Source organism: Lucilia cuprina, chromosome 2 (genome assembly GCF_022045245.1).
Source record: "Lucilia cuprina isolate Lc7/37 chromosome 2, ASM2204524v1, whole genome shotgun sequence".
In the NCBI taxonomy this organism is placed as follows: domain Eukaryota; kingdom Metazoa; phylum Arthropoda; class Insecta; order Diptera; family Calliphoridae; genus Lucilia; species Lucilia cuprina.
The window spans coordinates 31,930,055-32,002,143 of NC_060950.1; positions in this window are offsets into that span (position 1 = coordinate 31,930,055).

A 72,089-nucleotide genomic window follows, 5' to 3' on the forward strand; every position below is an offset into this window, starting at 1 on the left:
AATTTAAACTTGACAAAACCCTCAAATGTTTAACCCTCTTTTTTGGCAACTTTTAAGGATTGTAGGCGAAATTGCGGTTGGGCACAAAAAATCTATAATTTTTATACCCTTCACCTTCGTGAGAAGGGTATATATAAGTTTGTCATTCCGTTTGTAATTTCTATAATATAATTTTCCGACCCTATAAAGTATATATATTCTGGATCCTTATAGGTAGCGGAGATGATTAAGCCATGTCCGTCTGTCTGTCTGTATGTTTGTTGAAATCAGTTTTTAGATGACCCCAGACATCTGCGAGATCCGAATCTTCCATAATTCTATCAGACATACGACCAGCAAGAACGCTATTTAAAATCAGCAAAATCGGTCCATAAATAACGGAGATATGAGCAAAAAACCGAGACAACCTCTGAAAATTTCATATAAAATTTAGATTTTTTATTCATGCTCAGACAGAAACTGCAAAAAACAAAAACAAAATACATAACAATACGGTAAATATTGTTATTGTAATTTGTTTATAAAAGCAAAGCAGAGCAAGAGCAGCAGAGCAAGAGTAGCAGAGCGAGAGCAGCACTAATGTTTTGTTATTGGCTAGAAATATGAAATTAAGTATGTAGAGCCTGGATTAAGTGAGAACCTATAAAAGGGGACTTTCTGGTACTTTTTCGTTCTTCAAAAGGTATTTTTTGAAATTTCTATAATATTGAACCTAGAAACATGAAATTAAGTATGCATGGCCCGGATTAAGTGAGGACCCAAACAAGGGGAGTTTTTGGTACTTTTTCGTTTTTCAAAAGGTACTTTTTGCAATTTCTACAATATTGAACCTAGAAACATGTAATTAAGTATGTATGGCCCGGATTAAGTGAGGACCCATAAAAGGGGACTTTTTCGTTGTTCAAAAGGTACTTTTTGCAATTTCTACAATATTGAACCTAGAAACATGTAATTAAGTATGTATGGCCCGTATTAAGTGAGGACCCATAAAAGGGGACTTTTTGGTATTTTTTCGTTGTTCAAAAGGTACTTTTTGCAATTTCTACAATATTGAACCTAGAAACATGTAATTAAGTATGTATGGCCCGGATTAAGTGAGGACCCATACAAGGGGTCTTTTTGGTACTTTTTCGTTTTTCAAAAGGTACTTTTTGCAATTTCTACGATATTAAACCTAGAAACATGTAATTATGTAAGGCCCGGATTAAGTAAGGACCCATAAAAGGGGACTTATTGGTACTTTTTCGTTTTTCAAAAGGTACTTTTTGCAATTTCTACGATATTAAACCTAGAAACATGTAATTAAGTATGTATGGCCAGGATTAAGTGAGGACCCATGAAAGGGTACTTTTTGGTACTTTTTCATTCTTCAAAAGGTACTTTTTGAAATTTCTATAATATTGAACCTAGAAACATGTTATTAAGTTCGTATATCCCGGATTAAGTGAGAACCAGTAAAAGGGGACTTCTTGGTACTTTTTCGTTCTTCAAAAGGTAATTAAGTTTGTATGGCCCGGATTAACCCATAGATGGGAACTTTTTGGTACTTTTTCGTTCTTCAAAAGGTACAAAAGGCTTTAAACACATCATGGTGAAGGGTATATAAGATTCGGCACAGCCGAATATAGAACTCTTACTTGTTTAAACTAATTTTATCTCACTTCATACAAAATTTTGTTTAATTTTCCTAAACTGGAAAAAAATATTTTTTTCTAATTATTGACATTTCATTTTTGTTGTTGTTGAATTTTAATTTTCAAACAGAGTTTCAATTTTTGGTATTGAAAATTCGAACAAATTTAAAATTGTAACTTTTTTATAAAACTCTGTGTGTTTGGAATGCCCCAATACATATACATTTTTGTTACTAACACATATTTAGAGTTAGGTACTTTTTCACTAACACATGCTTAGAGTTAGGTACTGCTGTCAAAGAGTCGGACTACTTGTTATACTTTGGTTTAAACATTTTTCAGAAATGGACTATGTTTATAATGTATATGTATTGTGTATATTTTAATTTTCAAACAGAGTTTCAATTTTTGGTATTGAAAATTCGAACAAATTTAAAATTGTAACTTTTTTATAAAACTCTGTGTGTTTGGAATGCCCCAATACATATACATTTTTGTTACTAACACATATTTAGAGTTAGGTACTTTTTCACTAACACATGCTTAGAGTTAGGTACTGCTGTCAAAGAGTCGGACTACTTGTTATACTTTGGTTTAAACATTTTTCAGAAATGGACTATGTTTATAATGTATATGTATTGTGTATATAAAGACAAAATTCAAAATTCTGTATCTTTATCATTATTTGGTAATTAGTATTGTGAATCTAAGTGATTTTCTGGACCTAGTATAAGAGCTATGACCAAATATCGACCGATCGTAAAACAATTTAATAGTGAATTTATGTATATAAGAGCAATATTCTTGCTAAGTAAATGTATGGATATCAATATTTGGTTATGAGTTATATGAGTTATACTTTTTTGATTTTCGGGAGGGAACCTTGTATGGGAGCTATGACCAAGGATGGACCGATCGAGAAAAAAATTTGTAAATAAAATTTATCCGTATAAAAATAGTATTTACGACAAATATTTCATGGGTATCACTATTTGGAAATGAGGTATGAGCTTTAATGTGTTTTTCCTTGTATGGGAGCCATGATCAATTATGACCGATCGGAAAAAATTTCACAATATTATTTCTCTCTATAACAAGTTTTTTGTGAACAAATTTTATAAAGATCGGCGCATAATTAACGTTATTCCCCATAAAAAGTCCTTTCAGAAAATCACTTTTTGTGAGGATCGGTACAAAATATTAAACTTTAACCTGCACTTGAAACTATTTTAAGAAACGTTAATTAGTCATTGCGGATTTTTAAAGTTTGTATGTATGCGGAAAACTAATGACAAGGGGTACAACAAGAGATGTTTGCTAAACAGATGCAATGGAAACTTCTTAAAAACTCTGTTTGTTTGGTTATATCTTAATAGGTAACTCTTAGACTTAAGTTTATTTGGCTTGCTGAGGTTTTTATGACCTTGTGCTTGCTTTTGTTACTTGGTTGGTATTGTAAGGAAAATTGCACGATCTTCATTTCCATCATGTCCTATCATTGTTTAATTATTTGTATGTGTTTATATATCCTTTGTTGGTTGTAAACTACTTATTATTCTTATTGTGTTGTTTCTTGTTTATTTATTTTGACTACTTCTGGCTTTTTGGTAAATAAAAACTCCCTCCGACAAGACGAGTCAAGAAACCATTGTTGCTACTGCTGTTGCTTCTTTTGCTTGTACGTTTTATCTTTTGATATTTCCATTGTTGCTGCTAACAGTCCTGTTTAAACTCTTACCTCCTGTTTTTAAGTATTTACATAAAGATGCTGCTGTTAGTTGTCAACAGCAAAAAAATCATCATCATTTTCGTACGGAAGGGTAGTTCTGTGTTTGTGGACTTTTTACATTTAGTGACAAATAGTACAAGACAATGAAGTTTTGGCACTTGAGACAAATGAAAAGTACACACACATATAAAATTTAAGTCTAAATAAAATATGTAAAGTTTATTTGATAAAAAGTTTCATTGTCATTAACTGTCCGTCTGTCTGTTGTTGGTACGATAGCGTCCCAAAAAAAAAAGAGATAGGCTAGGTAGGCAAATCTTCCTCCCGATATAATCACAGGGGACACTTTTGGGTCCAGTATTTGATCCCTGAAATGAGAGAAAGTGATCGGCGTATTAGTACACTTCGACCTAATCACTCTTGTTTCGTGGACAAAACCAGTTTGTCGCACGAATAGGAAGATGGAATTTTCCCATAATATTCTCAATTAATCAAAATATTTGGTTTTGAAAATGAGAAAAATCGGTCACGAATTCACATAGTCCCCATACAAATGTACCCCCGGAATATTACTTTTTTAAAAATACGAGTACCGCTAGGAAATTCGACATGAATATGATTTGTATGAACCAAAATCGTTCGTGGATCGGTCTATAATTGACCCCACAAAAAAGGGTGAAAGAAATCAATTTAGCGATCAATACTGTCTTAAAAATTCAAGTACAACAACGAAATTCAACATAAAAAGGATATGTAAGAATTAAAATCGTTCTTCAAAACTTTAAGGTAATCTGTCCATAATTGGCCATACCCCCATATAAGGTCCCCTGTTGAAACGGCTATAACACTAATTACTGTCTTTAAAATAACTATATGGCCACAAAAATCGATATAAAGAAGTATTGGATGACCCCAAACATCCCTACGTAATTTTGTGGGGATGGGTCTATATTTACTCTACCCCTCATTTTACACTCAGTACTGAGCGAGAAAACCATTTTTTAAAGTTTAAGCTCTATCCAGAAAATTACATAAAATGTTGTAAAGACAAATAAGAATAGGTCCACGCATATAACTCATCTTACAAAAATTCAGTTTATATATATTTCAATGATTTGATGATGGGTATATAAGATACGGCGTTGACAAATACAATACTCTTACATGTTATTTTTAATAAATTACTATTAAGTTTTAAACTTGATTAGTGACACTAAATATTTGTTTTAATAATCCCAAAGAAAACCGAATCATATTAACAATTTATTGTCCAAAACTTCAAGAGCAACAAAATAATAATTTTATTATATTTAGCAATATGTAATTATTTGAAATTTAGAAGTTTACTTTGATATTAAAATTTATATCTACTCTTTTTGCTTAATATGTGGTTTACCAAAAGTTTTTTTCTTTCACTGTTGTTGTGGGCTTTTAATGTAGAATTTCTCTGATATTAAATTGTATGTTATTTTTAGCAAATTATTTTGTGGTTTTCCAAAATACACAAACATATTTTTAATAGATATAAAATTAAAAAGATATTACGGATCTTATATTAGAACACCATTTATAAATATGTAAAAAAATCATAATATAGAATTACTTTTAATATGACAAATAAAACAACTGAGCGTGTTATATTCGGCCGTGCCGAACCTCACATACACACCGTCCAATAACAAAATATTAATTTAAAAAAAAAAAAAATATTTTTTTGTTAAATTTTTCAACCGTGGGCGTATGAGTAACTTTTTGAAGAGGAACTTCATATGCGTCAATTATAAGCCGATACTCATGAAATAGTGTACAAAGATTTAATTTTGTATAGAACTTGTTGATGTCAAATTTCATCGCAATAATCGAATTTTAAATAAGGAAAACTCATATTTTAATAACAAAAACTCTCTTCTATAAGGAACCTTTTATAGGGGCTAGGGTCAATTATAGATTAGTCCTCATGAAATTCGGAATGAAAAATTATGTTCTTAAGTACAAACTTTCTTATGTCGATTTTCATCTCTGTACTAGTAATTTTCTGAATTTTATTCATCAAATTTTCTAAAGAGGTTCTTATATGAGGGGTATAGCAATTATTGACCTGTCCTCATAACTTTTTATATCCACCATCAAAAAAGATTGTATATTGATTTTGTCATTCCGTGTGTAACACATCGAAATATTGCTATAAGACCCCATAAAGTATATATATTCTGGGACATCGTAAGATTCTAAGACGATCTAGCCATGTCCGTCCGTCTGTCTGTTGTTGGCACTATACAAAATAAGAGATATTGAGATGAAATTTTCTCAAAATATATTTTATTGATCAGAAATGTTTGGTATTGAAAATGGGCAAAATCGGTCAACGATTTCACATAGCCCCCATACAAATGTACCCCCCGGAATATTGTATAAATAGCTTCAAATATTCACAAATTCGTTGTTTATGAAGCAAATGCCACATAGGTCAGTTTTTTGAAGTCTGCAAAAGAATTCTGCATTTTGGCGGACATAGGACCATAATTGGCCCTACCCCCCCATATAAGGTCTCCTTCAGAAAATTACTTTAACGCCAAAAAATCTTTATGAAATTTTATGTGGATCGGTTCATAATTGACCCTACCCCTCATGTAAAGTCCCTCCATAAAATTACTATAACGCTCATTACTGGCTTAAAAATACGACTTTAGCGATAAAATTTAACAGAAGTAAGTGTTATACTAGCCAAAATCTCTTTACCAAATTTCCCAGAAATAAGTTTTTTACTAGGCAATATCTCTCTACCAAATTTTATGTGCATCGGTCCGTAGTTGACCCTACCCCCCCATAAAATTTCTTTAATGCTCATTACTGGCATAAAAATAGGATTATAGCAATGAAATTAGACAGAAGTAAGATTTATACAAGTCAAAATTTACCAAATTTTATATGGATCGGTCTATAATTGACCCTACCCCCCATATAAGGTCCCGTCCATAAAAATACTTTAACGCTCATTACTGCCTTAAAAATACGAGTATAGCGATGAAATTTCACAGAAGTAAGTTTTTCACAAGCCAAAATCTCTTTACCAAATTTTATGTGGAACAGGCCTTTATTGACCCTTCCCACTAACATAAGGTCCCTATCAGACAAATACTTTAAGGCCCCTTACTGGCTTAAAAATACGAGTATAGTAATAAAATTCGACTCAATTAAGTTCCTTGTCAGTCAAAAACTCTTAACTTAATTTTATGTGCATCGAGCCTTAATTGACCTATCCCCATATAATGTCCACATCAAAAAATTAATTACCGGGCTAAAAACGACTGAAGCGATGAAATTCGATGTAAACCTAACCTGTAGGAACCAAGATCGTTCTACAAAATTTTACGGAGATCGGTCTATAATTGACGCTACCCCCATATAAGGCCCCTTCAGAAAATGACTTTAAAGCTCAGTACTGGATTAAAAATACTATTAGATTTATGAAATTCGACATAAACTAGTTTCGTGTAAGCTAATATCTCTATTTCTTCTATAGGAACCCAAATCTCTCTATAAATTTTTATGAGGATCAGTCCATAATAACACCACCCCATATAAATTCCGCCCCAGAATTTGAAATGAAATGACGCGAAAAATACGAATATCGCAATGCAACTCGACATAAAACAATTTTGATTTAAAATCTCTCTACCATATTTTATGACTTTAAAGCTAATTTGGTATAATCGCATTTTTGGACCGGTAAAGAGTGTTAAAGTCATTTTCTGAAGGGGATCTTATATAGGGGGTAGGGTCAATTAACACTCCAAAAATTTGGTTGAAAGATTTTGGCTCATATGAAACTTATTTATGTCGAATTTCATCGCTATTAAAAACAGTTATGCTCGTTAAAGCTGTTTTTTGGAGGTCCACTTGTATGGGGTCTATCCGAAAAAGTGGACCGATATTGCCCATTTTCAAACAAATCTTAGCAATAGAGAATATTTATGCGAAATTTCAACTGTTTAGCTTCTCCCGAGTGGTCCCTATCGTGATTTAAACATGACGGACGGAGACGGCTAAACTGTCTCAGAATTTTATTTCCCAGTATTTCCTTGATATTTCCGATTTTGCATCAATAAAGCATCATATTAAAAAAGTTTTGTTTCACTTCTTTAATTCGGGGAAAAAGAAAAAAATTCATCATCTGCTCACCGAAGAAAGGATTAATCCGTCCTCCATCGTTCGAGAGACGATTTGTCTGATACTCATCTATCACTATTAACTATATGTGCTGAAACGAATGTAAATAAATATTAGATCTAGACAGTTTTAAATTCATAGAAAAAGTATCTCTAAATTAAAAAAAAAAAACAAAATCACTAAATTAAATAAAATTTCTTAATTATATATGTAAATTTAAAGTAATACACCTATAAAAATAACCGTTTTGTTACATAAAATTATTTTTTAATTTATACAAATGTATAAAATTTCATTAATAGTAATAAATTTATTCGCATTACCAGACTTTAGTATCACATTTACAAACCACATATGGATTTGTTTTGGTTTTTAAAATCCTCATTAAATATTTCACAAATGTGTTTTATATTTAAACAAGTAACAAACTTGTTGTAATTGTGGAAAAATTGTTTAAAAAAAATAGAAAAAGCTCTAATCCACGAAAAAGGTTGTTAAACATTCGACATAAGATACAAATTTAAATTAATATTATTTAATACCCTAATGTACCAAAAACAATGTCATTGACTTTTGTTGTTCTTTTCTACATTCTGGTTTATTTTTATTTTTTCCCATTTTTTTGCAGATTTTACTTTTATGTATAAAAATGCCTAGGAGACATAATAAAATATTTTTTTTTTTTATTCTTTTGGTATTTCACATTTTTTTTTTTATGACAACTTTCAAATAAAACCAGACAATACAGACCAGAAAATATTATTGAAATTCTTTGCTCTACAACACAAAATCAATAATAAAATGAAGCAAAAAAAAAAAAATAAAATTGAAAACATTTAACAAACAAACCCTAAATATTTATTTGTAAAAAACAATCTTATATTTCCTTTTTGATAAATTGCTTTCTATTACACAACTATAGCAATAATAGAAATAGAAAACCTAACTGAATTTAGTCCAACGGTCAATAAAGTATAGCTAAACTAGTAAATAGAGATTTAAATTACATTGCAATAAAATCTCTTTGATTCGTCAATTTTCTGAACATTGACGTAGTAAAAATAATATAAGTGAAACTAATTGAATTTTGCTATTGAAATAGAAAAATAAGCATAAATAATGTAAACTTGGAATAAACCACTGTTGCAATGACAATTAACACCGGAAACACCTCAATGTGAATACTGCATAGAATATTTTCTTTTTGTTTACAGGAAGGGAGAACGGGGAAAAAGGTATTTTGTATTAATTTTTATTGAGTTTCGATTGTGGACATCATACAGATTCCATGACTTATTATGGATCGATCATGTAGATGCCAAAAAAAAGGAGAATGATTTGTGTATTTACAAACATATTCATGTCGAGAATTTTTCCGACATCAATATTTATAATGAATTAAATTAGTTTGAGTGATTTTTGAATCAATGTTAAAGACTGTAAATCAGAAGTTTATTCAATGTTAGGTCAGTTCGAAAACATTTTAGCAGAATGATCTATATCTTATATCTACATCGAAATATTATCATTTAACAGTGAATTATGTGGTATTCAGTGATTTTCAGAAAAAAGGAATATATGTTAAATTTAATCCTGAAAACTTTGATTGTCAATTTACATTTAAGTATTTTTCGGAAATGAAATAATTAATGAAATAATACGTTTAAGTGATTTTCAGAAGTGGATCTTATTTATGGAGCTATGATTAATAATGGACCGATCCGGAAAAAATTTTATAGAATGATTGATGTACATGAAGAACATCTTCAAGTTGATTTTTATCCCGATAATAATTTATAATTCAAAGAAATGTGTGCATTTCTGTAATTTTAATACAAATCTTCTTTGGTAGTATGATTTATTTTCATATTATATTTACATGTGCACAATTTTATATATATATAATATATATATATATATATATATATTATATATATATATATATATATATATATAATATATATATATATATATATATATATATATATATATATATTTTTTTTTTTTTTTTTTTTTTTTTTGACAACGATACCTTTATATAGGGGCTATGGAAAGCAGAAAACATTAATAATAATTAATAAAATTCATCAAAATATCGTTTGTAGTTTTTGAGTAAAATTCTGAAGAATTACGAAAAACACGTAATTTTTTTCGATGTAGTAAGAAATTTTTACTCATAACTTTTAAGGTCATGAAGCGATTTTACTGATTTCCAATACCATACTGCTTAGGAATTTGGTTGATAGCATTGGCTTAGTTTTCACGCGAACGTGTTTTACACAAACAGACGGACATAGCTAAATCGACTAAGAATTTCACAAGGACCCATAATATATATACTTTGTTGGGTCTTATATGAATATTTCTTGGTATCACACACGGAACGACAAACTTATATATACCCTCTTTCACCACTGATGGTGGTGGAGGGTATAATAAAACGATCTTAATAAAATTTGAAACAAATATGTGTTATTTTTATATGAATCACTTTATGCAATTTTTTTCGGATAGGCCCGAAAGTGGTTATAGCTCGTATAAAAGGTCCACTTCCGAAAATCACCCAAGCGCAAATATGTTTTTGAATAATAAAGTTATTTGGATAAATTTGGACACAGATATGTTTTTTTACACCCTACGAATAGGCCCATAATTGGTCCCATATAAAATCAACTTCCAAAAATCATTAAACGCACATATGTATTTCATTAATTAATAAAGAAATTAGGGTAGAATTCGACTTGAATTTGTTATGTGTACATATCAATCATTTTTTTCCGGATCTTTTAATAATTGGTCACAACTCCCATTTAAGGAACATTTTTGAAAATTACTTAAATAAAATTACATAATTCACTATTAAATGATAATATTTGGATAAAATTCGAAGTGAGTATGGTCTGTTTATAAATAAATCATTCTTCTCAAATATTTTCGAACTGGGCTCATATTGATCATAGGTCCGATATTAAGTCATCAGCATCGCTTCAAAAATCACTTTAACGAATTCAGTTCATTACAAATACATGTTGCACAGATGTTTATTGGTAAACCATGTTGTTTAGTATTGAAATTAGACAATAATGATCTACGATTTCCCCTAGCCCCCATATAAGATCCCCATCAGCAAATGACCTTAACTCTTATAACTGGATGAAAAAAACATTTATAGTCGTGAAATTGGCACAGACATGTTTTATAAAAACATAAATCTTTTCGTATAATAACAAAAGCATCGGCCAATAATTGACTACACCCGCCATTTAAGGTCCCCTTCAAAAATGACTTTAACGCTCACTAGTGTGGTGTACGAAATTAAAAACCTTTAAACTTTTAATATAGAAAAATAAGGACTTTTTCTAAGACAGAGAATCTTTTTCAATATACTAGTATTTTATTTTGCTGCTGCTGTTGTTGTCGTTGACTGATTTCGCTATGGATTATAACAATTTAACGTTGGTTGTCAAAGTTTCGCCTCCGGCACAGCAAAAATACAAAAATATCACTTTCATACACAAAAAATGTTAAATGTTATACAGTTATTAAAACCACATTCAATTAGTAAGAGTTTAAATATAAAAGTAAATGACGTATCGAAGATAAATAAATTCCTAGCCAAAACTCATGTCCAACTAGAATCTATGGTCGATGACACAGGCAGAAGGCTGGAGGATGTGGAAGACACAATGAAACTCCTAATGGACTCTCATTTCCCACCCATTATATCGAATAACATATATGAACCGATATTGGAGGAAGGGGAGGCTAACACGGAAATTGTAATTACATCTGATATGGTTAAAGGGGCAATAAAGAACTTCGCTCCCTATAAAGCTACAGGGCCGTATGGCATTTTCCCTGCACTCTTCAAGATGGAGGTGGGACTGGTTTCCGTACATCTGTCACATCTTTTCACGATAGTATGGTTAAAAGCAGTATACCCGACAAAGACCTAAAATTTAATCAGCATGCTTCTGTAAAGGGACTATCGGTGGATACCGCTTTAAACGAAGTTGTTCACTGCATAGGTGTATCCATTGATATATACTATATACACTGGCGGTATGCATTGACATCGAAGGCACCTTCAATAACGTGCACACTGATACTCTTATCCAGTCACTACCAGTTTTATGTTGACCGGGTGCTCCGTAACTGGATCAACCACATGCTAAGGAACAAATGGATAAGCTGCGAGATGTACGGTATAACTATCAGGAAAATGGTATTTCGTAGTATACCACAGGATAATAATTAATTGCCTCCTAAGGACCCTAGCCGAGGCAGGACTTAGACCTGTCTGCTATGCAGGCGATGTCGAAATACTTTTAAAGGGAAAGGATCCTAATTACTATTTTAGAAGAGCTGAGGAAGCTATAAATACGACCAACCTTAAGCTGAACTCAACTGAGAGGCCTCAATGTTAATTCAAAACGGCAGAAGTACGAGCAATAACGGAATGCGATATCAGGTGATAGAACTAAATCTATGATCGTATTAGATTATAAAAAAAGCTTTAACTGAATACTGTCCCAGAAGTAAGGTTTACATCATATGGGTACCAGCCCACTCGGAAGTAATCGGTAACGAAGGGAGCTCGAAGCAGTTAACTTGACAAACGCAAAACCATTCGACTAAAAATATGGGTGAGAGAATCCCATAAGGCTTATTGAATTAAGGAAACAGTATGTAGAACCACGAAGATCCTATAATAAGCAAGTCTGAAGTTAATATGTATTCTGAGTGGACACACAGGATTACGAGCACATCTATGCAAATCTTGACGTGCGGATTCAGACGTATGTAGAGAGTATGATGTTATTCCGGAAATAACATTCCTGACTTACACAGATTGGAGGATTCTTAGGAAAAAAAGTTCATTCAGTTCCCTTTTTCATGAAAAGGAGCGCACAACAGGCCCGATATTGCCCTAGGTGTATTTCTTCGGATTTGATGTAGTATACATCCTCCTATCAACCTAACCTAACCTTAAATATAAAAGTACGTAATATAAAAATAAAAATTTAAAAATTGATTTGTTTATGAATTTTAAGGAAAATTGTAAAAAGTTGTTTAGATAACAAACGCCCCTTGTGTTTAAGAATAGAAAATTATTTTTAAAAATTTTTATATTTCACCCCAACAATTTTCCTCACTTCATTAGTAATATTTTCACATATTTCCCCCATAGTTTATATACATAGCTTTATTGAATATTTCCCCAATTTTAATATAAAATAATAATTTCTACAGATTTTATTTATACACAAATCAAAACTCAAATCAATAGAAAATCTGCTACACTTATTTGCCAGTAAAGTTTTCTGTGTCACACGCAAAACAAATTGTCTTTAAACCCGAATTGAAAAGCAAAACCACGGAGACGTACCCTTGATTTGATGTTAATAGAGTGAAAATACAACCAAAAGGAAAATTCTCATGTCGTGCTATTCGTACATTGTTAAACAACTATGAGTGTTGATAATTTAAGATTTTGTTTAACACCCTTTAAACGCGAAATTGTTTTATATTACTTTGCATTTGTTTTTACAACGACATGATTTATGTTAAATTGTATTAGAATGTGTAAAAAATCTGACTCGTTTTTAAAGCTAAATCGTCTTAGAATCTAATAAGAATCCTGAATATATATACTTTTGTGGGTCTTAGACGAATATTTCAATGTGTTACAAACGGAATGACAAAAACAATATACCCCCCATCTTTTTTAATGGTGGGTATAAAAATTTTATAATAAGTAAAAATTTTAAAAATATACTCATTTTGTAGGGTATTATATGGTCGGCCATGCCCGACTATACTTTCCTACTTGTTTTAAATAATTCGGAGTTTCATGTATTAGGAAATAATAACCGAATTTTATAGTTACAGCAATAGAATTATGTGGTAGTTGCTAGAACTGCTAGAATTCGATTGGAAACAAATTCGGTTACTGCAACGAATCTGTTTTCTATGTGTAAGTTAAAAAATTTACAAAAACAAAATACATAATTTTGTTAAATTTTAGTGCGTTTTAATATACCAAAAGGAAAATTAAATGATAATAAGTACATAGAATAAAATTTTCAAAAACTATCACTTTTTAATACACTAAGAAGATAGTTAAATGCAGAATCATTTTTGCTCTCAAAATTCAGAAGGAAACGTGTTTGCACATTTCAGTAAAAATATTTATTTCATTGTGATCCGTTGTGTGATATATTGTGAAATTTCGATTTTGTAATAAATTGTATCAGTGAGAGATTAGTGAGTGCAAAACAGTATAATAAAGGAGAAATAAAAAAAAATATTATAAAGTCGCTTTTATAACATAAAAGAGTATAAAATCATAACACATTCCAGCCTCTCTAATGTTATGACAAAACTGGAAATTTACTACATTTACGAAATTTTATGTTTAAAAAAAGTGACATGAAACTGAAACGAAATGGGCACATCAAGTGAGTATTAAACAGGCGGAAAAGTTTCTTTCGAACGGGGTCACTTTTCATTCACTCAGATTATATCAAATTAGATTATTTTAAACATTAAGATGTAAAGTTATGGTTACAATTTGGATAGAAACTGTTGGCAGGGTATAAACATCAGGGTGATATTTGGAATATGGCTTAAGTCAATTATAGACATAACCCTTTTAAAATAACAAAATATGAACTTTTTAAAATAAAATATTTTTGAAAATTTTTAAACTTTATGATTAATTTTCTGAATAGGACCTTCATATGCGTCAATTATGAACCGATACTCATAAAATTGTGTACAAAGATTTCATTTTGTATAGGACTTGTTGATTTCAAATTTCACCGCAATACTCACATTTTTAAATAAGGAAAACTCGTATTTTAATAACCCAAACTCTTTTCTGAAGGGAACCTTTTATAGGGGATAGGGTCAGTTATGAATCAGTCCTCATTAAATTCGGAATGAAGAATTATGTTCTTACGTATAAACTTTCCCATATCGATTTTTATCGCTGTACTAGTAATTTTCTGAATTTTATTCATCAAATTTTCTAAAGAGGGGTATGGTCAATTATTGACCCATCCTCATAACCTTTTGTAGAATGATTTTGGTTCATATAACAGTAATTATTACAGCAGTAATTAGCGTTAATGTTATTTTTTAAAGGGGGCTTACATATACGGGGTTGTGAGAATTACTAACATATTTTAAATAAAGTTCAGTAGCGAATTCGCTATCGCTTAAGTAATTTTCTGAAGGGGATCTTACATGGGGGGTAGGTACAACTATGGATCGATTCACATACAATTTGGTAGAGAGATTTTGGGTCGCGATAAACTTACATACTTGTATCGCATTTTATCGCTTGTATGGACTTGAGGGATGGACGGATCCTCCCTAAATTTGGTATAGAGATTTTGCCTCGCATAAAACTTATGTGTGTTAAATTTTGACACTATATTCCAATTTTTAAGCCAGTTATAGTCATTTCCAGAGGGGGATCTTATATAGGGGAAGGGTCATTTATGAGCCGATCCAAAAAAATTGGAGGTTTCGGCTAGTAAGAAACTTACGTGTGACGCATTTCATCATTTTGGTTCTCGAAGAACTATATATAGTTTATATTCGAATTTTGAGCCAGTAATGAGCATTAAAGAATTTTTTTTCAAAGGGACCTTGTCAATTAAGGACCGATCCTCGCTAAATTTAGTAGAGGATTAAGGTTCATAGAAGACTTATTTTTCGAATTTGTCACTATATTCCTATTTTTGAACCAGTAATGAGCGTCTTCTATATATGGGCCGATCCTAAAAAAAGACAGACAGCCAGACGAACGGACATGACTAGATCGTCTTATAATCTAATAAGGACCCAGAATATATATACTTGTATGGGTCTTAGACAAATATTTCAATGTGTTACAAACGGAATGACAAAAACAATATACCCGCCATCTTTTTTTATGGTGGGTATAAAAATATCGATGTTGAAATAAAACTCGACAGGATTATGGTTTGTAAATATACAAATCAATCTCCTAAATTTTTCACAGTGGCTTGTATTTACCCTCTATACGGAAACAAAACTTATGTTGAGTTATCTAAAAATTAAATAGCTAAATGGGTTTTAGTAAGATTTAGCTCGCTGGAGGATATTTAAGATTTGAAACAACGATATATCCCAGCAAAGACTGGGTTATGACTTTCAATTGTAATTACTAAACTAATAACATAATTTTCAATTACTACTAACTGCATATCGTCTGCATTACATAGAAGTATTCATACTTTCTCTAATTACTTGTAAGTGGTAGGTACTTGCTCCAATAACATCTCCTTGTTAAATTAATGACTTAAAATGCTATTGTGTAAGTGATTTTTATCATTTTAACCTCTTACAAAGTAATGAACGTTTTTGCTGTAATAGTAAATTCAAACCAAATTCACATTTAAATACACACAAAATCCATAAAAAAACATACATATGTATTAAAAATACCCTAAACATTTTTTCTGAAAAATTTACAATACATTGAATTCATTTGAATCTTTACTCTCCAATCATGTCTAATTAATTCGAATTATTTTCTTGATTTTCACAAAAGCCACTTGAATGTTTTTTGTTAAATTCTAATTAAAATCTTTCGCACACAAAAAAACAACACATGCACATCCAGATCTACACCCACACGCAGACAAAAAGTGAACACATACAAATGTGTGACAATTTAAGTTGTAGTGCAGCAGGAAAAAGAAAATAAGAAATGCACCTTAAGTCTGAACAACTATTTGTAGACACATTCATGTTGGTTGTTTCATTGTTATTTAGCTAAAACGACAGACAGACAAATTAATTACCGAATCTAAAAATTAAAAAAAAATGTTTCGTCTGTATAAATTCTATTGACATAACACATGTATCTGTAAAATTTTGTACAAATGTCGCATTTCTAAAACAAGTAAGAGCGTTATATTCGGCTATGCCGAATCTTTTATACCCACCATCAAATCACTGATATATAAATGAACATTGATATTTTGAGTATTTTTACTATTGACAGTGCTAATTTTTATAGCGAGTAGGGGTATTTATACATACATATATGGACCAATTCCTTTAAAATCTGTAGGAAGATTTCAGTCCCTTATTTGTTTAATTTCATCGATCTACTTGTATTTTGAAGCTATTAAGTAGCATTAAAGTCATAAAATATGGTAGTGAGATTTTAAATCAAAATTGTTTTATGTCGAGTTGCATTGCGGTATTCGTATTTTTCGCGTCATTTTCTGGGGCGGAATTTATATGGGGGACTGATCCTCATAAAAATTGATAGAGCGATTTCGGTTCCTATAGAAGAGATAGAGATATTAGCTTACACGAAACTAGTTTATGTCGAATTTCATAAATCTACTAGTATTTTTAAGCCTGTACTGAGCTTTAAAGTCATTTCCTGATGTGGCCTTATATGGGGGTAGCGTCAATTATAGACCGATCTCCGTAAAATTTTGTAGAACGATCTTGGTTCCTACAGGTCAGGTTTATATCGAATTTCATCGCTTTACTCGTTTTTTTAGCCCATTGCTTTACTCGTTTTTTTGATGGGGACATTATATGGCTGTAGGTCAATTAAGGCTCGATCCACATAAAAGAGTTTTTGACTGGCAAGAAACTTAATTGAGTGGAATTTTATTACTATACTCGTATTTTTAAGCCAGTAATGGGCCTTAAAGTATTTTCTGATAGGCCCCTTATGTTGGGGTTAGGGTCAATTAAGGCCTGTTCCACATAAAATTTGGTAAAGAGATTTTAGCTTGTGAAAAACTTACTTCTATGAAATTTCATTGATATACTACGTATTTTTAAGGCAGTAATGAGCGTTAAAGTATTTTTATGGAGGGGACCTCATATTGGGGGTAGGGTCAATTATAGACCGATCCACATAAAATTTGGTGGAATGGTTTTGGTTCCTAAGATACATACTTATGTCAAATTTCTTCTCTATATTAGTATTTTTACGCCCATAATTAACGTTAAAGTCGTTTTCTGAAGGGGACCTTATATGGGGGGAAGGTCAATTGTGAACCGATCCACATAAAATTTGGTAAATTTTGACTTGTATAAATCTTACTTCTGTGTAATTTCATTGCTATAATCCGATTTTTAAGCCAGTAATGAGCATTAAAGATATTTTATGGGGGACTTCTTATGGGGGGTAGGGTCAACTATGGACCGATCCACATAAAATTTGGTAGAGAGATATTGCCTTGTAAAAAACTTATTTCTGGGAAATTTGGTAAAGAGATTTTGGCTAGTATAAAACTTACTTCTGTTAAATTTCATAGCTTAAGTCGTATTTTTAAGCCAGTAATAAGCGTTATAGTAATTTTATGGAGGGTCTTTATATGAGGGGTAGGGTCAATTATGGACCGATCCACATAAAATTTCATAATATTTTTTTGCTGGTAAGATACTTCCTTATATCAAATTTCATCGCTATATTCGTTTGTTTAAGCCAGAAATGAGCGTTAAAGTCATTTTCTGAAGGGGACCTTATATGGGGGGTAGGGTCAATTATGGACCGATCCACATTAAATTTCATAGATAGGTTTTGGCTAGTAAGAAACTTACTTATGTCAAATTTCATCGCTATACTTGTATTTTTTTAACGAGTAATGAGCGTTAAAGTCATTTTCTGAAGGGGACGTTATATGGGGGGTAGGGTCAATTATGAACTGATATACATAAAATTTGGTTGAGAGATATTGACTTGCATGAAACTTATGTGTGTCGAATTTCATCGCTATATTCTCATTTTTAAGCCAGCAATCATCTATTTAGTCATTTTCTAAAGGGGACCTTATATGGGGGGTAGGGATTATGGTCCTATGTCCGCCATAATGCAGAATTATTTTTCAGACGTCAAAAAACTGACCTATGCGAAATTTTGTGGTATTTGCTTAATAAACAACGATTTTGTGAATATTTGAAGCTATTTATGCAATATTCCGGGGGGTACAGTTGTATGGGGGCTATGTGAAATCGTTAACCGATTTTTCCCATTTTCAATACCAAACATTTCTGATCAATGAAATATATTTTGGGAAAATTTCATCTCAAAATCTCTTATTTTGTGGACGCTATCGTGCCAACAACAGACAGACGGACATGGCTAGATCGTCTTAGAATCTTACGAGGTCCCAGAATATATATATGTTAATGGGGTCTTAGAGCAATATTTCGATGTATATGTATATGTATATGTATATATATATATATATATATATATATATATATATATATTATATATATATAAACTATATATATATATATATATATAATATATATATATATATATATTATATATATAATATAAATATATATATATATAAAATATATATATATATATAATATATCTTATATATATATATATAATACTATATATATATATATATATATATATAATAATATATATATATATATATATATATTATATATATATATATATATATATATTTTTTTTTTTTTTGAGATGAAATTTTCCCCAAAATATATAATTGATCAGAAATGTTTGGTATTGAAAATGGGAAAAATCGGTCAACGATTTCACATAGCCCCCATAACAACTGTACCCCCCCCGGAATGTTGTATAAATAGCTTCAAAATTCACAAAATCGTTGTTTATTAAGCAAATACCACAAAATTTTCGCATAGGTCAGTTTTTTGACGTCTGGAAAATAATTCTGCATTATGGCGGACATAGGACCATAATTCCCTACCCCCCCATATAAGGTCCCCTTTAGAAAATGACTAAATAGCTGATTGCTGTCTTAAAAAATGAGAATATAGCGATGAAATTCGACACACATAAGTTTCATGCAAGTCAATATCTCTCAACCAAATTTTATGTATATCAGTTCATAATTGACCCTACCCCCCATATAACGTCCCCTTCAGAAAATGACTTTAACGCTCATTACTCGTTAAAAAAATACAAGTATAGCGATGAAATTTGACATAAGTACACAGAGAAAACAGATTCGTTGTGATAACCGAATTTGTTTCCAATCGAATTCAGTCGGTTCTCACAACTATACCAAAATTCGATTGTAATTATTGAAAAATTCGGTTACTATAACTGAATATATGGTGTACATAAATATTTTTGTTATTTATTCGATAATGTGGTTTGAAATTATTGGTATTTGCAACTGAAATATTATTTATTGAAAACAAATTTGTGGATTTTGTGTATTTTAAAATATATTTAATTTTATTTAAAATATTTGCAATAAAATTTGAATGAATAAACTTACAACACTTATATAGATATAGATGATGAAAATTTGATGTTTATGTGTCGGAAATTTTGCTCTTCATCCTGTCCAACATGTCCAAAGGAGTACGACATTTCCGCAGCTGTAAAATTATGAAAACTAAAATAACACAAAATATATTAGAAGATAAAAAACATAAACATTACCTTTTCTATCCGATCTTTCTCCGATTTTATTTATCCGCAAATTCAATTTGGCTTTTTTGAAATATAAATTCATTTTATTTTATATATATTTTAAAACGTCAACTAAAATCACCAACTTATTGGTTGTGAACATCGAATTTGGTTTTCTTTAATCATCATTCAATTTTAAATAATGTTTCCATTGATAATTGGTTGCAGTGCTCAATATTTTTTACTCTCTACTATTTTTCGGTTGCAACGACTAATATTTGATGTTCTGACGATTTAATTCTAAATTAAAATCGGCTTCATTTACTGAATTTACAAAAAAAATTAATAACCGATACAATTCAGTTCAAGTTATTGATATGGAAATTGTTAAAACCACCATTCGATTATAATTATGGTTTTTTAGTACTGAATATAGAAAATTTGTTAATTTTACAGATTTTTAATAACACCCAGGAAAAACTTACATTGAAAAGTAATGAGTTAAAAAGCTAATAAAACCTCTTTGCACTACTTCTTTATTAGCATTTTGAGTCATTATTTTAACACGGTGATGTCATTGGAGGCAAGTACTTCTACGCTCGCTTACAAATAGGGAGTTAAAGAAGTACTTGCAATTTGTCTTACAAAACAGTTGTTGAGTAAGTTGTTTTATTTTTAATAATAAAAAGAGCCAGCTAGAATACGAACCAGGGACTTCGGTTTGTCAGTCAAATGTTCTACTCACTGCACCAATGCTTAGCTATTTTATTGCGCGTCAAACAATGGTTTTCACATACAAAACTAATTTTGTTTTCTTTTTTGTGAAACACAATTTCTAACACGCAATTGAATAAAATGTGCCAACAAAATTACAAAGCCGAAAATAAAGTACTTCTATATCAGATTAGAAGAAAGTCATTACTAGAGTACTTCTAAGTAATGCTGACGGGAAGTAGTAGTCATTGAAAAGTAAGTGGTTAGGGAAGTACTACCCATTACCGAGTTTTTGCTGGGCAGCAATAGAATTTTAATTAATTTAGCTAAATATTTGTCATAGTAGCCGATTTCCAATCAATCTTTTTTCTGTGTGTAAGTTTCTTACTAGCCAAAACCTATCTATGAAATTTAATGTGGATCGGTCCATAATTGACCCTACCCCCCATATAAGGTCCCCTTCAGAAAATGACTTTAACGCTCATTTCTGGCTTAAACAAACGAATATAGCGATGAAATTTGATATTGTAATAAATAAAAGACTTATTCTTTTTACGATCAGAATAATAATGATAATTTATTCCGTAAATCTGTAATCTTTGTTCTTATATACTATACATTTTCTAATTCTATGAGTGACTTTCTAAACTCACTCAATAACTTAAATTCTACTAGTTAATTCTAATAGTTAAAATAAAAGTACACTCAAATATTCTGCTGCATCAAACATACACCAGTTGTGTTCTAGTTAGCACTTGTTCTGAACTCCCATCACTAGGGTCAGATTTCAAGAGTGACTTACTTTACAACAGTGACATACTTCAGAAACTGAAAGTGTAATGACCAGGGAAACCGAAAACATGCTCTAAAAAAAGTGTTTTAAGCGCTTTAAATATGCCGTAAAAAACTCAAAATATGCTCTTAAAATTTAAAAAATATGCTCTAAAAATAAAATTTTTTATTATTTTTTAACATTGAAAAGCTCAAAAAGACAGAAATTGTAATGAAATAATAAATGTTTAGTGTCATATTTCATCCTGTAAGATTTTTTATAATTGATTCATCTCATAGTTTGAAGAACTAGTTTAATAGAATTCCGTTTTACGTTCAGATAACCAATAAATAACATGAAACCATTTGGACCCCAAAAAACATATTTCAAACGACAAAGTTTGACACATTTCTACCAATTGTATTCATAGCTTCTAAACTGACATTTTAATCGATGTTGTCATAAATTCCAATAATTAGTTTTTTAAACTATAAAAATGGATTGGTCTCATGAAATCAAAAGTAATAGGTTTTATGTCTGATTTAAAATGTAATGCTTTATTGAACAAAAAACTATAACATTGGTTTTCGTGAGAGTAATGTATTTTTTGCAGTTTTTAAGTTCTACAAACGAATTTTTTTTTTTTCAAAATTGTAAAATAGGCTGAAAAATTAAAAATAAAAATTAAATTTTATTTTTTTTAAATAAAGTTTTGAAATGTACAAAAACGAAAAAAAGCGAAAACATCAAAATATGCTCTAAAACTCGAAAATATGCCTTAAATATGCTAAAAAAGTCAAATCATGCAAATTATGCTCTTATGGGTAAAATATGCAAAAATATGCTATAACAAATCGATGCCAAAATTCTTAAATTGGTGTGAAACGTATAAATATCTTATCCACGAGTCCATACGACGCACCACAAAAAACATGCATTTGCATATTATGGTTTCCCTGGTAATGACCAACAACAACAACACACACAAAGTAAACAAATATGCGGTTTGTTCAAAGTAATAATTTGTCATAGTTTAATGCAACCAAATGTGTGACTGCACTTGAATTACTTAAGAGTATGCATTTGTACTCTACAATATGCATACACTACACCCTTACCCCAAAAAAAATCGTACAATCTGTTTTGACATATTGTATGATTTCTTGTCTAAATGGTAAGTGCATTTTCAAGTGGTACTCTCTTTATTATTATGTTAATATAAATTTTGTTTTCGTATATAAAAAAAATATTGTTTACAAATTATTCATACGTATCATGTTGCTTATTTAAAAATTTCATGCTTATTTATATTTTAAATGTATAGATTTGGTTATATATATTAAAAAAATAATATTGTTTACAATTAGTCTTACATATCATATTCCTTATTATTAATGAAAATTTTGTTTTATTTATATTTTTAATTTATATATATATAATTTCCTTTTTTTTTTGTGTGGCATTTTTCTTCTCTTTTTATTTTAATATCTTGTTACATATTTTATTACATCTTATTATTGTTTAATTTATAGTTTTCATACAAATGCTTATAATTACTTTTCATTATATTTTTTTAATAAATTTTTGTGTACAACTTTGTTTTTGTTTTTTATTTTAATAGTTACATTTAAATTATCAATAAAAATTACTTCATATGGACCTTGGTATGGGGATTCATTCTTTTTTCTATTTCCAACTTTCAGTAGAACTAAATCTCCTATTTTAATATCAATGCTATTAGTTTTGTCCAAGGAATCTAAACTTCTATTTTCTTTTACTTTCCGAAGTAATCTTCTTGCATTTTCCAATGAATGTTTCAATCTAACTTTTACCTCATTTGCGTAATTTTCATAATTATAAACCGTTCGTATATCAGTTCGCCTGGTAAACTAGGTAATTTTCCAAAAATTAGTTCAAATGGTGAATAATTAGTGTCTATATGTGGAGGTTATATTATATGCAAATGAAATCTTGAATGGTCCATACTTCAGTATAAGATTCTCTGTCATACATTTTGCTATTGACTTGGCTTCTTTTGTTTCCATTGGGGCAGCTATTATGTATTTTGATAATTCACATTGCATGGTTAATATGTATCGATAATTCTCTGAAGGGCGTAGAGGTCCAACTGTATCAATAACAATAGTGCTAAAAGTGTCTGTTGGCGTGTCTGTAACTTTCAATGGTTCCTTAGTGTGTCTTACTTGTTTGTTTCTTTGACAAAGATCACACGTTGATACATATCTTTTTACTAATTTGCACATATTTTTCCAAATGTATTTTTGTTTTAACTTTAATAATGTTTTACGTACTCCGAAATGTCCTCCGCATGGTGTATTGTGATATAATTTTATCAATTCTTGTTTTTGTTCATCATTTATTACTTTCTGAGGCTCGTTGTATAGAAGAATCTTGACGTCTTTTATCTTACTTTCATTTACTTTATTTTTCATATTTTCATGACTTATTATATTGAATATGTTATCACTTCTCTCGAGTGCATAACTCTTGTAATTCAATTTCTCTAGGTTTGATAGAAGTTTCTCCAAAATATTATCTAAATAATATGGATTATCGCTACATCTCACCCGTATTTCTTTTAGACTTTTATTGTCTTCAATTTTTATTTCTTTGGTTAACCTTTTTTCTAATACAAATTTTATTTTTGTTGCGCGTCTTATATCATTTATAGATGTACAATCCCACATTTTGAGTTGATCAGGCCCAATATGAGAAGCATCTTTTCTTTCTTTTCTTTTCTCTTTATTCTGCGTCTCTTTATTCTTCATTCCTCTTGTTATCACCAGCGTCTTTTTCACTGTATCATCAATTCTCACAGGTATCATTTCTTTAAGTAAATTAGAATCCAAATTTATCCTAGATAGTGCATCTGCATTTGTGTTGTTAATTCCTTTTTTGTATACTATCTTGAAATCGTAGTCAGATAATTCCAAACGAATTCTTGTTAACTTTGAACTAGGATTTTTATGAGTAAATAGTGCGACTAGGGGACGATGGTCAGTCACAACTATAAATTGTCTACCATATAAATAAGGACGAAAAAATTGTATACCCCAGTGTATTCCAAGTAATTCCTTTTCTATAACTGCTTTATTTCTTTCGTGTTTACTCAATGAACGACTAGCATATGATATAGGTTTGTCCTCTCCAATTTCTCCTTGTGACAATACGGCTCCTAATGCAAAATCCGATGCATCCGTTGTCAAGATAAAAGGTTTGTCAAAATTTGGATATTGTAAAACTGGTGGACTAATTAGTTTCATCTTAAGTGTTTCAAATGATATTTGACACTTTTCTGTCCAATCGAATTTTTGACCTTTTTTCAATAATTTGTTCAAATCATTAGCTATGTCTGCAAAGTTTTTAATAAATCTTCTATAATAATTACAAAAAGCTACAAATCGTCTGACATCATCAGCATTCTTTGGTACAGGATAGTTAGTTACTGCTTCAAATTTTTCAGGATCTGGTTTTATGCCATCTGGAGTTATAAGATGACCAAGATATATCACTTCTGGTTTTAGAAAACAACATTTATCTGCATTGAGTTTTAAATTATACTTTTGCAAACGATGAAGTACTTTTACCAAATTTGAATTATGGTGTTTTAGACTACATCCGAAAACGATAATATCATCCACGTAAAGAAATGCTTCAGAGTCTAAACCAGACAAAGCAATAGTTAACATACGCTGAAAACTATTTGATGAAATCTTTAATCCAAAGGGTAATCTGGTATATTGATAATGGCCATTTGGTGTGGAGAAAGCTGTACATGGTCTCGATTGTTTTTCAAGCTCAATTTGATGAAATGAACTTGTCATGTCCAATGTTGAAAAATATTTGGCTCTACCCAATTTGTCTAAGACATCTTCAATTCGTGTTAAAGGAAATTTATCGTTTACTATTTTATCATTTAGTTTCCTAAAGTCAACTACTAATCTCCATTTCTTCAGATCAGTTTGACCTTTTTTCGGAACTAATAACAAAGGTGCGTTATACGGACTAATAGATGGTTCTATTATATTGCTCTCTAATAATTTCTTAACTTGGGAATTTATCTCCGTTGTACTGGCTTGTGGCAAACGGTAATTTTTTATGTATACCGGACTATTATCGTGAAGATTTATTTTTTGTTTGTAGAAATTGTTAGTAGTTAAATTTTCGTTATCCATATGGAACACTGATTGATACTCATACAGTATGTCTAGAAGTTCTTGTTTATCAGCATCTTTTAAATCATCCAATTTTAAACGATCTAGTAGTCTTTTGAACCGTTCTTTTGTGCTCTTATTATTATTAGGATTCATATCAATAGAACATATGTCATAATTTTTTAGTGGAGTAGTTTCAATTTTCAAATTTCTAACTACTAAAGTTTTATCAGTAACATTTAGTAATTTAATATGTTGATTTCCTTCTTTAGGAATGATTGCATTCGCCAAATATAAACCATTTGTAATTTCCCGATTTTGTATTACTCCATCTTCATCTAATTTAATTTTGAAAGGTACGATAATTTCACTTCTTTGTGGTATTTTTATATTATTAACCGAAAGTACATTATTATATATAGGTAATATTACAGTTTCATTGTTGATGGTAAATGATAGTATATACGTATCATAGTCTATATTGCACTTATATTTAGAGAAAAAATCTCTACCAAGAATTCCATCTGTATTTATTGGAAAGTCATTCTTTACTAACTGCATTTTATGTTGAATTTCATTATTATCAATTTTTATTTTTATATTTGTGGAACCTAAGGATTTTATGACTTCACTCGAGATTCCTGTTAAATTGCAATAATCATCTGGATCCTCATCGTAATTGTATACAAATTCTTCCTTGCACAGAGATACATCAGCTCCTGTATCTATCATAAAGGTTAAGGGATAATCTGTATTCAAAACGTTTAATTTGACGTAGTTTTTGAGGTTAGATGATATATTGTAAATTTTTGTTGTAATTACATGTTTTCTTCCGGAGATTCCTGATGTATGGTCTCCGGGCTCAGGTAGTTTCCCTGATCCTCCATATGGTTTACATTACGATTCCTATTGGATCTATAGTAGTTTCTGTTGTTGGAATTAATATTAGTTCTATGGTTTCGATTTCTGTAATTGGAATTGTTATTTCTGTTGTTTGAGTTGTTGTTATTAGTATTAGAATTTGACAAACACATATTGCCGAAGTGATTCAGTTTTTTACATTTGTAGCATTCCTTGCCTTCTGCTGGACATTTATAGCCATGTGTTTTTCCGCATTTCCTACATGTGGTATTTTCAACGCGTCTATTCTGTGTAGGTCTAACATTTTGAAAAAATACTTGTCTTTGTTTTGACCTTGATGTAACATTTTCGGCTATTTCCAATGCTTCGACGAACGTTTTGACCCTACTAGCATCAATAGTTGACACTATCTGTGGATCAGAAAGTCCATTTATGAACGCATGGTAAGCTATCTTTGCGTTCGAGTTTATAATAGGAATCCTATTCATTTCGCCTTCCTCCGATATCTGTATCTCGTTTAATTCGGATACTAAATTTTCAATTTTAGTGGAAAAACCAATTAAATTATCTCCCCTTTGTTTTATTCCTGTCAATTCGTTCAAAATGCTGTTCGAATTTTTTACTGATTTGTATGCACCCTTCAAGGCATTTATTAATTCTTCTATAGTTCTTGGTATTGAAATCTGCTTTATTCTATTCTGTACCTTTGAATCTAACCTTGAATTGAATATAAAGTAAAAAAATGAATTCTGTTTTTCTACTGGTATAGTCTGTGCTACAATTTCCAAATTTTTTATGAAATTTGTTAATTCATCTTTCTTTCCCGTGAAAATTGGGACCAATTTTATTATTGCAGTCAATTCATTGATTTCCATATTTGCCATTATTATCGCCTTTTTTTATCAATATTAGTTTTCTTATTGGAGTGTTGCTCCAATATGTCTAAAGCTTCCTTTTTCAAATTTTCAAATTCTACTTTCTGATATTCAGTGGGTTTTAGTTTCAGAAAATCGTCTTCCAAATTATTTATTTCTGTGTTCTTTACAGATATTGTGTCCACTGAATATGGTCTATTCAATGATTTCTTCGCGTTTGATATCAGTATACGTAGACTCTCTAATATAGAATCCATACCAATCGCCTATGAAATTATTTCTTTATGCTTTTTAATAATTTTTATTTATTTAATTCTTATTTTTCTTTCTAAAATATAAAAATAATTTTTTCATATTATGTAAATAGTCTGAATTATCTTCTAAAAAATTCTTTAAACTTGATATTTTTAGTAATATTGTTTTTTTTATATTATATTGTATGTATTTTATTAAAAACACACATAATAGTATTGTTATTATTACTAATATTGTTTTTAATATATAATTTTTTAACATTCTATTTAAAAAAATATTTTTTTTTTTTTTTTTAATTTTTTCTTTTCTTTTTATTTTTCTTGATTGTTTTTATATTTTCCTTAAGGTTATTTATCTCCCTGATTAACGAGGATCTTATTTTTTCATTCTCTTCATATGTTAGTTGGAATGTTTTCACGTTCAGGTCCTTTTTCGTCCTGGCTAGTATTCCCCCTCTAGATTTGTTTGTATTTGGCAGTGGGAATATTGGATATTTAGGTTCTTCTTGCTTCTTCTTCAATTTTAAAGGTTTTGGACCTATGGAAAGGATTTCCGGCTTCTTCGCGTTGCTCTGTTGTTGCAAAAGTTTTGCCCACCTCTCCTCGGCTTCTTCGACTTCCTTCAAAATTACTTCTAGTGGAGTATCCATTAAATTCTTAGAAAGGAATAGATCTTTTTTTTTTAAAGGATAAAACTAAGCATAAGCTATATATGTTTTATCCTTGTTCTCAAAACTCCTAGATTAATTTACACATGCGTATCCCAACAAGCAAAATAAAAATGCTGTAATTTAGAATCGCATGTATAAAAGAGTGGCAGGATCGCCATGTAATAAATAAAAGACTTATTCTTTTTACGATCAGAATAATAATGATAATTTATTCCTGTAAATCTTTGTTCTTATATACTATACATTTTCTAATTCTATGAGTGACTTTCTAAACTCACTCAATAACTTAAATTCTACTCAAATAGTTAAAATAAAAGTACACTCAAATATTCTGCTGCATCAAACACTACACCAGTTGTGTTCTAGTTAGCACTTGTTCTGAACTCCCATCACTAGGGTCAGATTTCAAGAGTGACTTACTTTACAACAGTGACATACTTCAGAAACTGAAAGTGTAATGACCAACAACAACAACACACACAAAGTAAACAAATATGCGGTTTGTTCAAAGTAATAATTTGTCATAGTTTAATGCAACCAAATGTGTGACTGCACTTGAATTACTTAAGAGTATGCATTTGTACTCTACAATATGCATACACTACAATATAAGGAAGTATCTTACCAGCAAAAAATATTATGAAATTTTATGTGGATCGGTCCATAATTGACCCACACCCTCATATAAAGACCCTCCATAAAATTACTATAACGCTTATTACTGGCTTAAAAATACGACTTAAGCTATGAAATTTAACAGAAGTAAGTTTTATACTAGCCAAAATCTCTTTACCAAATTTCCCAGAAATAAGTTTTTTACTAGGCAATATCGCTCTACCAAATTTTATGTGGATAGGTCCATAGTTGACCCTACCCCCATAAGAAGTCCCCCATAAAATATCTTTAATGCTCATTACTGGCTTAAAAATCGGATTATAGCAATGAAATTACACAGAAGTAAGATTTATACAAGTCAAAATTTACCAAATTTTATGTGGATCGGTTCACAATTGACCTTCCCCCCATATAAGGTCCCCTTCAGAAAACGACTTTAACGTTAATTATGGGCGTAAAAATACTAATATAGAGAAGAAATTTGACATAAGTATGTATCTTAGGAACCAAAACCTTTCCACCAAATTTTATGTCGATCGGTCTATAATTGACCCTACCCCCAATATAAGGTCCCCTCCATAAAAATACTTTAACTCTCATTACTGCCTTAAAAATACGAGTATATCAATGAAATTTCATAGAAGTAAGTTTTTCACAAGCTAAAATCTCTTTACCAAATTTTATGTGGAACAGGCCTTAATTGACCCTAACCCCAACATAAGGTCCCTATCAGAAAATACTTTAAGGCCCATTACTGGCTTAAAAATACGAGTATAGTAATAAAATTCGACTCAATTAAGTTTCTTGCCAGTCAAAAACTCTTAACTTAATTTTATGTGGATCGAGCCTTAATTGACCTACACCCATATAATGCGACTAAAGCGATGAAATTTAACAGAAGTAAGTTTTATACTAGCCAAAATCTCTTTACCAAATTTCCCAGAAATAAGTTTTATACTAGGCAATATCTCTCTACCAAATCTTATGTGGATCGGTCCATAGCTGACCCTACCCCCCATAAAATTTCTTTAATGCTCATTACTGGCTTAAAAATAGGATTATACTAAACTAGGATTTTACTAAAATAGTTTCGTGTAAGCTAATATCTCTATCTCTTCTATGGGAACCGAAATCTCTCTATCAATTTTTATGAGGATCAGTCCCCCATATAAATTCCGCCCCAGAAAATGACGCGAAAAATACGAATACCGCAATGCAACTCGACATAAAACAATTTTGATTTAAAATCTCACTACCATATTTTATGACTTTAATGCTACTTAATAGCTTCAAAATACAAGTAGATCGATCAAATTAAACAAATAAGGAACTGAAATCTTCCTACAGACTTTTAAAGGAAAGTCCATATATGTATGTATAAATACCCCTACTCGCTATAAAAATTAGCACTGTCAATAGTAAAACCCCTATTAATGGACCTCTTTCAAATGTTACCCTGACGTTTTCATTAATATCGATATATAATAATAAAATACTCAAAATATCAATGTTCATTTATATATCAGTGATTTGATGGTGGGTATAAAAGATTCGGCATAGCCGAATATAACACTCTTACTTGTTTTTTTTGAGCATCTGCATGATCTATGGAACGATCATGCAGATGCTCAAAAAAAATAAGTCACAGCATCCGTACGAGGTCCACAACTGGCACTCAATATAAATTTTTCTGAACCTAATCAAAATTAGTTCCACACATACATAAATGTTACTACCCTCATTACGGAAACAAAACTTTTGTCGAGATATCTAAAAATTCGATAGTTAAATGGGTTTTAATAAAAACAATCTTGCTGGTGGAGGGTTTTTAAAATTCGGCACAGCCGAATATTGCATTGTCACTTGTTTTTTAAATAACTTTTCTATTTTTTTAGGAAAAAAAATATTCTAACACATTTTTAAATGATTACAGCAAATTTCTAATGAAATCATTTTTATCATCACAACTGTTTGTCACTTTATAACTATTCTGGGAAATAAAATACAAATATTGTTGTTTGCTAAAAAGAGCGTAAATAATATATTTTTATTTAGGTAAAAAACAGCTACTACTATTACTTTTTGAATGAATTTCAGAATTTGATTTTCTTTGTTTGATTCTACAAAAACATATGTTATATACGTATGTATGGACATTAGGATCGCCCCGTTGTATTGAAGATAAATAAGATATCAATGATCCTAACTGAAATTAAAGTTCGCTTGATTCGAAGATACCATTTGATGAGCTGGATCGTAGAATAAAAAGGTCCATTTCAAGGTTTCTATGATTTTTCATATTTCTCTCATAGAAAACATGTCATATGAAACGTCCTTGAAAAAACTCTTAATGGCATTAGATTCAATGTTTGTATAACAGCGAAATAATAGAAATTTTCTTATTTTAGGAAAACTTTTAGAATCTTTATTTAAAATTAATAAATTATATTCCTTAATAAAATTTACCAAAAAGCTTTTTCCTTTTTTCAAAATTCAATATATATCACATTGTATTTGAGTTCATCTGTTACATTCCTTACAACAATATCTTGCACATAGTACAATGTTACCTTTTAAAAGTGACCCGATGGGGTCACAGGTCATAATTATGAATATAACTTTAAAATAAAATATCGACATACTCTACAAAGTCAGAAAAATATTTCCATTAAATTTCATTGAAATCAGACTAAGATTTCAGCTAGCTCTAATATAGACAACTAACTTTAATTTTTTCCAATATTGATGTATACCATTAATATTAACATCTTTTTTAATATTTAAAAATAAAGTCATTTTTTAATAAAATTTGGTGGAAATATTGGAAATCAATACTGGAAATCAATTATTATTTAAACAATTTGAAGAAAATAGAATTCTTTATTGAAATTATAACAACATTAGAAGGCATACTTTGACGTCAATATCTCGCTTAACGCACAAGATATTTCCAATGACTTTTAATCCTATACTTATTATGAAAAGGAGAAGTTATGTGTCAATTTTTATTTAAATCTTAAATTCTATTCTAGATCGCTCATTTGTTCTTCATAATTTTCCTGGGATAAATATTTTTATTTGGTTTTATAACTAGGTGATTTGTTTTTTACACACAAGGAAAATATTTTTTAACAAGCTCTTTTTTGAAAAAAAATATAATATTTTGTGTATAATTATTTCAGTTTTTCGTTATTTCAGCATTTGCTATTACATAACCCACAACAATTTAATTTAAATTTTTTTGCACACATTACAAATGTTACTATTAACTTGTTTGGAACATGTAGAAAGAAACATACATATTTTATTGAAATATTTACTGTCGGTATTACAAAATTATGTTGCATTTTACACAATCATTTCAAGGACAACCTATTAACCCGATTATATTTTGAAAAATGTCTTGCATTTGTAGAGTAAATGCAATAGAATTACTTTAATACATTTCAAGTGTATATGTAAAGCAACTAGAACTAGGTGTACAGTGGAACAAGTGAAACATAATTACTCTTTATATTTAAAGAAAAATTAAAAGCAGTTATTTAGATTAAAGAATAATTTAAATTGGTTCTTTTAATTTGACATTAATTTTAAAATATGTTGAATATAGAAAATATCACGTTTCAGTTTTCGGACTTAAAGTAAAAAACAAGTAGGAAAGTATAGTCGGGCATGGCCGACCATATAATACCCTACACCATGAGTATATTTTTAAAATTTTTTACTTTTTATAAAATTTTTATTTTTTATAAACAGTAAAGATGAACATTTGTGAGAGATAAATTAATATAAAAATACTTGAAAGGACAAGTTGAATTTGTGAAATTTAAGATCATTCGGAAATCTGAGAAGCCTACTGCATTAATGAAGTGACCATCGACTTTTTGAGAAGCGTGGTGAGAATAGCAGACACTCTGCATTATACATTTGAATTGTGAATGTTCTTTAATTTGGCAAATTCTCAGTGAATATTGATATGAAAGTGAGCCCAATTGGGCGTGTCAAATAAACACCCAATTGGGTTGTGAACTGGAAGTTGACTATATTTGACTAATTTAAATTTGTGAGATAAGTGACTTTTGGGTATAAATCGATTATTCTGCATTAAATGTGGATAGATACTACCCCTTGGCGGAGGACGTGAGCCCTAATCCGCTAAAACGACCTACAGTTGGGATACCGCTGAGGGATTCCAATCAATTTTAGAGGCGAAATATAAGGAGATCGATTTTTAAATAAGAAATTTGACTATGTGATAAAGGAGAATGATCAACTCAGAAATGACATGGAGAACCTTCTGAAAAATGTAATTCTGTAATCGAGGATATAAGCACTAGTGAGGATGAAATGATTTTGGAAGAACAGGAGATTTCTGAAACTACTGTGGATAATGTAGGCCAGGATAAAGCTGTATCTGGTCAAACCTCCAAAGCCAAGCCGAAGGCAAAGAAACAAGAAAGCGGTAAATAGAGTGCTCACAAGGATTCTTCAGCCAAGAAGACATCTACTAACGACAATGGAAGAAAGAGTAAGTCGTTCCAGTTATATCCACATATAATATTAATTTAAAATCTATGATTGATAATATTAATAAAATGTTAGGTCATAAGAATTATAATTTCAAGACTTTTGGTAGGAATGTAGTTAACATAGGACTCTGCACTCTCGAGGACTATGTCAAAGTGAAAACCTTGCTAGTGAACATAAGGTTAACTTCTATACGTACACCCTTAAGGGTCTGCGTCCGTTTAGTGTTGTTGTTGAGGGACTCCCTCTTTTGAGTCAAAAAATATACTGGAGTATCTGAACGGTCACCAGATTATTATGAATATAATTGTCATTGCGAAATTAGGCTATGACAAATGGGTGATCAGAATGGCTAGAAATTCGGACATAGCTAAGTTTTGTGATATTAGGTACATTCTGCGCTGCAGAGTACATATTAGGAAGTTTGTGATGAAGGGTAAAACGCAATGTTATAATTGTCAGCGTTTCGGACATGTCTCTACTAACTGTCTTATAGATGCGGTTCCCACCAGGGAAGTGTAGTGTATCTCCGAAGGGGGAGAATACGGGGAAGACTTTTCTCACTGACGCCGTAACTGCTTCATACCTTTGTAAGATTTTCGGTTTTGCCAGGGAGTACCAGGGTTTGAGTAGTGACAAGGATAAATCTCGCGCTCTACTTGGATTAATAATGTCTTTGATATTATTGTGATATCAATGTACCTCAGGCCAGGAGTTGTATTTGCTGAGAATTCCTTCGATGAGGTACAGCAACTGGCTGGAAGATACAGTATGGTCATTGAGGCCGATCTCAATGCAAGACATCCTTACTGGGGAGACCCTTAGAGGGTCGTAAACTTAGAGAGTTTTTACTGACTAATCCTGACTTGAAGATACAAGTCACTGAAGGCCCGGCAAGTGTTCTTACAAATGTTGACATTTCACACTGTACTATGAATCTGATAAAAGGGCTGTTGAGATAATCTTTTCCACTGGTGAATGTGTGCTACGTGAGCAGACTAGGAAATATGACTATGACCGAATTGATATTCGGAAATTTAGACGTATATTGACTGGAAATCTTTCGGACTGTGAAATGCCTGGAATGTATTGACGAGACATTAAGACTGATGGACAGCGCTTTTACTGATGCTAAGGATAACTCTATTTTAAAGGTATCCATTGGGAGAAGGGGATTGATGAGACTGCCACCGAACATTCTTGGGTTTATAGAACGGAAGAAGAGACTCAGACATTATGTAGATGTGGGGATTCTGGGAGACATAACATTCTGAAAGCAGAGGTTAAAAATCTCGATAGGTTGGAGTCCCAGATATTGTTCTGAAAAAGACTGTGAATTGCCTGTATTAATGGGTATTTCTCAACATTGACGGATTACTTTGCAAAATGGGGTCTCAGACTGTATGTTTTTATGACGGAAAGTGCCAACAACACTGATGAATAATTATTTGTAAATACCTTTTGTAAATAAGTTTTCCTTTCTTCACTGTTTTGTAAATATTAGTATCTAAGTGTTTTGTACTTAGCTTTAAGTTATTGAATAGTTATAAGAAGAATACGAGTACCTCAATTGTTATACCCTTTTTTGGATATTCGATTAATGATGAATAGTATGAGTACGAATGATGCAGCAAAGCCACACATGACAAGACTAGTATAGAACGACTTTGAAAAATACCTTTAGTATATAAGGAATATTGATAGAACATGATTGTAATAGTTTTTAAGTTGAAAATTATTTGTAACGAAATAAATTTATGGGAATAAATAAACTTGAACTTTAAATATATGCTGAAGGACGAACCCTATGAAAAAGGTTAAAATCTATCGACGATTTCACCAAACCCCATACATTTGATCGCCAAATAAGGTATATGAGATAATTATTATGTTAAATATACTGTCTTAATCGACTCAAAAAATGATTCTGAATCGATCGGTATACTTTAAGGTGGGTATTGGACCAATATTTTTGTATGTTACAAACATCAGCACAAATTTATAATACATTCCCCACTATAGTGGTGTAGGGTATAAATAACTTCACCTTATAGAATTATTCGCATTACACGGTTTGCTTTAAATAGTTAAAGAAACACTTTGACGTATGAGTGCTTTGGCTGCCATATTTATATTAATCATCATACGCACCGTAATCTTGTTGACATATTAAGATTTTTTCCAGTATTTTATATTACACTCATGTGTGTATAATTAATTTATTATGCAAATAATGTTCACATGCCAAGTCATGTGATAAAAATATACTGTTTTAATAAAATAAATTAATGTATTTTAAAAGATTTATTTGTACGTCATTTCACGTACACTCGTGCACAACAAAAATGTTTGTTTTTTTTAAGGGAAATTATATAAAGAAGAGACAAAACTAGTTTATTAGTATAATATTTTTAAGGGGAAACTTTGTGTGCTGAAAGCTTAGGCTACTTAAGCGTAAGATATGTATTTAAGTTTTAAAGCTTTATTTAGTGTGTATGTAATTAATACAAATTTAACGAAAAGAGAGTTAAACTAAATTCAAATTGTATGGCAATAAATTTGGGGTTTAAAGAAAAACTTAATATTATTGATTATTTTTTAATATATCTTTTTCTCATATTATTCTTTCAAAACTGCCCACTGTTTGTGGACAAAAGAGTTCAAGTACAAGTCAACATTAGCTGACCTAAAGCCATAAATAACATACAACAATATAAAGTCGATCTTGACCGATATAAATTTAGTACAACAAGATTTATTGGCACCTTTTAAGTCTTTTATAAGAAATTCTCACATTTATGGAAAACCCACACACACATAGAAAATCCTTAGTACTCAGAAAACTACTTGCAATTTTAAAGTTATTCAATCAGTGTACATGTATATGCATGTAGTTTAAATAAATATGCGAATGTTTAAGAATTGGTCAAGGTGTGAATGTGAGAGTGCAAACTTATGTGGAAGTTTTTTTTCTCTATGTGGGTGCGTAAATGAAGGAATGAATAAATATCTGACCCAGTAAATGAATAAGTGGTTTTTGCAGAATATACATTTAATTTACTACTATTTATCGAATTGTCACACCCTCACATTTAAAGAAAATTGTATAATTATTTCAAAGGAATGTAATGTAATTATTTTTATGATTATATGTAAGTAGTAAGAGTATTTTTTAACGATGTAGACTTCATTCTTTTCAAACACTTACTCTACACTGCAAAAATTGAGACTACTCAGTGTATAAAGAGTACCGGTCAAAGAACCGATCCACAAATAATCGAAATATATGAAAAATACATACGGTATTTAAAATTGTTATAACCTAGGCGGTACTTTAGAAAAATCACAAAACTATTTATTTGCTAAAAGATGGTCCTATGTAATACAGGTTATGGTTATCATGTTGAAAATAATTACAATAATCCATTCCTGCATTACATAAGACTACTAAATGAGATGAGATTTGTAATTACTAACATGAATGGATTACCAAAGAGGTTTAGGATCCTATAAAACATGTTTATGTCTGAAATTTAAACAGTAATGATTGTTAAAGGAATTTTCTAAAAGGAGATTTATATGGGTGCTAGGGTCAATTATGGACCTATTATGCTATAAACATAATGACAAAAAAACAATATAGCTCCCATCTTTTTTGATGGTGGGTATAAACATTAATATAAAACTTATAAGCTTTCGTATGATTTTTAAATGAATATTATTATTATTAATACACTTAAAAATATTTCATCCTAGTTTAAATTCTATCTACATTTACTCATCACACTTCTGCACAATATTCGTTACAGATTTTCGTCTATAATTACAAATGAATTAAATTATACATTCTGGCTAGTTGTATTTCACCCACTTTATGTTATATCCTGTTAGTGTTAATTTTTTATTTCGTTCTGTTAAAACCATATTGTTGCTTGAAAGAATCATTCAAAATCTTGCTCTTTTTCTTGTAATGCTGCATTTTATTTGGCAGTTTTTTCTTTTATTTTCCTTGAGTTAATTTGTATGTAATGCGTAGATGTTTATATTAAAATTTATGCCTTTGTCTTTATAAAATAGTTGAATATTGCGCTGTATAATTTTTATATTTGCATTCCTTTTTAAATGAGTAATATTTTTTTTTTTTTTTTTTGAGTTTAATGCTAAGAAAAATTTAATTTTTTCTAAATTAAAATTTTTAATAAAATGAAATTTTATAATTCATGTAAAAAAGAAATTTTTTTTAAAAAAATGTTCCTCATATGTTTGATTCTGTCTAATTGTAATCGCCAACTTGTGTGGCTACCCAAAAATCATACTGACCTTGAATTTATTTGCACGTAAAACAGAATGTTGTAAATCTTTCATCGCTTAACGTCTTTGAAATTTAAATACAAATTTGTATATATAAGTTTGTCGTTCCGTGTGTAATACCATATATCTTGGATATTGAAAAATATTCAAAACAAAAACAAAATTCTAAATTTATTTCTTGTTTTCAATATATTTGTCTAGTTCAGTTCTAGTTCAGTTCTAGTTCAGTTCTAGTTCAGTTCTAGTTCAGTTCTAGTTCAGTTCTAGTTCAGTTCTAGTTCAGTTCTAGTTCAGTTCTAGTTCAGTTCTAGTTCAGTTCTAGTTCAGTTCTAGTTCAGTTCTAGTTCAGTTCTAGTTCAGTTCTAGTTCAGTTCTAGTTCAGTTCTAGTTCAGTTCTAGTTCAGTTCTAGTTCAGTTCTAGTTCAGTTCTAGTTCAGTTCTAGTTCAGTTCTAGTTCAGTTCTAGTTCAGTTCTAGTTCAGTACTATTTCAGTTCTAGTTCTAGTTTAGTTCTAGTTCAATTCTAGTTCAGTTCTAGTTCAATTCTAGTTCAGTTCTAGTTCAGTTCTAGTTCTATTTTAGTTCAGTTCTAGTTCAGTTCCACACGCAGAGAAAAAACATGGTTCGGCATGGTTAGGACAACAACTCTATGTTTTTTGTAACAATATTTTGTTGTCATAACCAAACAATTGTTATTTTTTTGAACTTTATCAATATTTTAGTTACTGAAAACATTTATATGTTTATGACAATTATAAATTTGAGAATGATTCTCTGAAAAATAATTATTTTTACAACAAATAAATAATGATAATTATGTAAACATATTATATTTTTTAGAATCATTTAAACTATCAAATAACCATTAAATGATAGGATTTTACACGTTTATCCATATAATGTTTATTATATAAGTAAAATACGTTTACTATTAAAAATATTTTGATATCGCCAATTTTCTATCAGTTGTATGATTTATCCGTACTAGATCAGATTAAATAAATTGTTAAACAAACGCAGTGTTAAAATAATTGTGAAAAATAAATAATATCTAAAAATATAATAGGAAACAATAGAAATATGAAATACATAAAATAGTGTAATAAAAAATTAATAATTAAAAAAAATTCTATTGTTTTTTTATGGGAATATCAGTTCTTGGAAGTTTTGTGTTTGTTTAGAAGAATATTAACAAATAATTACATTTTACGCCGAGCACATTAAATTAACTATATTATGTTTAATATGTAACCATAACATGGTTACTTGAAGACATGTGACTACTGGTAACCATAATATGGTTACTTAAAACAATAATATGATTACTTTTAGCCATTATATGATTAAATGAAACCATAATGTGGTTGCTTGAAACTACAATATGATGCTACAACATTACATTATGATTATAAAACTATATTATGATGAAATATTTGGACTATATTTAATCATAATATAATAGATTATTATACTAATAATGATCATAATATGTTATTTCTTGATAGTAAAAATGATCATAATATGTTTTAACTTTAACCATAATTCTAACCATAATATGTTGCTCTTAGATTATGGTTACCTCAATTATATTTTTTCTCTGCGTGAACTGCACGTTCTAGTTCAGTTATAGTTTATCACAAAATTGCATAAATGCTTTGAAATTTCTTTATGAAAAATACAAATTTTAAAAATATATATAATATTTTAAAAATATACTATACATTCATACTTGTTCTTAATATCATTCGTTATATTCTTTGAAAATCTTATCCACCACAGCCGTTTAAGGGCTTAAGCGACATCTTGTAAAACCTTCAACAATTAGTTTTCTTTAAAAACAAAAGCCACTTAAAAGTTTGAGTTTTTTCTTACAGTTTTAACATTCTTCTTAAAATTTTTAACACATTGTACAATATTCATTGTTTATTTAAATGAAAACTAACTAAAAAAATAATAACGCGCTGTAAAAAGGGAGTTGAAGAGCAAACGAAAATCAATTTGTAGAAAATGGTAAACTTACAAATGTGAAACAGTTATAAAATGAGTTTAATGTTAAAAGATTTTTATAAAACTTAAGAAAAGAACATTTAGTTAACTTTCTGTTCTAATAACTTTTTCATCGAGACAGTTTACTAGAAGCTGATAACTTTTTATAGAAAATATTGTTCAGAAACTCAAACCTTTCCTATATAAAAAGTTTATTAGAATCTTTTAACTTTTCTTAAAAAACGAGTTTCCGAACTTTTATCACATTCTAGCAGTTATTCTAGAGAAAATACATTTCAGACTTCATTTTTTAGATACTGACATATTTTTTATAGAAAAAGTTATTCAGAAACTGACAACTTTTCTTGAGAAAAAGTCTCTCAGAAACTGATAGATTATAGAAAATTGTTCGGAAGCTGACAACTTTGCTATAGAAAAACTTGCACAGAAACTCACAACATTTCTATGGAAAAAGTTTCTTAAAAACTGACAACTTTACTATAGTTGCTCATATATGAAAACTTTTATATGAAAAAAGTTGCTCTAAAACTGAGAACTCTAGGTAGATTAAGTTGATCAGAAAGTAAGAACTTTTCTATAAAAATTTGCAAAGAACTAAATTCTTAGTTCAACAGTGGCCATTCTAGATTCTGATAGCGTTTCATTAAAAAAAATTTAACTGATTCTATAAATTTGTTCTAACAAAGAGTATAGAAATATTTAATAGATTCCAATCTTTGCACTAAAGAAATCAAATGAATATCTACTACTACCAAGTGTAGAAAATAACACAGAAATAAGTACTCTTTATTCATCTTTTATTTTAAATAGTAAAATAAGAGTCAATAAATTAACGTGTTCCGGTATTTCATTCCGTTTAATGTTACTTTTTGTTTCCAGTACTTGAAACTTCCGCAGCATTATTCAGTTGGCGCAACAGAAACAGTAGCTGATGTAGTAGATGCCAGGCGCGGATGGTATATAAAACGAGAGGCAGTAACAAGTAACAACCGCCAGAACTAATATCTGGTATAAGTTACAGCAAACATACAATCCTCATCAGCCACAGTTTTGATTTGAATAGCAACAACCACTGAAGAATTGAACTGAGGAAGTCAAGAGCAATTATATTGTTCAACCTCAAAATCAAATTCAATCGTTGATAGTTTATCAACAAGACTAATGAGACCAACAACAACTATACTACCAAAAAATAGCAGCAAAGTTTAACAACTATGGGAACATTCTTTAGTCAAGAAATAATACTTGAAACCACGTATAATCACACCTTTCAAAGTCTTTCAATCATTAAACTTACTGTACATGACACATATTAAAATCTTATGGCTGTAGAAAAGGAAATTCATGTTGCTGCAGCCAGCATTGCGGTCGGTGTGGGTAGTAGTGCCTTTAGCATATCTGAACAGGAACATATCTGCATAGCAACAATAATGGTTTAGAATTTTATGACACTACTATCATAGGACTAGATGGTATCGATATGATGACACATAAAACTGAAAGAAATTCAGTGACAATCCTTGACTTTGGTATGCCATGTTATATTGCAGCGCGCACTGATTACACAGAGGCAAAAATTAAATGTCGTTTCAATAGGCTCGATAAGTTAAACTGCAACTTAAGTAAAGAGTTTTTTGTTTGCACTCATAAACCAAAACTGAAAACAAAATTAAAAATATTTATAAAATATTTCACGTTTAGTGGCTGTGTTATTTCACCATTGTACTTGTTAATTTGTAGATGTTGAAAGTGTATTAATAAATTCTTATATATGTACATATCGTTTATTTTTTACTATACCGGCATAAATTAAAATAATATTTTAAGTACGAAAAAAACCGATTAAAACCGATATATTTGAGGTTTACTTTTAACAAGACCGTATCCCTCTAGACAACAAAATTTGTTAAACGCCATTTGCAGGCGATCATAGTAAGTACTTACCTAACTGCCTATTAATATTGTTATTATTTTAACCCTTACTTTTCAATTTAAATTTTTGTTTGAACCATTCTATGTTTGAATTTTCTTTGTTTTAGAAAACTTTTCTATAAACAAAGGAGCTATTTACAACTTTAGCGCTACTTTAGACAAAAAACTCTTTTCGACTCAGAAAACTTTTCTAAAGAAAAAGCTACTCGTATTCTGATATATTTTCTATTTAAAAAGATACTTTACTTCACACAGTAGTAAAAGTTGCTCTGCTTCAGAAATATTTTCTACAAAATTCTCTTCTTTAGTAATTATACCCTACACCACTTTAGTGGGGAGGGTATATTCTGTTTGGGCTGATGTTTGTAACGCACAATTTAGCTATGTCCGTCCGTCTATCCGTCCGTCTATGTAAACCTTGTAATCAAACTACATTTTGAAGATAATTGAATGAAATTTGATACATGATCTTTTATTGTCCCAGGGACGAACCCTATAGAAAATGGTTAAGATCGTACCATTATTTCACCTAACCCCCATACAACTGAACCCCCGAATAGAGTTTGTAAACCTTGTAATCAACTACAGGTCGCAATTTTGGAAATAATTTAATGAAATTCAGCACATGATCTTTTATGGTACTGTAGACGAAGTCTATTGAAAATAGTTAACATCGGTCCATTATTTCACCTAGGCCCCATAGAACTGAACCCGCCAAATAAGGCTTTTAAGTTCATAATTGTGTTTAATATACTCGTATCTCGACAAAAAGCTGCAAAACCCAGTTCTATACTAGTCTTGATGACCCTGATGAACTTTATAATTATAGGGCCTCATTTAACCCTAGCCCCTTTAAAAAGCCCTCATCAAAATTTTACTTAAATATCCACAGTTTTATTAAACAGTAAATGGCTTTATAATATCTGAGGCAAGGTACAATTCAACTAAATGCTTCATGTGTTATGAAAACTTAATCACATTTTATTCGTTATTTTATTATATTATATATTTATTATTATATTATATATAATACCCTACACCTGTATATAACTTATTACTTGTTTTTTGTTGTGTTTTATTGATAATGTGCCATATCGGTTGATGATTTCACATATCACCCATACAAATGGTATCAGAATATAGTTTAAACAGTTAATACTAGTTTAAAAACACCGCTAAAGAGATGAAATTCCACAAATACAAGTTTTATAAGAACCAAAAATTCCATCTACCAAATGTAATGGAATTCGACATAAACGAGTTTTATACTATTACAATCCCTATAACAAATTTTATATAATTAATCCCTACCCCCTTATAAGCGCACCTTTAAAAGATTACCTTAATGCTCAATATGGGCGTGAAAATACGAGTAAAGCGATGAAATTTGACATAAACTAGTTTTATAAAAAAAACGAATTCTTTTTTAAACATTTAAAGGGATCGGTTCACAACGAACTGAAAGTCCACTTCGAAAAATTACTTCAACGCTCAATACTGGCTGGATTGCAGCGATGAAATTTAACATAAACATGTTTTATACTAACATAAATCTCTCTTATGAATTATATGTGTATTATTCCATAATCAACCCTTCTCTCATATATGACCAGTTCAGAAAATTTCTTTAATATTCATATTTAAGTGTTTTTCATTTAAAACCACACAATATGTGTATAACTTATTTCCTACAGATTTATTTGTTTTTATACATATTTTTAAATCTATTTTATTTGATTCCTAAAACACATCTTCTACGAATGTGAGTTTAAGATTTCATTTCTACGTGTTCTCATAACAAATTTTATATTCTGTTTTATTTACAAACATTTTTATTTTCTATATACATATTTATTTATTTTCATTTTTATTCTCCTAAGATTTTTTTTTAATATTTAACTTCAGATTTTATTTCTTCTCTATTTTGCATTTTGCTGCCTTAAGTGACAGAAGCAAAATATTTCACTGAATAGGATCTACATGTGAAATCTCTACATGCACGTGATAGCGGTATTTATGAATGTTAAGTGTATACGGAATGAAAAATGTCGATGGCATTTCAACGTAATGCTGTCGGTAAGTTTATGTCATTGTGATTGTTATTGTTGTTTTTGTTTGCTTCTGGTTTTATTCTCTTCAATTCTCACTAAAATAGAATTGTTAAAATGAAATTAAATATATTATGATAAGAATATTTTTTATTATAGAAAGAAAAATTATCAGTATATAAGAAAAACTTCTTATAATAATTATATCTTAATTATAATTAAATCAGATAAATTTTTGTATAGAAATGTTAGTGAATATGAGCAACATTCATAAAAGCTTTGCAACTTTTTCTATACAAAGTTTTTAGCATCTAATCTACTTCCTTTAAGAAGAAGACCGGAAAACTTTTTCTACAGAAATCTTATTAAAATCCAAATAAATATTCTTATAGAAAAACAAGTTAGAGTGCTATATTCGGCTGAGCGGAGTATTAAACACCCTCCACCAGGACCTAGTATGAGAGCTATGACCAAATGTGGACCGATCGTAAAACACTTTTATAATGTTATGTATGTATATATAAGCAGTATTTTTGCTAAATATATGGATATCAATATTTTTTAAAAAAGTTTTGTATGTTTAAGTGATTTTCGGGAGAGAATCTTGGATGTGAGCTATGACCAAGGATGGTCCGATCGTGAAAACATTTTGAGACAACATGTATGTGTACAAAAATAGTATTTATGCCAAATATTTAATGGGTATCACTATTTGGTAATGAGTTATGTGCCTTTATATGTTTTTCTGAAAGGGACTTTGTTTGGGAGCTACGACCAGTTATGAACCGATCGGAAAAACCTTTTACAGTAATATTTATATGCATATGAGCAATACTTATACCAAAATTTATATGGATATCTTAATTTAGTAAAGAGTTATACGCGTTTAGGTGATTTTCGGGATGGGACAGATCGGAAAAATTTTTCATAGTAATATTTCTTAATGTGAGTGCAATTCTTGTGCAAAATTTTATATGGATATCTTAATTTGGTAATGAATTATGTGTGTTTAAGTGATTTTCGGGAGGGGACCTTGTATGTTCAAATATTTACGGATCCAGACAATTTCTTTTGTAAATGCGTTCTATTGGCATAAGATTTTAATTTGTAAAATTTTGTGAAGTTATCAACATTGTGAAGGAAGTTATTAACAAAACAACCCATTTACCGGGAATAAGTACTTTTGAATGGGAGGTATATGAAATTCCGAACCGATTCTGATAATTTTCAGCAGGGATGAATAAACGAATGTATGGTGTTTTTCATGGAATTATCGCTAAAATTACATCCGAATGTGTAAAAAATGTTTTTTTTTCGATTCATATCTTTTTAAATTTTGATTCATATCTTTTCCCGATGTGAACCGATTTTACTTTTACCAAACTGCTTAGGATAATAATAAATATCTTCGGTGAATTTGGCTGACTTCCTTTGCTTAGTTTAAACGTGAGCGTGATTTAGGCAGACAGACAGGCAGATAGACAGACAGACGGACATAACTAAATTGACCCAGAATTTGATAAGGATCCAGAATATATATACTTTGTTGGGTCTCTGATGAATATTTCTTAGAGGGTATATATACCCTCTATCACCAATGATTGTGGTGGAGGGTATAACTAGCAGAATATTAGTAAATTTTTATAGAAAAGCTAACAGAATTTGTATAGCAATTAAATAATATAAGCCAAATGTTTAGAAGCTGAGCAAATTTTCTTATAGAAACGTTTTTAAAATTTTCGTGGAGATTTAACAACAGTTCCTATAACAAACTTCAGTCACCTTTTATTTATATTTAAGCCAATTTTGTCATAAATTTATTTTTTAAAAATAATCTTTGACTATTTTGCATTCAATCATTTTATCTTTGTTTTACTGCAATTGACATCATTTTCATAATTGAAGCTTTAGTGAAAATTAGCTGCAAAAACAAAAAAGTTTTACCTACATAGAATGATAAAACTTTGTCTACCACTTCAAATTAGTCACACACGCAAACATACAATTTTGGAATATTAATTAAATTATCAAAAGTACTGGTTGTGAGAAAAATGTACCTTTACTGAGAAGCATGTACACATGCTTAGGTATTTGCTCTTCATGAAATTATGAAACATTCATGAAATTTATGATGCTTTCAATACCTCTACATAAATTTTTATTTAGCTCTATAAATTTTCTAAACTTTACTTTTTACTTTGTTATTTTATAATTTATTGAATGAATTTATTCTTTCTCTTACCCAAGATTTAATAAGTATAATTAATTACTTGCCTTCATTCGTATTGAAACATTATGCATTATGTTTCTGTTTCTTTCTATTAAGCTGCCTTCCTACAAGTTTTTATGTTTTTAATATGTTTCTTTGTGTGCTGTTTTCTTTATGGTAGTTCACCGTAACGTATGAGTGATGTATGAATTAATATAGTAATTACATGTTGCTCATACGTCTTTCGCGAATGTAATAAACAGCAAGTTAACTTTTTTCTCAACTTTGTTTTAAATATCTTATGTTTATACCCTTCACCACCATCAATGGTGATAGAGGGTATGTAAAAGTTTGTCATTCGGTTAGTTACCCTGAGAAAAATTCATTGAAAATCCAACAAAGTATATATAACTTGATCCTTTTGAATTTCTAAGTCGATTTAGGTATTACCGTCAATTAAGATATTTATACAAAATTTGACAAACATATTACATATTACATTTATATACCCCCACATATAAGGTTCTCTCCCGAAAATCAATTAAAGGCACATAATTCATTATGATAAATATATTATAACTAATTATGATAAATATATTATAACTAATTATGATAAATATGTTACTTCTTTGTACAGAAAAGTCACTGTAAAATTTCGACCAGACCACAATTTGTAATAGCAAAGTTCTCTTCAGAAAATCACTTAAATGCATATATGTAACTTATTGCTAAATAATGATGTCCATACAAAATTTACCACAAATATCCATAATTGTTAGTTACTGCCATACAAGAATCTCTTCCAAAAATTACGTGGACACTTTTTACTTATTATGAAATAATGTTTTGCACAAATAATCCTTTTTTATCTTCAGAAATATTGCTGTCAATTTAATTTTTCCGGTCGGTCCATAATTTGTCATAGCTCCCATACTCTTAAACGTACATTAATCATTTTACTTATAATTAACTCACGATATGTATCTACAACTTAAATATTGCTTTTATATACAGAAATGTTACTTAAGAATTTTTTACAATCGGTCTATAAATGGTCATAGTTCCAATATAAGGTCACTTCTCGAATCCATTTTCATCATATTAAACCAGATGAAGTTAATGCATCTAAAATAATAAACAATTATTTTTATTGTCGTTAATGAGTTTGAGTTTCCTAAAATTTTTCATTCCCATTCATACAGGCAAATTCTTAAGTATCGCTAAAGTATCATTTAGACACTTCGACCACATTAAATTTTTGACACCTTTGATTTAGTTAAAATTTAGACCATTTATTCTACAGTTAAATACGGTTTATATAAATGCGGTTTGTACGACGTATAAATTGGATCCGTAACTTATATGGTTCATATATTATGGGCTCCTAAAGTTAGGCATCTCGCGTATTTTTGTGGAAAATTAGCAATGTTGAGGACTTAATTACTTTGGAACCCGTTATCCGATTATAACAAATGAGGTCTCGTTCGACAGGACTCCGATTACTCATTGTTGAAATTTCATAAAATATTTTTTAGGTCCTGGCTCAAGGATCATAAACCGAAAAATGTCCTTTATCCTTGAATAACCTGAAAAATATTATTTTGTTTTTCTTAATTTTTATACAAAAAATAGGCAATGGAACTATTGCTACTATGTAAAAATTTCAAATTGGGATCTCAATGGGATCAGAAGTTATGGCAGTTTTTATTTAGCTACATTTAAAATTTCCATAGGAAATGTGTGCTTTTTATACATTTTTAGTCCACTCAAACAAAGGTTTTAATGCCGAATAATGTAAAAATTACCACAGACCATCAACTCGATGTTAGAAATATTATGGATAATTTTATATGAAATTATGTCTTAATTATAAGAAATATTAGAGGTCAAAGGTTAAAATAATATATTTTTTAGAAATACCTCCTTTCTTATGTATATTACGGGTTTAGAAGTTATAACAAAATTTGTAGAGAATCAAATTTATGACATTTTAATTACAGATCATTTTTTTGTATCATCAGCAGTTTTTGAGTTATTGTCATTTTTTGTTAATTTGCAACATGTTTTTATAACCTCAAAATATCAAACACTAAAAACGGTTTTGTGATAATTTTCTTTTCGTCTAAATTTTTTAGAAAAAATTTATTATTTTGACCTTTGACCTCTAATATTTCTTCTAATTAAGACATAATTTCAGATAAAATTATCCATAATATTTCTAACATCAAGTTGATGGTCTGTAGTAATTTTTACATTATTCGGCATTAAAACCTTTATTTGAGTGGACAAAAAATCTATAAAAAGCGCACATTTCCTATGCAATTTTTAAATGTAGCTAAATAAAAACGTCCATAACTTCTGATCCCATTGAGATCCCAATTTGAAATTTTTACACCGTAATAATAGTTCTATTGCCTATTTTTTGTATAAAAATTAAGAAAAACAAAATACCATACCATTCAGGATATTCAAGGATAAAAGACATTTTTCGGTTTATGGTCCTTGAGTCAGGACCTAAAAATATTTTATGAAATTACTCAAGTCCTGTCGATAATTGGATTCCAAAGTAATTAAGTCGTCAACATTACTAATTTTCCACAAAAATACGCGAGATGCCCAACTTTAGGAGCCCATAATATATGAACCGTATAAGTTGAGGATCCAATTTATACGTCGTACAAACCGCATTTAAGAGCAAAATAAATGTACCGAGTTTAAGAAAAATCGAAGATGTTAAAATTTTAAAACTGCCTTTTTTGGTCGATAAATTTTGGAATGACTCATATATAAAAAAATGGTGTTTGTTCAATAATGTTCAATATATTTTGCAATTGTTACAGATATAAGCTTTTTAATTTATGTAAAAGTAGCTTGTGGAGGGTACTTAAGATTCGACATGGCCGAATATAGCACTCTAACTTGTTTTATTTTGCCATTTTATTTGTAAGCAATAAATTTTAAAATGAATAAAAATTTAATGCAACTACCTCATATTACTACGTGTAACTATACCTACAGTATGAAAATATGTATGTTGGTATATAAGTATTTAATTTAAATATGATTGTGTTTGTGTACAGCATATAAGTCAAGTGGAATCTTGAATACATTTATAAAGTATTTTCAATAACAACTACATGATATTATGCAACAAACACATACATACAAATACAGTTAGAAACATATTTGTTTTTTACTAAACTTCAAGTATCATTAACATAAATTAAAACTTGATTTCTTTGAAAATAAAAACACACATGAAAACATTTGAAAATGAACATATAAATACATAAACTAACTTGTTCATATGATCCATACATTCAAACATACTTATGACGATATGTTCATTAGGGTATAACCAAAATTAGATAGGTAGCCACTAGATAGAAAGTAGTAATTTAACTTTTGTGTAAATGTTGTGGATAAACCAATTACATAAAAATGAATTCAAAATTTACGATTCTGTAAAAGGGGTCTTTTAATAATAAATATTGAAAAATCATTTGACGCGCATATTCTCTATCGTCCCTTTTTATACTCTATGTGGAAAAGACGGATAAATTTTTAAAATTATATAAAAGTTATCACCCTAATGTACATATTTTTATAACTTCCTGATTTTCTGAATAACACATATATTTAAATAGAACACATTTGACACATATGAATATTCCAGTTATGGTTTGGTACAAACTAGACCAGTATTTTTATTGAAAATATAGAACACTATAGTCTATGTAGAGACCTACAATAGGTTAGTGTTCTAGTCTGGTAGGCCACAGAACAAACTAGGGGTAATCCTCACACACTACATATATGAATTATCTTACAAATCTATATACAATTTAAATACACATACATATAAACATTCAGATATCGGTCGTATTTCATGTTCATTTGTGAATGCATTCAAATTTTTTTGTGATATTAACTGATTGTCAATAACAGTTTTGTTCTTTGGCAAATAACTATTGTCAGTTACTTTTATTATATAATATATGAGACAGGAGAAACAAGTAAGATAGTTATATTCGGCCATGCCGAATCTTATATACCCACCATCAAATCATTCATGTTTATGGAGAATTTTACTGATGTACTCACATTTTTGGGTCAGTAATAAGTCTTAAAGTCATCTTCAGAAGGAGACCTTAGTAAGGTCAATTTTAAATCAATTTTCATTAAATTTATGAAAATGATTTTATTTCCTATAAAACTTTTTTATGTCGAATTTTATTGCTTTATATATATGTTATGAGCAGATATGAGCATAAATTTAAGTTCTTATTAAACATGTTTGTGTTGAATTTCACCGCTATTGATACATCTCTTAGCGATAAAGTAATTTTCTGAAGGGGGCATTATAATAGGGGTAGGAGAAAACGTGAACCGATATTCTTACTTTCAATAAGGATCGATCCTTATAAAATTTGATAGGGAGATTTTGGCTCGCACAAAACTTGTGTATGTAGAATTTTGTAGTAATGAGCATCGAATTCGTTGTCTAGAGGGCACCTTATTAGGGGGTTAGATAATAATGGACTCATCCTCATAAAATTTAAGAAAATGATTTTAGTTCCCATAAAACTTTTATATGTCGAATATTATTGTTATATATATGCTTCTTAAGGTAGATATGAGCATTAAAATCGTTTTCTGAAAGGGACCTTATAGGTGGGATATGGTCAATTATGGATAGGGTCAATTATCCTTATAAAATTCTACAAAGAGATTTATGAGACCATAAAACATGTTTGTGCAGAATTTCACCGCTATTGATGCTTCTCTTAGCCAGTTATGAGCGACAAAGTCATTTTCTGAAGGGGACTTTATATGGGGGTTAGGGTCAATTATGATCCGATCCTTATAAAATTCTACGAAAAGATTTATGTCCCCATAAAACATGTTTGTGCCGAATTTCACTGCTATTGATGCTTCTCTTAGCCAGTTATGGGCTATAAAATCATTTTCTGAAGGGGACTGTATATGGGGGGTAGGGTCAATTATGGACCGATCCTTATAAAATTGTACGAAGAGATTTATGTCACCATAAAACATGTTTGTGCCGAATTAGATCGCTATTGATGCTTCCGTAAGTCAGTTGTGAGCGATAAAGTCATTTTCTGAAGGGGACTTTGTATGGGGGGTAGGGTCAATTATGGACCGATCCTTATGAAATTCTGCGAGAAGATTTATGTTCCTATAAAACTTGTTTGTGCGAAATTTCACTGCCACTGATGCTTCTCTTAGCCAGTTATGGGCGATAAAGTCATTTTCTGAAGGGGACTTTATATGGAGGTAGGGTCAATTATCGACCGATCCTTATAAAATTCTACGAAGATTTATGTTCCCGTAAAACATGTTTGTGCCGAATTTCACTGCTATTGATGCTTCTCTTAGCCAGTTATGGGCGATAAAGTCATTTTCTGAAGGGGACTTTATATGGGGTGTAGAGTCAATTAAGAACCGATCCTTATAAAATTCTACGAAGAGATTTATATCACCATAAAACATGTTTGTGCCGAATTACACCGCTATTGATGCTGCTGTTAGTCAGTTGTGAGCGATAAAGTCATTTTCTGAAGGGTACTTTGTATGGGGGGTAGGGTCAATTATGGACCGATCCTTATGGAATTCTATGAAAAGATTTATGTCCCTATAAAACATGTTTGTGTCGAATTTCACATCTAATGATGCTTCTCTTAGCCAGTTATTGGCGATAAAGTCATTTTCTGAAGGGGACTTTATATGGGGGTAGGGTCAATTATGGACCGATCCTTATAAAATTCTATGAAAAGATTTATGTCCCTATAGAATATGTTTCTGGGTCCTTATTGATGCTTCTGTTAGTCAGTTGTGAACGATAAAGTCATTTTCTGAAGGGGACTTTGTATGGGGGGTAGGGTCAATTATGGACCGATCCTTATGAAATTCTATGAAAAGGTTTATGTCCCCATAAGACATGTTTGTGCCGAATTACAGCGCTATTGATGCTTTTGTTAGCTAGTTATGGGCGATAAAGTCATTTTCTGAAGGGGGCCTTATATGGGGGCTAGGCGAAATCGTGGACCGATATTGCCCATTTTCAATACCAAACAAACTACATCAACTATAAGTATCTGCTCGCTAGCTACTTCCGTTTGGACTCTATCGTGTTTTCAACAGACAGACAGAGAGACGGACAGACGGACGGACATGGCTAGATCGCCTTAGAATCTAATAAGGACCCAGAATATATATATTTTTATGGGTCTTAGATGAATATTTCAATGTGTTACAAACGGAATGACAAAAACAATATACCTCCCATCTTTTTTGATGGTGGGTATAAAAATAGTGATATAAAACAAACACATATTAACAATGATTTCGTGAAGATAAGGAAATTGACATAAAAATAACGAAACTACGAATGTTCTTATAAATATGATTTAGGACTTATATATATCAACATACTGGAACAGAGTTATATTAAACAACTAAATGGTTTAATATGATGAATTTAAATTTCAAGTTGGCAATATTTTTTAACTAATTTTTACAGTAATATTGAATTTGAACGGGCTGTTTTAAAAAAAAATGGAGTAGGTTGGAAAAAATATTGATTTTTATACCCTACACCACTATAATGGGGAGGGTATTATACGTTTGTGCTGATGTTTGTAACACGCAAAATACTGGTCCCACACCCACCTTTTAGTAACCGATCGACTCAGAATCACATTTTGAGTAGATTAAGACATGTCCGTCCGTCTGTCTGGCTGGCTGTACATGTAAACCTTGTGCGCAAGGTACAGGCCGCATTTTTGGACCAAGCATGTTTTTGGCACAAGGACGAAGCTTATTGAAAATGTTTGAAATCGGTGCATTATTTCACCTAGGTCCCATACAAACGTACCTCCTGATTTGGGCTTTTTATGCCATAATTACATAATTATCAAATATACTATTATCTCTCTAAAAATTGGCACAAATAAGTTTCATATAATTATAAATGACACTGCAGATTTTTGTAATGATCGCCCCTTATTTGACCCTAGCCCCCATACAAACCCCCCTTCAAAAAATGTCTTAAACGTCTAAAATTGACTTGTAACCATTTTTATCGCAATGAAACTCAACATAATTAACTATTCTTTAATAATATATCCTATTCCCAAATTTAATGAGGATCGGGTAATGTTTGACCTATACTCCTATATAAAGCCTCGTTTAGAAAATTTGGTTTCTATCAATAAATTGCTTAAATACTTTGTAATTAAGGTAATATTCAACATAAAAGTTTCTTCGTGAAAAATAAAAATTTTTAAAATATACTCATGGTGTAGGGGTGGTCGGCCATGCTTTACTTTCCTTTTGTTTTTATTTAAAACTTAGCATCTGAAATTTCATTAGAATAAGTTATAGTAAATTTCTCGCTTTTCATGTCTATACCACTATGAACATATGGAGGACGTACAGACATGACTTAATCTTGTAAAACATTTAAAGTAGACTTAGGCAAATCTGAAATTTTTATAAATTAAATATTCACTGATAATACAGACAACAATTGTAGTAAGCAGTTGCTTTAGCAATTTTAACCGTGTAAATGTAAAGTAAGCATACACACGTACAGGCTTACAAATTGTGTAAAATAACAGAATGACCTAAGTACTACAACAAGTTTTATCTGAATTTGATGTAAACTTTTAGGACAGAGCTCTTTTGAAGTTATACTCCGAAATGCAGAATACCTGCCGCTTGCAAATTTTATAGAGTTTAGATCTCGGTTAACGCTTCCACCAAGAAAATATAGTCTGGCGTGATCGACCATATGATACACTACACCACATGAAAAATTACCTTACCTTTAGGTGTTTTTTACAATCCCGGGAAATAATGTGCTACCAGTACCTCTAGTCTGCCGCGAACTCGAACTCATCGGACCTTCTTTGGAATAATTTGTCATGCGGTCGAACCAAAAAATCATATAATCTGGTACTACTGGCGGCCAGAAACAGGACTATGTCTTGGCTGGTCAGTTGGTTGAGGTAGTGGTAGTGGCTATTGTTTAAACCCAAATTCGTGTTTAAAATACTGATGATCGGTAAAGTATATATTTTGGAATAAGTTCGATGACTACAGATACTGTGAGACTAGGCATTGGAAATGAGTTAGAGAATAAGGGGTCATACGGGTCTTGACAGCCAGCATACCTAGAATGAGTGTTTCGGATCTTGTTCTCTATGAGTGTGTCGGATGAATTCGAAGGATTCTAAGCAAATTGGTCTATTTTCAAGTTGGTATATGATAATTTTTTTTGTGTGTTACAAACATCAACACAAACCAAATATACCCTTTGCACTAAAGTGGTTTAGAGTATAAAAATACTTAAATGTGGATCTAAGATCAATATTCCGATGTACTTACTAAAAAAGTACAGAAAATGTTAAAATGTTTTTGAACTTGAGTAATATAATTTAACTACACTGGTTAAGTTTGTATAGTTATACAAAAAAATTGTACAATCTATAAAATTTATTCAAAATTATTTCTCTATGTAGAGTTTCATATAGTAGTATATAGGCGAAACTAATTGTCAAGGACCTAAGTCCCCTGTCAAAGACCTAACTGGTGAGAATGCATTTGTAGAAGAAATAAACACAGTTATTCAAAAGGTACTAAATAAAAAAATGTATTTTTGTACGTTATATTTTGTGTGTTTTTAATTGGATTTTATATACACTGAAAATAATCCATGCTCAACTTTACGAAAAAAAATTCCGTAACTTCTATTTTCGTAATATTTACAAAAATTTAATGTATAATACGAAATATTATTAAACAAAAACCCTTTTCTATTTTTACGAAAGTACGAAAACCTTTCGTAATATTTTTTTCTTAAATTTTAATGAAATTAAACATAATGATATTTATTATATTATGATTAAATAAAACTACAACATTTTTATAAAATTTAAGAAAAAGTAGAATTATTTTCATAATAAAAAAATTGAAAATTCGTGTGGAGAATAATTTTGAACTAAAATTAGAAAATTTATTTTAAAATGAACACACATGTTTGAATAAATTGATATTTCTTAAATTTTACCATATTTATTCAAAATTCCCTTTTTTCAATTTATGTAAATTAATTTTTTCTAGAATATTTTTTACTAAATTATTTCGTACAATTTCGTATATATTATAAAAGAATTTCGTGATGCGAAACAACGAACGATTCGTACAATGTACGACATTTTTCGTATATATTAGGCATGGATTTTTTTCAGTGTACTAGTGAATGAAAATATTAGTTATTTATTTTTTTAAGATATTTTATCTTAAAACATATTATAATCGCGTATTTTTGTTATTATTATTATATATATTATTTTCAATACAAAAATTTAAAATTTTTTTCAGTTTTAATTAAAATGAAATATCAAGGAATAAAAAATATTTTTTTTTGTTTGTAATATACAAATTATTTTGGGGGCTTTAAATAGATTAAACGTGTTGCAAAAAATAATAAACATTAAGTTTAAGTGATAAGAATAAGAAAAATATCCTCGCAATTTTGCGAAGAAAACTTGAATAAAATACAATTTCTCACAATTGTGTTTTATTCTCTCAGAGCTCGTTTGTGTGAAGAGAATAAAAATGTTTCTTTGATAACCACTTCAGTTTCGCCTATATGTACTACTTTATGTTGGGTTTATTGACTCTTTAAGCCACCACAAAACGTGGCATAAATACTATATGTTTAAAAAGCAGGTTAACTTATACATACATATGTAGGTATACGAAATTCAATAAAATGTTGTAATACATGCCGAATCTTAAATACCCTCCACCAGCTACTTCTATGTTATTACTTTTCTAATTGATCAAATATTTGTAGAAATAAGTTTTCTCATGTCTTTAATAGAAAAAATCCCAATCATCCCGATGATGATCGTAAGATTCAAGAAGCAGAAAAAAGTATAGGAGATTATAAACTCAAAACGGGGTACGGATTATGAACCGCAATCATTTGAAACCTTGACTTTTAAATACAAAGAAAATTGTAACGCTCCGAGAACGTTTAAATGAAATCGTTACCAATTTAATGACAAAGTTTTAAAGCTAAGAGAAGAGAAAAAAGAACTTTATCAATTTATTGAGCAAAAAAAGCAACGTTTGGAGGAAATCCACTCATACTTACCAGCAAAGAATCGTAAATTTTTAATGAAATACCAACACTCAATATGGATGAAGAATGGCCGGAATTGAATATGATTGAACATTGCAATCCGGTTGTAATATTGAAATTAAAGATATTCTTTATCTGGATAAAACGGAGTAGAGAGTCTATTGCCTAAGCCGCCACCACCTAAAGTTAAACCCACATGACCCAAGTGGCTCTACACGAATTGGAAAAATACTTGGCTTTGGATATTAAAAGTGTTAATTGTTTTCCAGATGGTCTTAGAACTTATCGATGAACTGCAAAAGTTACCTCATCAGGCTGATCCACTTTACTATGACAATAGCGGAGATACTCCTTCACCCTGGTTATAGAAATACGCTATCGTTGGCTAATGGATTTGATGATGGAACAAGGAGGGCATACTGCATACGGTACACAATAATATTACGTCTCTTTGATGCTCGTTTGCTAGACCTGGATAAAGAACGTTTACATACCAAATTTGAGGTGGAGTTTATGACAAGCTATTTAATCGCTCTAAATCAGGAATTATATATTTTTGCGTGATAGTGAGGAGATTGAAAATAGATTGTTGAAAAATGCCGAAGATGCTATGAAAACGCGTAATCAGGCCCAAGCTTCTATTAATAGTTTTAAATCGTCAAATAGAAGAGTTGCGCAAGAATTGTGATCGCATTAATGAACAGATTTCTTCAGTTCAAGTAAAGTTTATGAGCACCTAACCAAGGGTCATAAGTTTTTTGTTTTTTTTGCGTCGCATTTTTAAGAAGAAATGGCGACCACCAAAGCCGCTAAAGGACCTGATGGTAAGTTGGATATTTTGACACTATTTAGAATGTTTTATTTTAACCGTTAATATTAATATATTAAAGTTGTGTGGGTAAATATGTATGTCAATGAAATCGCGATAAAAAATAATTTAATGCATGGCTAACATCGGACCATTAGCCTCAAATAAGATCCTTAAAACAATAGCCTTAATTGGCGATTAAATTCAACATAAACAAGATATCTAAAAACAAAAGTGTTTTCCATCATTTAACCATTCATATATAAAATCCGTTTTTGGATAAATTTTAAAAAGTATGTGGAATTAACATAATTTTGCCAAAATCCAAAAATAACTTCTAACCCAGACAATCCTATTAATCAAATTAATTTCAATATATTGTATAAAATACAAGAAAATATAAAACTCTCTGTTGGTTAATTTGTGGTGACCAAACTTAGAGTGCTACCTTCAAGATTTCATCTTACTTACGAATCCGAACAAAACAAAAATCCATCGATATAGGAAGGAAAAAATAAAGTCGAATTACGTAGCTTTTTAATTAAAAACAAAATTCCAAGATTTATTGAACATTATAAATTTAATAATTTGCATGTATGTATGTGTTGTGAAAATTTAGAGATTTTCAAAATACAAAAATACATATATAATTTTGTTCTACACAAAATTTTGTTCAACACAAATTGAAATGCTCCTTTAAATACGTTTAAAGCGCTAATATTTTGTCAAATTTATGTAGCAATAGCTTAATTTGGTAATAAGTAATGTGCGTTTAAGAGATTTTTGTTAAAGTACTTTGTATGGGAGCTATGTCCAATTATGTATATAAAGACAAAATTTTAGAATTCTGTGTCTATATCATTACTTGATAATAAATATTGTGAATCTAAGTGATTTTGTGGACCTAGTATGAGAGCTATGACCAAATATGGAGCGTTTTCGTAAAAACAATTTTATAGTGAATTTATGTATATAAAAGCAATATTTTTGCTAAATGTATGGATATCAATATCTGGTTATGAGTTATTTGTTTTTTTCTGATTTTCGGAAGGGAAGCTTGTATGTGTGTTTTTCTAAGAGGGAACTTGTGTAGGAGCTATGATTAATTATGGATCGATCGGAAAAAACATTTCATAATATTATTTCTCTGTATATGAGCAAACACTTGTGCCAAACTTTATATGGATATCCTTAGTAATGAGTTATCTGCGTTTTAGTTATTTTCGGATCGGACCTTGTATGGGAGCTATGACCAGTTATAGACCGATGAAAAAAAAATTTTTAGTAATATTTTTGTGTATATGAATTTATGTATATAAAAGCAATATTTTTGCTAAATGTATGGATATAAATATTTGGTTATGCGTTATATGCGTTTTTTCTGATTTTCGGAAGGAGGGATGTTGTTGTGTGTTTTCTAAGAGAGAACTTGTGTAGGAGCTATGATTAATTATGGACCGATCGGAAAAATATTTCACAATATTATTTTTCTGTATATGAGCAATACTTGTACCAAATTTTATATGAATATCTTAATTAAGTAATGAGTTATACGTGTATAAGTATTTTTCGGAAGGGGAACATGTATGGGACCTATGACCAATTACGGACACAATCGGAAAAGATTTCGTGGTAATATCTCTTTTTGTGAGAACAATTAACAAATTTTATATGAGTATATTAATTTAGTAATGAATTATGAGCGTTTAAGTGATTTTCGGGAGGAGACCTTGTATGGGAGCTTTGACCAATTATGGACCGATCTAAAAAATCTTTCATGCTTCTATTTCTGTTTATATAAGCAATTTTATATCGATGTCTTAATTTAGTAATGGTTATGCGCGTTTAAATGATTTTCGGGTGGGGGACCTTGTATGGGAGCTATGTCCAATTTTGGATTGATCCAAAAAAAACTTTCATTGTATATTTCTGTATATAAAAGCAATACTCTCACCAAATTTTATATGGATATCTAAACTTAGTAATGAGTTATGTGCGTTAAAGTGATTTTCGGGAGGGGACCTTGTATGGGAGCTATGACGAATTATGGACCGATCCAAAAAATCTTCATTGTAACTACTTATGTATATAAGAGCAATACGTGTACCAAATTTTTTATCGATATCTTAATTAAGTAATGAGTTATGTGCGTTTGAGTGATTTTCGGGAGGGGACCTTGTATGGGAGATATGGACCAAATATGGACCGATCGAAAAAATTTTCATTGTAATATTTCTGTATATAGAGCAATACGGGTACCAAATTTTTTATCGATGTCTTAATTTAGTTAATGAGTTATGGTGCGTTTAAGTGATTTTCGGGAGGGGACCTTGTATGGGAGCTATGACCAATTATGGACCCATCCAAAAAATTTTTCCTCTGAATAAATTCTATTATCATAAAATTTTAATTTCTAAAATTTTGTGAAGATATCGACATAACGACGGAAGTTATTAACAAAAAACCAAATTTCCGGGAATATGTACTTTTGTATGGGAGGTATATGAAATTGTGGACCGATTTTACGCAGATATAAAGCTTTTGTGCGGAAACGAATGTGTGCCGATTTTTATGGAATTATCTTGCATAGTTTTCGAGAAAATTACACCAGAATGTGTAAAAAATGCTTATTTTTTCGAGGTTGTTTCAAATTTTGATTCATAACTTTTTTAGATGTGAACCGATTTTGCCCATTTTCAATACCAAACTGCGTAGGATAACAATAAATATTTTCGGTAAATTTGGTTGATGCCCTTGCCTTAGTTTTAACGTAAGCGTGTTTTAGGCAGACACACGGACAGACAAACGGACATAGCTAAATCGACTCAGAATTTCATAAAGACCAAGAATATATATACTTTGTTGGGTCTCAGATGAATATTTCTTGGTGTTACACACGGAATGACAAAGTTATATATACCCTCTATCACCACTGATGGTGGTGGAGGGATTAAAAAAAAACAAGTTGGAATGCATTAGTACGCTACACCGAATATTAAGTGACAATAATGAGGACCCGGAAATTGAAAAATAAAATTTAAAACGTATTTTTTCGAGTGAATTTGATTATTAAAAAATTTTTTGTTTTAACGTTAATGATATGTATATTAGGGTGGGTCGAAAATAGGCTTTTCTCTCAGATCAACTTCTAATAGTGAAATTATGTTGTATTTAATCGTCAAATAGAAGACTGTAAAATATTATTCAATTATTTTGAGGTTAAGAGCCCGCGCATCGCTGCCAATGTTTGTAAATGCGTTTATATGTGAAAAATGGCAATTTTTGGATTTTTTTTCACAAAATAAGGCTTCAAGTATTAATTATTGCACCATTTTATAGCAAAATCGTAATGTCTACAAAATTGTCTTTCCAAAAAGATGGAAAGTTAGTTCTGATCAAATTTCCGAAACTAAAAATCATTAACACTCTAAACACCGGGGTTTGAAAATGGAGTTTTGGAGATACTGCTAAAATAATGACCCTTTTTTGACCACAGACTAAACCAAGTAAGCGTTATCCAATTTGAACAAAAATTCGTACTAGCATATTAATGAATCTTATAAAGATAAACATAATACTTGTTTGTTAAATTTTTCAAAACTAAAACAAATTTTCTTATATTTACTTTTATATGTCTACAGAATCACAAAATTCTCGGGGGAAATTTTAATAACTCAACCATTTTTTAACCAATTTTGAGTTTTTCCATCTTTTTGGAAAGACAATTTTGTAGACAAAACTCCAAAAAGTGCCATTTTTTCCATATGCGGACTCTTACCCTCAAAATAATTGAAAAATATTTAACAGTCTTCCATTTGACGTTAAAATACAATATAATTTCAATATTAGAAATTGATCCGAGCGAAAAGCCTATTTTCGCCCGCCCTAATGTATATATTCTTTACCTTTAATTTTAAGGGTTTTTGTTAACCTTTGCCATTAGTGTTAAGGGATGCGTATATAAATTAATCTTTCCAACTATTAAATTTACTGCAAAAAAAATTATTTTATACAATTTTATAAAATTAATAATTTTAAATTAATTTCTTAAATAATGTGTCCACATTTAATTTGAATTCTTAACATTTGCTACATTATCATTAATAGAGTTTAAAATGTTTTCCGAGGAAATTTTGTAACAGCGAAACTATATGTCTGATTCAGGGATGTTAAATAGGGTTTTCAATTTTGTACCACCCTCCAAAAAAATTGTACTTTTTGGACCTTCGCGGTACCATTTTTTTTTTTTTTTAAATTTATTAAAACATAAAAAAGTACATAAAAAACAAAACCTAACATTAACATACATTATATGTATGAATAAAATAAGGTACATTAAAGTCTTATGAAAATATGAGATCAAAATCAGGAACTTATTTGTTTAGTTAATAAACTATTTGGTATTTTTACATCATAGCAGCATGAATTTGTCGATCTTAACCAATCTTTTGTCTGTATGAGACTTGATAATGTTGGCACATGTATTCTGTTTCTTTCCTTAGTTTTAATTATATTTTGAAAAGAAAAAACTCTTTCCACATTTGCAGACGAATGTGGAATGGATAAAATTCCAGCAACGACTCTAGAAATATCTGGAAACATATGGACATTCATCTCATTTTGTAAATTAGCTACTACCGACCAAAAACCACATATGTTTTCATTTTTAAGGACTTCAATCGCTCGACATCAGCTAAAGCTCTAAATTGATTATTAATTGAATCAAAATTAGCAATTTCATTCGGAAACATTTTTACTAGAAGCGGTACAATACTACTTGTGTTACCAGAAATTACATTTTCAGGAGTAAATTTATGGAACCACATTAATACTTCGTTATTAAAGTTGACTTTAGTTCTTAAAACTTCGCAAAATTTGATATAAAATTGTTTGGCATTTTCTTTAATTTCTTTAACAATATCAATATTGATATTATTTGTAGAAATATATAAATCCACTTCTGTTCCGCAATAAATTTCTTCAATGGGCATGTGATTTTTGTAAAGGTCTACGATAGATATATCACAGTCATCCAAAACATTTTTTCTCATGAAATTACGTGCTATTTGACGGAATAAAAAAGTTAGCCTTTGTAAAAATACATCAATTCGCGCATCTTCTGATTGCATTTCTAAATTAACCATGTTAATAATTTTAAGTATATATTGCATAAATAAAAAATGCAATTTAAAAGAAGGATTTTTAAATCCTGATGAAAGAAACAATAATTTTTCGTTTCTGACATCCTCCTCAAAATTTTCTAAGGTAAAATAGTATTGTAGTGGCTCCCATTGTTCCACAATCCGGTCAACGACTTCTTGCCGAGAAAGCCATCTGGTTGTTGCATATTTAAATATTATGTGAATATCAGCCCCGAAATATTCTTGGAATTTAACAAAATCGACTCTTCGACTAGCACTGTTGCAAAAATAGTAGTTAATATCTCTTATAAATTTATCAATTTCGTTCGGAATTCCGAGTTTTGCGGCAGCCACAGAAGCTAAATTTAAAATGTGGCAAATACACCCTTTTGAAAATAATTGATAAATTTAATTTGAACTCCATTTTGAGATCCCATCATGACCGCGCAATTGTCCGTTGTAATGCCAACCATATTTTGAATGGGAATATTTTTTTCACGTAGCGCTTTAATGGTGCTTTCATATATACCATTTGCAGTGGAGTCCTCTAGCTGCACCATTCCTAAAAATCTATCTCGGCATTGACCATCAAAAGTTCGAATAACTATAGCTAAGTTTTTAGAAATGCTGCAATCTGTACTTTCGTCTATCACTAAGGAATAGTAATTATTTTGGCAAAATTTGGAAATTGAAGTGGTATTTTCAGTCCCAGTTAGATTTGTTACGATTTGCTGACCTTTTTGCCTATATATATTAAATTTTTTAGTAATTTGCGAGTCGTTTATACCATTTTTTATTATGTGGTTGAGTGGCAAACGGAATGTTATGCTCAGCTACAAATGCACTGAGCATTATTTCTAATTTTCTAGCCGACTCTGCTACAGGACATCTAGCGGCGATGGTCAAAAAATTATTAATTTTTGGGGTTGTTTTCATGGCATTCATGTTTTAATGTGGGCATCCCGTAAGGCGTGTCTTTTTATGTGTGCAAAACCACCAATTATGGGAACTCTACAGAGAGTACATTTTTTGCCTTTTCCGTCTTTTTCTTTTTCTAGCCATGGAAATAATTTTGCCCATTCCTCACGAAATGGTACAACGTACGGTTTTGCCTGCTTGCTTGTTCTACAAAAAAATAAAATTAATTTTCAAATACCTTGATAATATATAATATCTTACCCAGCTTCATCGAAATCCATTTCTAAATTTAATAATAAACTAGTTTTTTTAGTTTTAATTAAAAAATAAAAAGTAAAAATAGAAAAATATTTTCACTTCAGAATTTGAATAAGCTCAGCAAAACAAACAAGTGTCAATATCAAGGTGTATTCATTACAAGTGGTGTCTATAGCACAGTTGAATATTTTTTTCTTCACAAAGGCGAAAACTGTCAAATTTACTAGTGTTTGTTGTTGCGAATACTACTACAAATGTAAATGCAAACAAAAAACAAAAGACAGACTTTTAGAACTCTGGCCAACATAAACAAATTGCATGTGGTTTTTGTACATCATAAATGCAATGAAATAAACACAATAAAAAGAGGGGAAAAACATTTTTAAATTGTATCAAATGAGTCGCGGTAGTACCACGGTACTTTAGAAGATCAAAATGTACCAAAAAAAGTACAATTGTACCAACTTTAACATCCCTGGTCTGATTACACTAGTTAGTTAGTTATTTAGTTTGAAAGGAAGATGTATATACATCAAATCCGAAGAAATACACCTAGGCCCCTATCGGGCCTGTTGTGCGCTCCTTAACCAGTGTCTCAGGTGGGAATCGAACACACCACCGCCGATCTACCAGACTAGAACACTAACCTACCGGAGGCCACCTATCACTAGTTAACAACAATTTTTCTTATGATATAAAACCTATATGGATTTATTCTTTTTGAACTTCTAAGTTCACGAAAAATATCTAAAAAAATCTAGGACGAAAAATTTTTAATTTTTTTTATAAACAACTACAATCCAAAAAAACGGGTCAAATTAGTAGAAACAATTTAAATACACCCCTAAATACACCCCTAAATACACTATTGTGCAAAACTTTATTTGGTTATGAGTCAAAGTGTTTACGTAATTTTCGGAAGTTATTCTTGTATGGGTATAACGAACAATTATGGATAATGGTTAAACAAATTAAGAGTATATTTTCTGTATATAAAAAAATATTTGGGCCAAATTTTGTATGGATATCATTATTTGGAAATGAGTTATATATATTAAAGTATTTTTCTGAAGAGAATAATGAATTGAATGAATTGTATTGACATTAAAATTTAGTTTGTAAAATATTGTGAAAATTTCAAGATTCTAACTGAAGTTATTAACAATAAACACATTTTCCTGCAATATGTATATTTGTATGGGAGTAGAGTATTCAAACGATTAATCGTCGTTCGGTTAATCGATTAATTTTTGACGATTAATCGTTCGAACAAATGAAAATTGTCAAATTTCAAATAACGAATAAACCGAATAATTTATATCAACTAACCGATTTAGAAAAACTCACTATTTAGCAGTAATATTACTATGTATTTTCCACAAAATTTAATATTTTTATGAAAAATTTTCTTAATTTCTTAATCAATTTTCTATAATGAAAAAAAATTATTTGATGATTTTTGAAAAGAAATCATGGAAATAGTTGTATTTTATTTTTACAACCAGTTTCTTTGGGAACATTGTTGTGTTCTTAAGTATTTCTAATAAGTTTTCAGCAACAGTTATAGTAAAACTAGTTTTCAATGGAACGTATGAATTCTAGAACTCGTTGAAAATCATAAAAACAGTAATTTCTTTATATAGAAAAGCATTTCACATAAACAGGAAAAATGTATAATATTTGATAAAAAACTAAACAAAGAATTGCAGTGAAAGAAGTGAAAATAATATTTTTGTTTATAAACAGTGCAAAACAAAGTTATGAATCAAAATTTAAAACAACCTCGAAAAAATAAGCATTTTTTACACATTCTGATGTAATTTTCTCGAAAACTATGCAAGATATCACCACATATACCTCCCATACCAAAGTACATATTCCCGGAAAATTGGTTTTTTGTTAATAACTTTCGTCGCAATGTCGATATCTTTACAAATTTTCTGATTAAAATCTAATATCAATAGAATTCATTCAGAGCAAAAAAAATTTCTGGATCGGTCCATAAGTGGACACAGCTCCCATACAAGATCCCCTCCCGAAAATCACTTAAACGCAATAATCCATTACTAAATTAAGATATCGATATACAATTTGGTAAAGTATTGATCTTACATGAGAAAATATTACTGCGAAATTTTTTGGTAATGTTTTATTTCATTCAATGCTGTTGTCGTTTCTTTTGTTTTGCTATTGATATAATAATGATATAGTCGGCAAAATAAAATAAATGTACATTTTAAAGTTAATATTTTTTAAATACACCATGAAGGGTAAATTAGAAATACACGCAGCCGAATAAAGCAATCTTATTCGCCAAATGAACAGCAAATCAATTTATTAGGAAACGTGTTGCTTTTTATAAACATAACATGATTTACAAATAGCTAATCGATAAAAAAATGTTTAAATGATATCCCATAACAAACAAAAAATAGTTTAAATAACATAACAAATTTTCCGCTTAAGTTTTTCGAAAACGATCCATCGTTTTCGAAAAACTTAAGCGGAAAATTTGTTATATTATTTAAACTATTTCATTTAAACATTAATACCGTTAATACTAAACCTAAATGAAAGCTAACACAAGCTGAATTTTTTTTATGTGTCGGTATAATGCACACACATACAATCATACCGAAATTGTTTAAATAGAACTTAAAAACTAAAACCACAACATTGACAAAAAAATACTTATGAATTGTTATTAAATTAAACACATATCAATTTTAAAATTTTTAATATATATTTTTATATCAAATATAAGTAGTATTTTATTTTTTAATTAAAATAAATTTACAAAAATTAAAATGTTATAAGCATTTTATAATTTTATGAAAAAATACTTTATTTAATTAAACAAACATATTCAATTTAAAATGATAATTACATTTCTACATAATTTTTTATGTATTTATAAATACGTTCCTATGGTTCACACAAAACACAAACAAAAAAATCCATAAAAAGTTTTTATAGTAATATATGAGCAAGATTTAAAAAAATCACAATTTTAATCAATACATCTTAGAGTATAAGAACCTAACCACTTTTTTGATAGTAATCAACAAATATGTTTTTAATAGATTTATATGGAAATCACTAAAACGTAAGAATTTACAGTAAGAAATATAATTTGTTTAACATATATGTTTATGTCCCAAATCATTTCGATTTCAATCAACATCTTTTGTAAGCAAAAATATAAAACAACAATATAAAATTACTTTTAAATTAACTTTCTTAATCCAAACAGAAGACCTTAAATAACTTCTACTAATAATTTTTAATAACTTTTATGTATATGTATGTATCATTGCAGAAATAGATGCCAAGGCTGATATAACAGGAACAGCTGCTTAACATCTTAAAGATGGCTGTGCCATTATAATCACATGTTGTATAAACTAGAAGTCTATTAAGGATACTAGTGTCATCTATCGTTGCTTATACATCATTATAAAATTCGATATACATAAATGGCAATGCACATGAAGAGCTAGCATTTTCTATTGATTGGGCATGATAAAGTTAATGTTGTGGAATAAAATTTGTTGCAGCAAAGACAACAGCTTCATGACGGTATTTATGATGGTGGCAGTGGGAGTGCTGCTAATTTTGGTGTTACACATTCTGAACAAATAACACAAATCTTAATAAACTAAATAATACCAGATTTTGCTTAACGCATTTTTATGGCATTTCAACTGGGTGAAACTATAAAATCAAGGTTAATCAATGCGCTTGATTTTGTAGATTTTTTTTTATACCCACCATCAAAAAAGATAGATGGTGTATTGATTTTGTCATTCAGTTTGTAACACATGGTCATAGACCAATAAAAGTATAAGTATATATTCTGGATCCTCCTGTGTGGACTCTATTTCAACAGACAGAAGGACGGACATTACTAGATTTTCTTAGACTTTAATGTAGAGGTAGAATACTTATATACTTTTGTCTATATAGTTTATAACCAATATATTGATGTGTTAAAAATGGAATACCAAAATCAATATACCCCCTATCTTTTTGATACCCCCAATCGAAATTAATACACCAGTAAAAAAATTTATTTATGTTTAAATAATAAAAATAAAATAATGCACAATAAAATTAAACATTATTATAATAAATTAGTTTTTATTTAAACTGTTAACCAAATGAAAAAGGTAAGCTAATTAAAATACAGTCGACACCCAGAAACCAATGTACATATGTATACGTTTTTAAGTAATTGAGCAATTGTAGACACTTTCCTGTGCCCGATCTCGAATTTCTCTAGCACAAAGTGGTATACAATTAAAACGAGATATAATTCTGTAACTTCTAAACTGTTTGTCTAATTGTAATAAAATATACGTAAAGTGAAAATTTTAGTTTTAAATTTCAACCAAAAGGACGAAGTGGGTCACTCGGGTATGTTAAATTTTTAAAACAATTATATTTCTTCGTTTGTGCTCCGAAAAATACTTTTATAGAATTTGCTTATCATATCTTCTAGCTTATGAGACATTCACATTAGGAAATAAAATTTTATAAATTCCACTCCAGTTTTTGGATAACAGTGAGTCCAAATATTTATATTTCCCATCAAAAAATGATATTTAGAGTGAAAACATAAAAGTCTATTTATTTTAGTAAATAGATGTGATAAAGCAGTGAAAATCTGAGATCACTTCTATTTGCCACCAAAAAGACATGTTTAGAGTGAAAACACAAAAGTCCATTTATCTTGGAAACAAAGCTAAAACAATAACTCTTTGTGATCACTTTTAGGTATATTCCACCAAGAAATGATGTTTTAAGTAAAAATATTAAAGTTCAATTATTTTGAAAACTACAAGAGATAAAGCTTAAACAATGACAATCTTTGATCATCGCTATTTCCCACAAAAAATCATAAAAGTCTATTTGTCTTGGAAACTAGAAAAGATAGAGCGTAAAAGAAGAGAGGTCCAAAACAATGATAACTTTTTTCTCACCAAAAATCGGTTTTTGAGAGAATACATGTTTACTAATGCCATTGTGGCGCCTCTAGATGCGGTCGGTGATAATTTATACGGTTCTATGTATTTAAATTATTAAGTACTTACATTAGAGGCTTTTGTCTGGACACGTAAATGTATGCAATGCAATGTATTAACCTGTATATAGATAAGTATGAATTTTACAAGTACCGCCAGTACTTAGGACTTAGTTAGCAGCTATTGTATGGTTGTTTAATAAAATTTTAATTACACTTTACTCAAATTTCACTTGCATTGTACAAATAATAAGTTATATCGTAATAATGATTTTTTTATATTATTGTCCATGCTTTTACTTGTGCTCTGTTCTTTTGTGCCGAAAAAGTCAACATTTTACTATTCAGTAAAAGTTTTACAAACATATTATTTTATTCTTGACTCTATCATTGCTGACCAATATGATATGATATTTTCAAGGTCATGATATTTTCAATGTTTTGCCATTAAATATTTTAATGCAATATTTAAAATGTAAATTGTTTCGATATTTAAATTTTAAGAAAATCTATGGCATTTAAATATGTATTTATTAAAATTTCTCTAAAATCCAGTACGTATGATGAATATTTATTGTACTCAAACCACCAACACTTATACGCACTGTTAGTTATTTTAAAACTTATGTATTTCTTGTTTTAATATAAGTAGCTGGCTGATTGATGCGCATTAATACCATTTACCAAATGGAATTTTAATTTAGTGGTTAAAATGCTTTCAGGGTATTTAAGGCAAATTATGTAGAAATAAAAAATAATTATAACGCAATATATTTTGTATTGTTTTGCCGCAAGTATTTTATTGAAAACATTCAATTGTATGGAAACAGAATACCTTGTTATGATATTCAAACAAAGCAAAAGTCAACGTATATTTTCGTTTTATATTACATAGGTAAAGGATAAAAGCCACAAATAAATTTGTTTATATGCAGAAGCTCATGTACAAATGTTAAGTACCATAAATATGTGTGTTTTTATGTGTTTGTAATTAAATGTGTTATTTTAGTCACTTAAAAATTATTCATAACCAGCAAAAAATAATTTATTTTATTACATTTGTGTTTAAATACTTATTAATTTGAGCACACTATTTACATGTTGTATTTGCTTAGTGTGGATGTTGTGGGTTCGATTTACACCAGATATTTTGCTATGTTTATTTTTAATAGGCGTATGGATATCGTCATCCCACGAAGGACCATATGTATACGAATATACATCTCATGTATATGAGATACATATATTACACCGTTATCTTTCACAAATATATATATATATATTTTTTTTTTTGAAACAAATACGAATTAAATTGTTAATATCGATATCTGGAATGATGCAAAAGATATAAATTTGCAAAATAAAAATTGTTGGAAGAAAAATTTTAAGTTGGCAATACCAAACAAACCTAATTATTACACCAAACAAACCTAATTAAAGAAAATATTCATGCATTTATTAATCGTTCTAGAATTTAATAACGATTTAGAATATATGTTTATACTTTTGTGGGTATTCGAACAATATTTCATTGTGTTGACAATACACAAAGAATGACAAACTTATATATACCCTCTATCAGGAGGGTATAAAAACAAAAAAATTCTTAGTAAATATTGCAACAGATGTACAAATGAATAAATACAAAATATGAACGATATATTTTCTTTTGCTTGTTAATAAGCATGTTTGCCTTTACATTTTTTATACCTTTTTCATTCCTTTTAGAAAATATAAATAAAAAATCATATTTCTTCTTCATAACATTCATTCTATAACTTGATTTTTATAAACATAAATTTATTTAACCGTAAACTGTTTGTCACAAATATAGCGAACAACACTCACGCACTGACTCTACAGAATTTCAATCATCATTATAAAAATAGTATAACGCCTAGAGCCATTATTGCTCTTAACGGGACAAAATGCTTTCGTCATATTATATTGTACTCTTCACCTACGTGAAAATTGTATTAAGCAAATGTTGAATGCTTTACATAAAGACCTGCTTATGTAACGACTCAACCGCCCATTGTGCTTCTTACATATAGGTAGCAATTTACGTATATGGAATTTCCGTTCCAGTATACGTGCACTTTAGTCAAGCACTAGATTTCTAATCTCAGACTATTGCAGCAACATTGCTTAACTTGCGAGTTACAAAAACATTGCTGCGTTTATAAAAACACAAATGGAATAGGCCTCTTTTGAGTGGACAACAGTACCTAAAAACGTAACCGGTAGATAGAAGTACGAGTCCATCACTTTGTTCTTACTCATAGAAGGAACTGTGGTAAATATGGTATGAACAGAGTTTGCTCTAAAGATACTTGGACAAGGAAGGGAAGTTCATTGGTATTACTTGTATACGATACCTTTCATCCGTCACTCTCATATGAGAACAACATACGTCAGTCTCACTCTAGGTATACGGGCGGTTGAGTTCCGTATACGGTATCCCACCACTTTCATCCTGTCTTATATACATATAAGATGATGTTTCCTTTCATCAAGGAAACATGCCCGGAATAGGGAATATATAAGTCATTAAACCCACCATCAAAAAAGATGGGGGGTATATTGATTTTGTCATTCCGTGTGTAACACATCGATATATTGCTCAAAGACTCCATATATATGTATGTTGGGACCTCGTAAGATTTTATCACGATCTATCTATGTCCGTCCGTCTGTCTGTTGTTGGCACGATAGCCTTCACAAAATTAAAGATAGGGAGATGAAATTTTCTTAAAATATGTTTGGTATTGAAAATGGGTAAAGTAATGTACCCCCCGAAATAATGGGTAAAAAGCTTCAAACTTTCACTAATTCGCTGTTTATGAAGCAAATAAGGTCCCCATCACTTTAAGGCCCATCTTAAAGTAATGAAATTCGGCTCAATTAAGTTCCTCGCTAGCTCAACTGAAATCTTCTTATGTATGTATATATAACCCTACTCCATATATAAATTAGTACTATCAATAGTTAAACCCCCCATTAATGGACCTCTTTTAAATGTTACCTTGATATTCTCATTAATATCGATATATAATAATAAAATATTCAAAATATCAAAGTTCATTTATATGGCAGTGATTTGATGGTGGGTATAAAAGATTCGGTATAGCCGAATATAAAACTCTTACTTGTTTAATTTGTAATTTTCACAATATAATTTTCCGAGTACACAATTTTATGGATTGTTATAGTTAGCGGAGTCGATTTATCCCTGTCCGTAAAACTAATATTTAGATCTGCGTTGTAATAGTAATATCGAGAAAAACTAAATAAATTGAAAATACATACTATGGTGAGAGTTATATAAGATTCGGAAAAGGCGAATATACCTTTTACTTGTTTTAATTAGAAGTATGAGTAGGTTATTATGTGCAACTACCATTTTTATATTTATTTATATAAGAAAGTTGTTATGTAATCTATATTTGACGTAATAAGTTTCAAAACCAAAATAGAACAAAATAATCAATACAAGAGTATCGAATTTAATTCAGTAACTTGAACTTGACCTTTTATTAATATAAAACTTAGAAACAAATTCATTACTGCATAAATAGAATATATAGAGACATTTAATGTCCAACAAAATGATTTTAATTATATAAACTTATATAATTGTTATCAAAATTTTAGAAATAAAAAATTGGCTTTTTTAAGAAATATAATTAAAAGTTACACAATAACTGTTTTAGGCAACATAAAAAAATAAATGTTGTTCATAACTGTTATTATTTAAATTATATTTTTCTATTATTACTTAACATTTATATATGATAAATATTATTTTTCCTTGTCAATAAAAATTTT